Here is a 72,089-nt window from a genome sequence, read left to right as displayed (position 1 = left end):
GAAGGTGGTGAAGGTGACAGTGAGAGTGGTGGAACATGAGACTTGGTGGGTGAGGTGGGTACAGGAGCAGAGATAGAGTGAGTGTGAGGTATCGAAGACATGATAGTGGAAATTCTGGTGATGGAGTAGAGAAGGCCATTAATCTTTTGCCAGGCATTCCTGCAGTTGGCTGTGACTGCCCAGAGCTGGGTGGTAATCTCAGAGCAGACTGGCATGGTCTGGTGTTGGGGAATCCAATGCCTGACCTGGGGAGGAGGAGGTCCCACCTCCACTCAACCTCATCCAGCAGGACCCCCACATCCCTGCTCACAAAGTGGGACACTATTTGCCCCCTCTTTGCCATTTCTGGGGCAAATGCCAGGGCAGCTCTGGACTGAGAGTGCTACTCCATTTCACATAGCCAGCTTTTAGAGATGGCACCAGTGCCAGGAGCGCTGGTGAATTCCAGGCAATGCCAGCATCGGAGAGTTTAGAGAACAGCAGACGGAGCTGGAATGGGGCGGGAGGGTTGACATGAGGGCATCCAGGTGGTTAACGGTGAGATATGGGGTGAAAACTGACCAGACCATGTGGTGAGCATCCCCCTTCGAAAGCCCAACAACAGTTCCCCCTTTAACCAAAACACATGGACTCCAGCCCCTGGCTTTCTCTCTTACTCTGTCCCTTAGGATAGAGGCTGCAGGATCCTCACTGAGGAATCTGTGTTTACAGCACCAGTCTCTGATGGTGCCCTGCCATTGGCCCGTTCCGAGGGTCACAGGAAGCTGCCTGAAAAGAGTTATTCGAAAAGAACAAAGTCCACCGTCGCCAAACCAGCTGAGTTTAACAATATGACCAGCTTAGACCTCTCTGTTACTCCAGACAACACGTTCCCGCAGAATCGGATATCATTTCTACATTTATAGGCTAATTGACTTCAGCTTCTACCTACTTGTGCTGCCTGAGTGTTTGACAGAGACAGTGTAGCGGGAGCTTTGCTCTGTATCTAACCCAGCGCCTGATGAGGAAAGCGTAGAGAGAGCTTCACTCTGTGTCTAACCCTACGCTGTCCCTGTTCTGGGAGTGTTTGATGGGGATTGTGTGGAAAGAGCTTTACTCTGTATCTAACCCTGTGCTGTCCCTGTCCATGCTGAATATAATCCCAAACGGAACTAGTCCCACCTGTCTGCTCCTGGCCCATATCACGGTAAACCTTTCCTATTCATGTACTTAGCCAAATACCTTTTAAACATTGTAACTACGCCCGCATCCACCACTTCATCAGGAAGTTCATTCCACATGCGAACCGCTCTCTGTGTGCACAGATTTTGCTCCTTGTACCTTTTTTAAATCTCTCTCTCTCTCTGTCCCACCTTAAATATGTGTCCCCTAGCCTTGAACTCCTCAATCCTAGGGAAAAGACAACTATAATTGGCTTTATCTAAACCCTTCATCATTTTGTAAACTTCTATAAGGTCACCTCTCAATCTCATATTCTCCAGTAAATCCAGACCATCCAGTCTTTCTTTATAACTCAAACCTCCCATACCTGGCAACATCCTGGTAAATCTCTTTGAACCCTCCCCAGCTTAATAATATCCTTCCTTTAAGCAGCGAACTGGACACAGTATGCCAGATGTTGTGTAAAGCATCAACATGTCTTCCCAACTCCTAATTCAAATGACTGAGCAATGAACTTCAAACTTTAAAGAATTTTGTACCTGCATCCCTAGGTCCCTCTCTTCTACAACACTATCCAAGAGCCTATCATTAATTGTGTAACTTACCCATGTTTGTTGTACCAAAATACCTCGCATTTATCCAGATTGTACTCCATCAGCCATTTCTCAGTCCATTGAATCATTTGATCAAGATCCCTTTGTAGTCTTAGAAAAACCTTCTTCACTGTCCACTATGCCACTGATTTCGGTGTCGTCGCAAACTTACTAACCATACCTTCTATATTCTCATCCAAATCATTAATATGAATGACAAACAAAAGAGGACCCAGAACTATCCCCATGGAACAACACTAGGCACAGGCCTCCAGTCCAAAAACCAACCTTCCACCATTACGCTGTCTCCTGCCATTAAGACCAATTATGTATTCAATTGGCAAGCTCACCCTGAATCCCGTGTGACCTCACTGTACTAATTAGTCTATGATGCAGAACCTTTTCAAAGGCTTTACCAAAATCCAAATAAACAATGTCGACTGCTCTGCCACCATCAATCCTTTTGGTAACTTCTTCAAAAACCTCAGTCAAGTTTGTGAGATACTATTTTCCTCGCACAAAACCATGCTGACTATCCCTAATCATTTTTTGCCTCTCTAAATGTCCATAAACCCTATCTTTTATAATCACTTCCAACAACTTACCCACAACCAAAGTCAGACTCATGGATCTATAGTTCCCTCTTAACCAACGGTACAACATTAGCCACCCTCCAGTCATCAGGCACCTCACCCATAGTTACAGACGATGCAAATATTTCTGCAAAGCGTCTCACAATTTCCTCCCTTACTTCCTGCAACATTCAGGGGTACATTAGATCATGTCCCAGAGATTTATCTATCCTTATAGTCTCTTAGACCTCTCTAAGACCTCCTGAACTTCTCCTTTTGTAAACTTGTCAAAGTTTATTTCTCTGCATTCTCTAGACTCTATTTCTTTCTCCACAGTAAAAACTGATGTGAAATGTTCATTTAGTATCTCTCCCATCCGCTGGGGTTCAACACAGAGATGACCCCCTTAATCTCTATCTTTGCCTTCCTGGTTTCTTTCGCAAGAGTGCACTCTGTACGCTGATTAACAGATTAAATCCAAGCAAGTTGGCCATATCTAAAGTAAGATTCTCTTTTACTCTTGACTAAACCTCAACATCTTTATTCATCCATTATTCCTCAATCTTACCTGCCTTACCCTCGACTCTAATAGGAACACAATGTCTCCTCAGAGTGTTTGATGGGGATAGTGCAAAGGAAGGTTTACTCGGTATCTAACCTCATAATAAACTGCAACAAATTCCACTTGCTTCAAAAGCCCCTCCTTGCACCACAGTGCATCATGACTGCAGTGTGTACTGTCCACAGGCAAGTGAACCATTCACCAAGGTTAATGTACACCACCTCAAAGCTGAGATCTCACCATCTGGAGACAACTGGATTGCAGATCATAAGACCATAAGATATAAGAGCAGAGTCAGGCCACCAGCCCCTCAAGTCTGCTCCACCATCACAGTTGCTACAAGAATAACATCAAACCCAGTTTCTCCTCCCCACGATACACCATGCTGACTTGGGACAATATCATTGTTTGTTCATTGTTGCTGGTTCCAACAGCTGGAAGTGCCTCCCTAACTACACTGTTGGACCCTTTACCACATGGGTAGCTCAAGAAGGCAGCTCACCTCAGCCCTCTGTAGGGCAACTAGGCACCAGCAACAAATCTTGGCTTGCCCAGTGATGCCCATAGCCCATGAATAAATAAAAATAATTGGCTCAGCCAGCAATGTCTGTTTTTCTTCCTTTAAAGCCCTTTGTTCTAAGTTTTGCTGTTGTTCTGGGAAATGGTGCTGCACCTCATTTGAATCACCAGCCATGGGTTAAGGGCAGGCTTCCAGGGAAACCTTGGTGCTGAATGTGCCTTTGTGCAGCGCTGGGGTAGTGCTGAAACTGGTCTTGTGTTCTCCACAGCTTTACCTTGTGAGTGACACAGCCACACTGGTCAAAACAACTGAGGTGAGATACATCACCCTGAGAAACCTGGGGAGCGACCAGGACTACAACATCACGGTCACCGCCGTCAACGGTCAAGGGAAGGAGTCACACGGCAACTGGGCTATCATCCATCTCCAAAATCACCAAGCTGGAGAATCAGGTAAAGCTTTCTCTGAGGGTCTGAGACCCGTCTCTTCAGAATGGGGGCAGGGTTGCCCAATGCCCCAAGGGCATGAAGTGCCACCCAGTTCATGCACGACTGGATTGAATGGGCAGATTCAATCTACAAGGCTTCCCCATACTGAAGGAAATCTGTGAATCTCTTGTACTTTATGCTCCAATTCTGACCTCGTGATCTTCCTCAGTGTTAATGGCAGCTGATGACTGCCTCGGCCCCAAACTCTGGAATTCCCTTCCTAAATTTCTCCTCCTCCCTCTTTCTTGCTGCTCCTTAAAACTTCGCACTTTCTCCAAGCTTACCATCATCATCTGCCCTTATATCATGTTACATGCCTCTGTCACACATTCTGCCTAATCACTACTCTCATAAAACAAAAACAAAGCACTGTGGGGGCTGGAAATCTGAAAGTGAAGATGTCTGCGATTAATTGTCTAATGATGACTGTAAATCCATAACCAATTGTTGGAAAAACCCATCTCGTTCGCCAGTGTCCTTTAGGGAGGGAAACTGCCATCCTTACCTGGTCTGGCCTACATGTGACTCCAGATCCACATCAATGTGGTTGACTCTTAACTGCCCTCTAGGCAATTAGGGATAGGCAATAAATGCGGCCTGGTCAGTGACACCCTCACCCAGCAAATGAAGGAAAAAAGCTGTGTTATGGGGAGCCATTCAACACCAGGGAGAAAAGAGAAAAGTACCTGTAATTGGGGATAGTATAGTCAGGGGAATTAACACTGTTCCCTGTGGCCAGGATCGAGAGTCCGGAACGCTGTGTTTCCTTGTTTCAGGATGACATCTGGGCTGCAGGGGCACTTGGAGTGGGAGCGGTAAGATGACGTTGTTGTGGCCCACATAGATATCAATGACATGGGTAGAAAGAGGGAATATGGGCAATTAGGGGCTAAATTAAAAAGCAGAACCAAAAAGGTAATAATCTCCAGATCACTACCTGACCCACAAGCTAATTGGCTCGGGGTCAACAAGATTAAAGAGATAAACGTGTGGCTCAAAGATTGGTGCGGGAGAAATGGGTTTGAATTCATGGGATATTGGGACCAGTACTGGGGAAGGAAGTAGATATAGGTAGAATAGAACATTACAGCACAGTACAGGCCCTTCGGCCCTCGATGTTGTGCCGACCTGTCATACCGATCTCAAGCCCATCTAACCTACACTATTCCATATACATCCATATGCTTGTCCAATGAAGACTGAAATGTACCTAAAGTTGGCGAATCTACTACCATTGCAGGCAAAGCGTTCCATTCCCTTACTACTCTCTGAGTAAAGAAACTACCTCTGACATCTTTCACCCCTCAATTTAAAGCTATGCCCCCTCGTGCTCACCGTCACCATCCTAGGAAAAAGGCTCTCCCTATCCACCCTATCTAACCCTCTGATTATTTTATATGTTTCAATTAAGTCACCTCTCAGCCTTCTTCTCTCTAATGAAAACAGCCTCAAGTCCCTCAGCCTTTCCTCGTAAGACCTTCTCTCCATCCCAGGCAAGATCCTAGTAAATCTCCTCTGCACCCTTTCCAAAGATTTCACATCCTTCTTATAATGCGGTGACCAGAACTGTACGCAACACTCCAAGTGCGGCCGCACCAGAGTTTTGTACAGCTTCACCATAACCTCTTGGTTCCAGAACTCGATCCCTCTATTAATAAAAGCTAAAACACTGTACGCCTTCTTAACAGCCCTGACAACCTGGGTGGCAACTTTCAAGGATCTGTGTACATGGACACCGAGATCCCTCTGCTCATCTACACTACTAAGAATCTTACCATTAGCCCTGTACTTTGCCTTCCGGTTACTCCTACCAAAGTGCATCACCTCACACTTGTCCGCATTAAACTCCATTTGCCACCTCTCAGCCCAGCTCTGCAGCTTATCTATGTCTCTCTGCAACCTACAGCATCCTTCGTCACTATCCACAACTCCACCGACCTTAGTGTCATCTGCAAATTTACTAACCCATCCTTCTACGCCCTCATCCAGGTCATTGATAAAAATGACAAACAGCAGTGGACCCAACACCGACCCTTGCGGTACACCACTAGTAACTGGTCTCCAGGCTGAACATTTCCCATCAACTACCACCCTCTGTCTTCTTTCAGCAAGCCAATTTCCGATCCAAACTGCTATATCTCCCACAATTCCATTCCTCTGCATTTTGTACAATAGCCTATTGTGGGGAACCTTATCGAACACCTTGCTGAAATCCATATACACCACATAAACTGGTTTACTCTCATCTACCTGTTTGGTCACCTTCTCAAAGAACTCAATAAGGTTTGTGAGGCACGACCTTCCCTTCACAAAACCGTGCTGACTATCCCTAATCAATTTATTCTTTTCTAGATGATTATAAATCCTATCCCTTATAACCTTTTCCAACACTTTACCAACAACCAAGGTAAGGCTCACTAGTCTATAATTACCAGGGTTGTCTCTACTCCCCTTCTTGAACAGGGGAACCACATTTGCTATCCTCCAATCATCTGGCACTATTCCTGTAGACAATGACGAGTTAAAGATCAATGCCAAAGGCTTGGCAATCTCCTCCCTGGCTTCCCAGAGGATCCTAGGATAAATCCCATCCAGCCCAGGGGACTTATCTATCTTCACCTTCTGAAGGATTTCCAATACCTCCTCCTTGTGAACGTCAATCCCACCTAGTCTAGTAGCCTGTATCTCAGTATTCTCCTTGACAACATTGTCGTTTCCTCGAGTGAATACTGTTGAAAAATATTCATTCAGTGCTTCCCCTATCTCATCTGACTCCACTCACAACTTACCACTACTATCCTTGATTGGGCCTAATCTTATTTTCGTCATTCTTTTATTCCTTAAATACCTATAGAAAGGCTTAGGGTTTACCCTGATCCTATCCGCCAACAACTTCTCATGTCTCCTCCTGGCTCTTCTGAGCTCTCTCTTTAGGTCTTCCCTGGCTACCTCGTAGCCCTCAAGCGCCCTAACTGAGCCTTCACATCTCAACCTATCATAAGCCTTCTTCTTCCTCTTGACCAGAGATTCCACCTCCTTCGTAAACCACGGCTCCCGCACTCTACAGCTTCCTCCCTGCCTGACAGGTACATACTTATCTAGGACACACAGGAGCTTTTCCTTGAATAAGCTCCACATTTCTAATGTGCCCATCCCCTGCAGTTTCCTTCCCCCATTCTATGCTCCCTAAATCTTGCCTAATCTCATCGTAATTGCCTTTCCCCCAGCTATAACTCATGCCCAGTGGTATACACCTATCCCTTTCCATTACTAAAGTAAACATAACAGAATTGTGATCGCTATCACCAAAGTGCTCACCTACTTCCAAATCTAACACCTGGCCAGTACCAAATCTAATGAGGCTTCGCCCCTTGTTGGCCTATCTACATACTGTGTCAGGAAGCCCTCCTGCACACCCTGGACAAAAACTGACCCATCTATAGTACTCGAACTATAGTGTTCCCAGTCAATATTTGGAAAGTTGAAGTCCCCCATGACAACTACCCTGTCTCTCTCACTCCTATCGAGAATCATCTTTGCTAGCCTTTCCTCTACATCTCTGGAACTATTCGGAGGCCTATAGAAAACTCCCAACAGGGTGACCTCCCCTTTCCTGTTTCTAACCTCAGCCCATACTACCTCAGTTGACGAGTCCCCAAACATCCTTTCTGCAACTGTAATACTGTCCTTGACCAACAATGCCACACCTCCGCCCCTTTTACCATCTTCTCTGTTCTTAGTGAAACATCTAAATCCCAGAACCTGCAACAACCATTCTTGTCCCTACTCTATCCATGTCTCCGAAATGGCCACAACATCGAAGTCCCAGGTACTAACCCATGCTGCAAGTTCACCCACCTTATTCTGGACGCTCCTGGCATTGAAGTAGACACACTTCAAACCAACTTCTTGCTCGCCAGTGCCATCTTGCATCCCTGAAACTTTATTTTGGAACTCCCTACTCTCAATCTTTTCTATACTCGAACTACAATTTTGGTTCCCATCCCCCTGCTGAATTAGTTTAAACCCACCCGAATAGCCATAGCGAATTTCCCCCCCAGGATATCGGTACCCCTCTGGTTCAGGTGAAGACCATCTTGCTTGTAGAGGTCCCACCTACCCCAGAAAGAGCCCCAATTATCCAAGAATCCAAAACCCTCCCTCCTGCACCATCCCTGTAGCCACGTGTTCAACTCCTCTCTCTCCCTATTCCTCGCCTCACTAGCAAGTGGCACGGGCAACAAACCAGAGACAACAACTCTGTTTGTCCTAGCTCTCAGCTTCCATCCTAGCTCCCTGAATTTCTGCCTTAAATCCCCGTCTCTCTTCCTACCTATGTCGTTGGTGCCAATGTGGACCACGACCTGGGGCTGCTCCCCCTCCCCCTTAAGGATCCCAAAAACACAATCAGAGACATCACTCACCCTGGCACCTGGGAGGCAACACACCAATCGTGAGTCTCTCTCGTCCCCACAGAACCTCCTATCTGTCCCCCTAACTATGGAGCCCCCAATGACTACTGCTCTGCTGCTCTTCCCCCTTCCCTTCTGAGCAGCAGGGACAGACTCTGTGCCAGAGACCCATGCCCCACTGCTTTCCCCTGGTAAGTCATCCCCCCCAACAGTATCCAAAACGGTATACTTATTGTTGAGGGGAATGGCCACAGGGGATCCCTGCACTGCCTGCCGGTTCCCTTTCCGTCCCCTGACCGTAACCCATCTGCCTTTTTCCTGTACTTGAGGAGTGACTACCTCCCTGTAATTCCTCTCAATAACCCCCTCTGCCTCCCAAATGATCCGAAGTTCATCCAGCTCCAGCTCCAGTTCCCTAATGCGGTTTTCGAGGAGCTGGAGTTGGGTGCGCTTCCCGCAGATGTAGTCAGCAGGGACACTAGTGGTGACCCTTACCTCCCACATTCTGCAGGAGGAACATTCAACTGCCCTAGAATAATGGGAACGGAGGTCAGGGCAGTTGAATGTTCCTCCTGCAGAATGTGGGAGTAAGGGTCACCACTAGTGTCCCTGCTGACTACATCTGCGGGAAGTGCACCCAACTCCAGCTCCTTGAAAACCGCGTTAGGGAACTGGAGCTGGAGCTGGATGAACTTCGGATCATTCGGAGGGAGATGTTCCAATGGGACAGGCTTCACCTGAGTTATGCTGGGACCAGAGTCCTTGCAAATCATATAACTAGGCCTGTGGATAAGGCCTTAAACTAAATAGTGGGGAGTGGGGTCTGTTGCACAGTAAATTATGGAAAAAGCAGGGAGGGCTCAGCAGAGTTATTAAAGTTTCGAGAACAAGGAATAGAACAGAGAGTATGGAAAGTGTCAGGGACCTAACTTCAGGCATAGCAGATAAGGGGGCTACAATGAGAAGAGGGACAGTCGATGCAGGATTGAGGGCGTTGTACTTAAATGTTGTACTTGTATGCAGTATACAAAACAGGGTAAATGGGCCCGTACCACAGATTGGAATTGGCACGTACGATGTTGTGGATATCGCAGAGACATGGCTGCAAGGGGAGACCAGCGCTGGAAATGAAATATCCAAGGATGCCCATCCTATAGAAAAGATGGGCAAATGGGCAGAGGGCACATGGCTACCCTGTCAGCAAGAAATTAAATTAAATCAATAGCAAGAAATGATATAAAATCAGAAGGCATACCATCTTTGTGGGTACAGTTGAGGAACTGCAAAGGGAAAAAGATGCTGATGGGAGTTGTGTACAGGCTTGCTGGCAGTAGTAAGGATGTGGAGCAGAAAATAAATTGGAAGATAGAAAAAGCATGTCAAGAAGGCACCTTTTCAATATTTACTGGGTTGGGGGGGGGGTGCTAAAATGTGCAAGCAGACTGGAAAAATCGGGTTGGTAGCAGATCCCGAGAAAAGGAATTAATGAAATGTCTATGGAGTGCTTGTGGTAGAGGCCACTAGGGAGACAATTCTGGGTTTGATGATGGGTAATGAGGCAGGCTTAATTAGGGAGCTGAAGGTAAAGGAACCTCTCAGTGTCAATGACCATAATATGATCGAGTTCACTCTGCAGTTTGAGAGGGCGAAGCTGGAATCAGAAATAACAGTGTTACAATTGAGTAAAGATAACTACAAAGACACGAGAGTGGAGCTGGCCAGAGCTGATTGGAAGGGAATCCGAGCTGAGCAGCAATGGCAGGAGTTTCTGGGACAATGCAGGAGGCACGGCAGAAACTCATCCCAGGGAAGGAGAAACATACTAAGGGGAGGATGACGCGACCATGACTGATAGAGAAAGTCAGGGGAGACCATAAAAGCAAAAGAAAAGCATACAATGTGGTGAAGGTCAGTGAGAAGCCTGAGGATTGGGAAGCCTTTCAAAACCAGCAGAGGATAAATCAAAAAGCAATGAGGGCCGAGAAAATGAAATATAAGGGTAAGCTAGTTAGTAATATGAAAGATTGAAGATGGCAAGAGTTTTTTTTTCAATATCTAAAAGGTAAGGGAAAGGTGCATGGAGATTGGAAATTGAGGCTGGAGTAGTAGCAATGGGCAACAAAGAAAGGCAGAGAAACTGAATAGGTACGTTACATCAGTTTTCACAGGGGAAGCAACCAACAGAATACCAGAACTTCAAAAGGGTTAGGGACCAGAGGTGAGCGTAATGGGAATGAGAAGGTGCTGGAGGAGCTGAAAGGTCTGAACATGGATAAATCACCTGGACCAGATGGACTACACCCAAGAGTTCAGAAGGATATTGCTGAGGATATTGTGGTGGCGTTAGTGGTGATCTTTCAGAAATTACTGGAGTTAGAGAGAGGCCCAGAAAACAGAAAATGTAGCAATGTAACTCCCCTGTCTAAGAAGGGATGGAGACAGGAGACAGGTAGCTACAGACCAGTTAGCCTAACCTTGTTGGTTGGTAAGATTTTAAAATTCATTAGTGAGGATGAGATTGCAGAGTGCTTGGAAGTACATGGTAAAATAGGGTTGAGTCAGCATAGCTTCATCAAGGGCAGGCCATGGTTGACAAATCTGTTAGCATTCTTTAAGGAGGTAACAAACAAGTTAGACAATGGGAAGCTGATGAACATGGCGTATTTTGACCTTTGACAAAGTATCATACAGGCCGCTGCTACATAGGGCAAGAGGCCACAGTGTTAGGAGCAAGGTTCAGGCACGGATAGAGGATTGGCTGACTGGCGGAAGGCAGAGAGTGGAGACAAAGGGGTCTTTTTCAGAATGGCAGACGATGACTTAGTGGACATCCCCACTGGTCCATGTTGGGACCACAACTATTCACAGTACACATTAACAATGTAGGTGAAGGAACTGAGGGCTTTGTTGCTAAGTTGCAGGTGACTCAAAGATAGGTGAAGGGACGAGTAGTGTTGAGGGAGCAGGGAGGTAGCAGAAGGACTTGGACATGCTTGGAGAGCAGGCAAAGAATTGGCAGATGGAATATAGCGTAAGGTTTTGCACTTTGGCAGGAATAGTGAAGGCGTAGACTATTCCATAAACATGGAAGGCACAAGGAGACTTGGGAGTACTAGCCCAGGATTTCCTTAAGATAAATATGCAAGTTCAGTTGGTAATTAGAAAGGCAAATGCAATGTTAGCATTCATTCCAAGAGGGCTAGAGTACAAGAACAGAGTTATACTGCTGAGGCTGTATGAAGCTCTGGTCAGACTGTATTTGGAATACTGCGAGCAGTTTTAGGCCCTGTATCTAAAGAAGGATGTGCTAGCATTGGAGGGTGTCCACAGGAGATTTATGGAGTGATCCAGGGGACGAAGGGCTTGTCATATGAGGCATGGTTGAAGACACTGGGTCAGTACATGATGGAGTTTAGAAGGATGAGGGGAATCTGATTGAAACTTATGGAATACTGAGATGCCCGGGTAGAGAGGAAGTAGAGAAGATGTTTACACTGGCAGAAGAGACTCAGAGAGAAGGGACGACCCTTGAGATGAGGAGGAATTTCTTCAGCAAGAAGGTAGTGAATCCTCATTGCCACAGAGGGGCTATGGAGCCCAAGTCATTGAGTGTCTTTAAAATAGATGAAGATAGGCTCCAGATTAGTAAGGGGATTGAGGGTCTTAGGAGAAGGTTGGAGAGAGGGTTTGAGAAATATATCAACCATGATTGAATGGTGGAGCAGGCACAATGGGCCGAATGGCCTAATTGTGCCCCTTACCTTATGGTCTACTTGCTGGGGTGTAACTTCGACCACTAATCACTAGATAGACCAAAGAAACAGCAAAGGTAAAGGAGGATTGGACTCAGCAATGACAGCACACAACCCTTAGGCAGTACCACATGCTGGGAGGGGTGGTAAATACCACAAGGTGCCAGGGCTAGTCACCTGGCGATAGGAGGTGGTGTGGTGGGAGGTGGTGTAGGGGGAGATGGGAGGTGGCGTGGGGGGATGTGGGAGTTGATGGGGGGGAGATGGGAGGTGGTGTGGGGGGAGGTGGGAGGTGATGGGGGAGGTGGGAGGTGGCTTGGGGGGAGGTGGGAGGTCATGTAGGTTTAGGTGGTATGGGGGAAGGTGGGAGGTGGTGCGGGGGGAGATGGGAGGTAATGTGGGAGGACTTGGGAAGTGGGAGATGGTGTGGGGGGAGGTAGGTGGTGGTTTAGGTAGGCAGGTATGAGGCAGTGTAGGGGGAGGTAGGACATAATGAGGCATTGGGGGGGTAGTGTGTAGTGATGAAAGGTGGTGTGGGTGGGAGGGAGATGGGATGGGCTGTGGTTTGGGGTGGGGGAGGTGTGGGATAAGGCTGGGGGAGGTGTGTAGGTGGCTTGGGGGTTGTGTGGAGCGCGGGAAGCATGGAGGAGGGGTGTTGTGATGTGCTATGGGTGAGGGGTTGTGGACACCCCGTGGTTAGTGCTGTAAAAGTTGGCAGCTTGCCCACACTGTACCCCTCTATGTTTCAGCCTGGGGCATCACTCCTGGCCTGGCACGATCAGGGATAGGCCATCTCCGCAGCACCTCCCTGCTCCTGCAGCTCCCAGCTTGTGGACTTTTCCAGCATATCGCAGAGAACTTCAAGTGGGATTCGGGCCCGAACTTCACACTCAATGTCATGATAGTGGAGAGTACAGGTATGACAGGCCCCACTCCTCGGTGGGACAGTGCGAGTTACAATCTAACCCTTCAAGGAAGCTATTCAAAACCCAGCACAGGGATTGTGAAGACCATAGCTTTTTGTGAGCCTCTCTCATGATGACCCATTACTGAAACTTCAGGAAACACGTCCCCACCTCAGCAAGTTCCCATGCGATGGTAATGAAGCACCTGCTCAGCAATAACCTGCTCAGTGACGCCCAGTTTGAGTTCCGCCAGGACCATTCAGCTCCTGGTCTCATTACAGCCTTGGTTCAAACATGGACTAAAGAGCTGAATCCCAGAGGGGAGGTGAGAGTGACAGCCCTTGACTGCATTTGACTGAGTGTCGCATCAAGAAGCCCCAGCAAAACTAGAATCAATGGGTATCAGGCGGCAAACTCTCTGCTGTTTGGAGTCACGTCTGACACATGGGAAGATGGTTGTGACTGTTGGAGGTCAGTCATATCAGGTCCAGGACACCTCTGCAGGAGTTCCTCAGGATAGTGTCCCAGGCCCAACCATCTTCAGTTGCTTCATCAATGACCTTCTCTCCATCATAAGGGCAGAGGTGGGGATGTTTGCCGATGATTGCACAATGTTCAGCGCCATTAGTGACTCCTCAGACACTGAAGCTGCTCATGTTCACATGCAACATGATCTTAGCAATACCCAGGCTTGGGCTGACAAGTGGCAAGTTGCATTCACGCTACACAAATGCCAGGCAATGACCATCACCAATAACAGGCATTTATTGCCCATCCCTAATTGCTCAGAGGGCAGTTCAGAGTCAGCCACGTTGCTGTGGGTCTGGAGTCACATGTAGGCCAGACCAGGTAAAGATGGCAGTTTCCTTCCCGAGAGGACATTAGTGAACCAGATGGGTTCTTTTCCTGACAATTGACAATAGATTCACAGTCATTATTAGGTTCTTAATTCCAGATATTTTATTAGATTCCAATTCCATCATCTGCCATGGCAGGATTCAGACTTGGGACCCCAGAACGCTATCTGGATCTCTGGATTAATAGTTCAGCAATAATACCACTAGACATCACCTTACCTCTAACCATCGTCCCTTGACATTCAATGGTGGTACCATCACTGAATCCCTAACTATCAACATCCTGGGTTTACCATTGACCAGAAACTCAACTGCACTTACCACACAAACACACTGGCTACTAGAGCAGGCCAGAAGCTGGAATACTGCGGTGTGTAACTCCCCTCCTGACTCCTAAAAGCCTGTCCACCATCTACAAGGCACAAGTTAGGAGTGTGATGGGATACCCCCCACTTGCCTGGATGGGTGCAGCCCCAACAACACTCAAGAAGCTTGACACCATCCAGGACAAAGCAGTCGCTTGATTGGCACCAAATCCACAAGCATCCACTCCCTCCACCACTGACACTCAGTAGCAGCAGTGTGTACTATCTACAAGATGCACTGCAGAAATTCACCAAAGATCCTCAGACAGCACCTTCCAAACCCACGACCACTTCCATCTAGAAGGTCAAGGGCAGCAGACACATGGGAACACCACCCCCTGCAGATACCCCTCCAACATGCTCGCCAGCTGGGCTTGGAAATATATCAGGATTCCTTCAGCGTCACTGGCTCAAAATCCTTGCCTTCCCTCTCCAAGGGCACTGTGATTGGACAATGTTGGAAAGATCAGCTGAAGAGAGCAGTCAGTCTCCTAGCTCCTGTGGGCCTCGTTGGGACCGAACAGAGCCCCTTATGGGCAATATTTCATGGGTGATCCTGCTCGGCTCAGTGCTGATGAGAACTAATGGGTAACCATCAGGGGGTGTGGGTCACGTACTTGACCAAAAAACCTACACTGATACTCCAAATCTAGCTTAGGGACGGAATAAAGCCTACATTAAACTGCTGTCACTGTATAGAAAGTGTGGCGGCTCATTTGAGCACAGCAAGTTTCAAGAATTGCCAATGAAATTGTGACCGTTTGACCTGTTTACAGGGGTCCGTCTGCCAGCTCAGAGGCCAATGTTGGCTTCAGTTTAGCACAAGTAGCACAGGCCTCCCTCAGAACTGCCTTGGTACACCACAGTGTCCTGTCCCAAGGCCACAGCTGGAGTACTGTGTACGGGCCTGGTGACCACACTGGAGGAGGGACCTGATTGCACTGGAGAGGATGCAGGGAAGGTTCACCAGGATGTTGCCTGGTCCAGAGTGATTCAGTTCTAAAGAGAGACTAGACAGACAAGAGGAAGGTGGGTGTCTGGACGCACTGCCCAAAAATGTGATAGAGGCAGGAATCCACTGGGTTTAGGGCCTGTTTAGATCAGCCGTTGTAACTCCATGGGATACAAGACTACAGTCTAAATGCTGGGAAACTGTGATAGAGTAGAGGAGTGTGTGATATCTGAGGCTGGACAGAATAGCCTCTTTTCATGCTATAAACTTCTCTGACTCTATGCATCTTTCTGACCTCTTTCAGTCATTTCCAGCCAAGCCTCTGACCTGCTACCAGCAGACAGCAATGCCACGTACAGAGAGACAGCTGGGGGGCACTCGGGCCCCTATGTAGCTGCTCACCTCTTCCCAGGCACTGCATGCTCCCAGCCCATATCAACAGGCCAGCTGACCCACAGCCTGGGCATCTTCCAAGTTGGCTCTGAGGAATCCTGCCTCCCTGCTCAGACCTGCAATGGACTGCTGCTCAGCAACGTGACTTACCGGTGAGCACAGGGGCTTTCGGTGACAACAGAGGGTTTCAGTGAGCGTCAGAGTACCTGGTGCGAATGGGGTTTGAGGGCCCTGCCAGACCACCTTCCTCTTGAGGAAGGATTGCCTCTGTAGGCCACAAGAAGCATGACAGGACCCAAAGCCCGGTGTTAGAGCTGACCCTTGCTGGGTTCCAGACCCTCAGCCATTATCTGTACGCGTACTGAGCCAGGCTATTCTGTCATCTGGTCTTTATAGCTAATCACACTCTCGTCCTGGTCAAATATCCACTCACAGCAAAAATTTTCACTTTGTTCCGAGGCCTGAGCACCTCGAAGACAGCCTCATTTTCCTTGTTCCTTCAATTAACTCCCAAAACGGATTAACTCTGTTACAAACACACATGTTTGTTGACGTCGCTCCAGTTCTATTGTGCCTGGTTCTTGTAAGTTGCTAACTGGAAGTTTGCAGGATGCCCACTACATTTTCACACCTCACAGACAGAATGTACGCACATACTACAGGCTGAATCAAGTGGTTGAGGCTTGTTTAGAGTTAAAAATATACATGGACGTAAATGTGTACAATACATCATGACAGCAATGAAAAGTTTGCTTTTTATTGCACTTTTTTTCCACTAGTAGCTCCAGCGCATTCTCTATATCGGCTCTCCCACCTCGCACATTACTCACACTACCGAAGCTCGCCTTTTAAAATACCTTCACCCGCACCTGGCTAAAGCATCACTGAACGAAAAATAAGACTCAGTTTGTTGAAGCTAAAGTACAACAAAGAGCTGCAGATGCTGGAAATCTGAAATCAAATCTGAAAATACTAGAGAAACCCAGTAGGTCGTGCAGTGTCTACGGAGAGATTAAACAGAACAGTTACCTTTAACTCCAGCCACCCCTCTGAAGGAAGGATTTCTGCTTTTCTTTGTTGAAGCTATTTACAAGATTTACCATCTCAAGGTGAAAAACCAACATTTTTACTGAATCGGACAAGACTGCCAATTCTGATTGGTAGAGGTGTTGCCATGGAAGACGCTCCAATTAATGATTGACAGTTAACTACCAAATTTGTGACACTGACTTCATTAGACTTTCAATTTCAGATTATGTTCTGAATTCAAATTCCACCCTCGTCCCTGGTGGGATTTGAGCCCAGGTCTCCAGAAGATGATCTGGGTCACCCAGCAACAATTTCGCCACATACTCATCTCCCCTGTCGCACTATTTGACCATTGAAGTGCTCACATTCCACACTGCTGACAGATCAGCGTCTATCCCGCTCCATGTCACTCCAAGTCCATCCTAAAGGAGATACCAGAATAAGTAGTTTTTTGTTTGTTGCTCTCAGGGGGCGTTATGTGCTAATGAATGGAAGGACCCCCATCCTGGTCAGCCAATGGTCACAGCCATTCACTACCAGAACAGGTAAGATGCTGCCACATTCCAGCATTATCCATTCACTTACACCTCGGTTAGATGGGACAGCTTCAGTTTAAACGCAGCTTTTCCCATTGATTGTCTCATTATCCAACCGCACTGTGTGGAACCTGCTAGAAGGTGAGAAACAGCAAGAGGTAAGGGTTCTTTGTAGTTTATTTTCTCCACCATTCTCTGGGTCGTTTTCCTAATGTTTAACGGGTGAGGGACAATGTACCAGGGGCATAGCTTAGACCAAGAAATGATTCAGGGTGTGAGAGTGGAGAGAGTCCATGGAGAATCCAGAAACAGGATTGGCTCGAGAACATCCACTGTCTGCCCAGATTCCCCTGGGTCCCACGCAGACCCACACTACATCACCACCCCCAAACTCACCCTCCCACACACTTCCCCCCTACTCATGCTCCCCACAATCCCCTTCCACATCCCATCCCACACTCCCACGCCCCCAAAACACTCCCCCCCACACCCCGCACACTCTCCCCACACACTATCCCCATCTACACATCTCCATTCCCCTCCCTCACATCCGCCACATCCTCGTCACACTCCAACACACTACGTCCCACATTCATTCCCCTCTCCCCTCCGAGACTCACCCCCACACTTAACATTTCCACGCACCCCACTCTACCCTCCACAATCTCCCACCCTCAAACTCTCTCATCCCCATACACTTCTGCCTGACTCCTCTCCATACTTTCTCCCTCCCACACTGTCCCCATCAGACTCTACCCCCACACACTCCATACCATACCCTATGCCCCCACACTGTCCAAACCCCCACACTCTCTTCCCCTTTACACTTTGTCCCCCAACACTCTCTACCCTCCCACACTCTCTCCCCTCCCACACTCCCTCCCCTCCCACACTCTCTACCCTCCCACACTCCCTCCCCTCCCACATTCTCTCCCCTCCCCACACTCTCTCCCCTCCCACACTCTCTCCCCTCCCCACACTCTCTCCCCTCCCACACTCTCTTCACCCTCCACACTCTCTCCCCTCCCCATATTCTCTCCCCTCCCACAGTCGCCCTCCCACACTCACCCTTCCCCTCCCACTCACTGCCATCCAACAACCTCCTCTCCCACACTCGCCGCCCACACTCCCCTCTCCCGCTCACATACCCACCTCCCCCTCCAACCCATCTCCCCCATACTTTCCCCTCTTACTGTCCCCTCGCCCTCCCACACACTGTCCTCCCACTCACCCCTCCCAATCTCCTCACACCCACACTCCCTTTTACCCCCATTCCCCCCCTCCCCCACACTCTTGCCCCTCCCCATACTTCCCCCTCCCAATCTCTCCCCCCCACCACTCACCTCTCCCTCCCACACCACTTCCTCCTCCTCCTCCTCCCTCAGTACCCACATGCCCCTCCACAACACTGCACCTCCACCCCCGCCCCCACTCAACCCCCCATGTCTGCCCTCGGCCTGTCCCCTTCCCACACTACCCAATGTGTAGGGGCTGGGATTAGAGCTAGTGTTAAAGGTAATGTCAAGCAAACGTGTTGGGGGAGGGGGGTGGTCAGTGTGGGTGTTGGGGGCAGTGCGGGTAGCAGGTGAGTGTAGATGGGGAGGTGTGTAGGTACCGGGGGTGGGGGGGGGGGGGGGTTGCATGGTGAAGTACAGCTTTAGGCGGACGGGGGTGGGTGGTGTTTCAGACTGTCAGACTGTGCTGCTTCCATTGGCCTGTCACTGTTCCCTTATGTCTCTCTCCCCTCAGTGACCCCATGCCAGCAGCTCAGGGTGACTGCCACACCGCCAGCTCTCAGCACCATCGCCGCCATCAGCACTCTCACCACTCTCTGCCTACTGCTGCCACTCTGTCTGCTCGCTGCCACTTACTGGAGCCTCAAGCGGTACGTGACCAGATACCCAAAACCACGCACCCCGTACCCGGGGTGCATACCCCATCAGGGGCTGTGAACGCACACAATACCAGTGAGGAAACTGTGTTCAAAGGTCCAAACCCAAAAATGATTTTCCCGCTGCCCTGGTACACCGGGTCTGGCTGTTGTAACGGGTATTATTCGTATAGCTGGTGTTGTGGGGACAGTGGGTGAGTTTCCAATGGCCCAGAGCTTCCCATTGAGTCGGACAGAGGAGCTGTTCCTCATGGGAATCACACAGTGGGCTGGGATTTATACAGAGTGGCTGAGGGCTCAGGCAGGAGGCTGTGGGTAGAGGCCGGGCCAGGTGCTGGGAATGGGTTTGGGAGGAGGTTTGGGAAGGGGTTTGGGTGGGGTCTCGGGATGTGAGTTGGCACGAGTCTGGGAGGGGATTTGTGAGGGGTTCTGGGTGGGGATCTGGGGAAGTGATTTGTAAGAGTGTCTAGGTTGGGGTTTGGGTGGGATTTTGAGAGGGGGACTTGGTGAAGGACTGGGTCGGCATGTTTGTGAGGGTGTCTGGGTGGAAGAGAGGCCTGAGGGATTCAGGAGAGAAGCTAGATAAGGGATTTCCTCAGCCCAAAGTAACACCCACAGTCATTTCCTGTACATAGTGCAAACAGGTCCTTGTTTCCCCCCTTCCCCACACTCCAATTTCCACAGCTTCAATTTCCTTTCCTGCCATTGGAATCAAGAATTCCTGTTAAGCCCGTAAGATAGAGGAACAGAATTAGGCTATTCAGCCCATCTGTTCCAAATTTGGATCAAGTCTGACACATTTCTCAGCCCGATTGTCCTGCATCTCCCCATGAATGTTAATCCCCTTACCGTTCAAGTAGGGTTTTATTTCTGCCTTAAATACACCCATTGACCTCAGCAGCCTTCTGCAACAATCTGTTCCACACAGTAACCACCCTCTTCATCTCAGTTATAGAGCCATTCAGTCATACAGCACGGAAACAGACCCTTCGGTCCAACTCATCAAACAAAATCTGACCAGATCCTTAAACTGCCTCAGTCTTTAAATACTAGCCCTCTCGAAATGAAAACCAAACAGTGCATTTTCCTTCCTAAATGCCAACTGAACCTGCATATTAAGCCTTAGAGAATCCTGAATTAGGGGTCCCAAGTCCCTTAGTGCTTCTGATTTCTGAGGCTTTTTCTCACTTAGAAAATAGTCTGTGGCCGCTATTCTTCCTACCAAAGTGAGTGACCTCACACTTTCCTATGCTGTATTCCATCTGCCATTTCTTTGCCCACCCTCCTAGCCTGTCCATGTCCTTCTGTAGCCTCTCCGCTTCCTCAAATGCCCTAAGGTCCTGTTATAACTGCAGCAAGGCAGCCTTACTCCGATACTGAAACCCTCTCACTGTGAAGGACAGCGTGCCATTGGCTTTCCTCACTGCCTGCTGCACCTGCATGCCGACCTTCAGTAACTGTGCCACGTGACATCCTGCTTTTCACAAAGTTCCACATAAGAGATTAGTAAGGGAAATTAAAGCTCATGGTATTGGAGGTAACGTATTGGCATGGATAGACAACTGATTGGCAGACAGGGGACTGAGAGTTGGAATAAACTGGTCCTTTTCAGAGTGGGGGCAGTGATAAGTGGGGTGCCACAGCTGTTCACAATATACAGTTAACAAGCATGCAGCTACAGCAGGCAGTGAAGAAAGCTAATGGCATGCTGGCCTTCATCACAAGAGGAATTGGGTATAGGAGCAAAGAGGTCCTTCTGCAGCTGTACACGGCCCTGGTGAGATTGCACCTGGAGTATTGTGTGCAGTTTTGGTCTCCAAATTTGAGGAAGGACATTCTTGCTTTTGAGTGAGTGCAGCATAGGTTCACGAGGTCAATTCCTGGAATGGCAGGACTATCATACGTTGAAAGATTGGAGCGACTGGGCTTGTATACACTTGAGTTTAGAAGGATGAGAGGGCATCTGATTGAGACGTATAAGATTATTAAGGGATTGGACACACTGGAGGCAGGAAGCATGTTTCCGCTGATGGGTGAGTCCAGAACCAGAGGACACAGTTTAAAAATAAGGGGTAGGCCATTTAGAACAGAGTTGAGGAAAAACTTCTTCACCCAGAGAGTGGTGAATATATGGAATGCTCTGCTCCAGAAGGCAGTGGAGGCCAACTCTCTGGATACTTTCAAGAAAGAGATAGATAGAGTTCTTAAAGATAGTGGAATCAAGGGTTATGGGGATAAGGCAGGAGCAGGATACTGATTGTGGATGATCAGACATGATCATAATGAAAGGTGGTGCTGGCTCGAAGGGCTGAATGGCCTACTCCAGCACCTATTGTCTATAGTCTATTGTCTATTTTCTATTGTATATATTTGCATGAAGAAATTGAATGCCATATCACCAGATTTAGCGGTGACACTAAGCTGGGCGGCAGTGTGTGCTGTGAGGAGGATGCAGGGTGACTCGGACAGGCTGACTGAGTGGGAATATACTTTGAAAATGCAAAATAATGTGGATAAATGTGAAGTTTTCTATTTTGGTCACAAAAACAGGAAGGCAGTAGAATGGTGGCAGTTTAGGAAAAGGGGAGGTGCAATGAGACCTGGGTTTCATGATGGGACAGTCACTGAAGGTTGGCACTACAGGTGCAACAGGCCATGAGAAAAGTTAATGGCATGCTGGCCTTCATAACGAGAGGGTTTGAGTATCAGAGTAAGGATGTCTTGTTGCAGGTATAACAGGGTCTTGGTGTGGGCACATCTTGAGTACTGTGTGCAGTTTTGGTCTCCTAGTCTGAGGAAGGACATTCTTGCTATTGAGGGAGTCCAGCGAAGGTTCACCAGACTGATTCCTGGGAAGGCAGGACTGGCATGTAGGGAAAGACTGGATCATCTGGGCTTGTATTCACTGGAATTTAGCAGAATGAGGGGGGATCTCATAGAAACGTTTAAGATCCTGATGGGACTGGGCAGGCTAGTTGATCAGATTAGATCAGATTCCCTACAGTGTGGAAACAGCCCCTTCGGCCCAACAAGTCCACACCGCCCCTTGAAGCATCCCGCCCGGACCCATCCCCCTATAACCCACACACCCCTGAAGAAAGTTGCAGGAAGAAAGTTCCCAATGTTAGGAAAGCCCAGAACTAGGGGTCACAGTTTAAGACTAATGGGTAAGCCATTCAGGACTGAGATGAGAATGAATTTCTTCACTCAGACAGTTGTGAATGTGTGGAATTCTCTCCCACAGGAAGCTATTGGGGCAGTTCATTTTAGATATATTCAAGAGGGCGTTGGACATGGTCCTTGTGGCTAAAGAGATCAAAGGGTATGGAGATTGCAGGTGATGCAGGCTCGATGGGCTGAATGGCCTACTCCTGCAACTAGTGTTTCAACAATACCCGTCCCTCTGCCCATCTTTGTGTCATCTGCAAACTTAGCAACAATGCCCTCAGTTCCTTCATCTGGATCATTAATGTATAACGTGAGCTGTTGTGATCCCAAGACTGACGCCTGTGGAAATCCATTAGTCACTGACTAGTCATTTCTTGTAAAAGACTCCTTTGAGCTGTCTGTGTGTTTAAATCTCACAATCTAATTCTGGCTTCCTGAGCAACCCCGATTTGAATCTCTCCACTAATGCCTTTGGTTCTCTCCAAAACTGCCTTTCTGCACCTCACCGGCTCACCGTCCTTTTTACAACTCTCATTATTGGCCAAGCTTTCAGATACCTGACCTCCTCTCCCTATCTGTGGCTCAGTATTGGTGCTTTGTTATCTCATGTTCTCGTGAGGCCATTTGAGGTGTTGTTAGTTACATGGCAGGCACCATTTAAATGCGAGATGTTGTTGTTGTCTAGTTGCCAGGGCATATTCTATCAACCAACCCAAGACAACGTGACCCACTGGGAGCAATAATTTGCTGGTGTCACTATGGGCCAAAGAGGAGGATCTACCTGATCACTGATCCTGATCACTGCCCTGTGATCCAGTTGGAGATTGGGCTGTGTAACGGACCTCGTTGTTTGGGTGATCAGCTCAGTGTTGGAGATCTCCCGGGATGGAGAGCAAGATCCCAGCATGCTATCAGAAGTTGACAGGAGATGGATCAGGAGTTAAGGGCCATGTGTGTGTGAAGAGCGCAGAAAAAATAGGAGCAGCGCGAGACCATGCAGCCCCTCGCAAGGTGATAAATCACTCAGCTCACTTGGAGAGGGAGCCAGTGCTCAGGCTCAATCATTTGCACGTCTCCTGAATTGTGAAGAACCATCTCTTTTGTTTTCCAGAACTGATCGAAAGTGGCTTGTGTGCATCTCGTCCACTCCCAGTCACCAGGAACATATTCAGCTGTGAGTCAGTGTGAGCCACAGGGAGGTCGCTGTGAAAACCAGCAGAGGGGATGGGGGAGACGCCCTCCAACTACAACACGCCTCTGAATTCTAGCACCATAAATCATAGGAAGAGAAGCAGGCCATTCAACCCATCGAGTCTGCTCTGCCATTCAATGAGATCGCGGCTGACCTGAAAATCCTCACCTCCTTTCCTGCCTTTTCCCTATAACCCATGATCCCCAGATTAAAAACTTTTCTGTCTCAGCCTTGAATCTATTTAATGACCCAGCCTCGAGAACTCCCTGCGGGAAGGGATTCTACAGATTCACTCCCCTCTAAAAGAAGACATTCCTCCTTATCTCTGTCTGAAATATGTGATCCTTTATTGTGAAATGATGCCATCAGGTCTGAGACTTTACCACAATGCTTTCTCCTTTCTTTATCTACGCCTTAGAATCCTATATATTTCAGTAAGGTCACTTCCCATTTTTCTAAACTCCAATGAGCACAGGCCCAACCTCCTTAATATTTCCTCAAATGACAGTCTCCTCCATCACTGGCATCAGCTTAGTGAACATTCTCTGGACTGCATCCAAAGCCAGTCTACCTTTCCTTGGATAAGGGATCCAAAACTGTTCACAGTGTCCCAGCTGTTGTCTGACTAGTGCCTCGTATAGATTTTAGCAAGACTTCCCAACTTGTATACTCCATTCTCTTTGAAGTAAAGGCCAACATTCCATTTGCCTTCCCTGTGACCTGCTGAACTTCTTTGCTAGCTTTTTGTGACCGATGTACAAGCAGCCCCAAATTCTTCAGTACCACAGCTTTCTGCCATTTATATAATATTCAGCTCCTCTATCTTTCCTGCTGAAGCGCATAACATTACATTTTCCCACACTATTTCATAGAATCCCTACAGTGTGGAAACAGGACCTTTGGCCCAACAAGTCCACACTGACCCTCAGAACATCCCACCCAGGCCCACCCCCCCCCATAGCGCACCTAATCTACACATCCCTGAACACTACGGGCAACTTAGCATGACCAGTCTATCTAACCTGCACATCTTTGGGCTGTGGGAGGAAACGCATGCAGACTCAGGGAGAATGTGCAAACTCCACACAGACAGTTGCCCGGAATTGAACCTGGGCCCCTGGCGCTGTGAGGCAGCAGCGGTAACCACTGAGCCACCGTGCCACTCACCTTCTTCTTCTAACATTTTGCCCGCTCACTTGACCTGTACAGGCTCTGGTGCCATCCTGACTACTTGCCTTCCCACCTATTTTTATGTCATCCACAAGTTTAACAACAGTGCATGCAGTTTCCTCATCGAGATAATCTATATTGTAAATAGTTGGGTGGGGCCCCCATATTGATCCCAATGGCATTCCACTAGTTACAGGTTGCCATCCTGAAAATGCCCACCTTATCCCAATTCTCTGCCTTCTATGTATTAGCCAATCCTCTACCATGCTAATTTGTTACCTCCAACAATGTCTATATTAGGCAGGTTTAAGTGCAGTAGCTTATTCGGAAATCTGAATATATCATACCTACTGATTCCTGTTTAACTCTCCTACCTGTTACTCCTCAAAGAACTCTAGTAGATTTTTGAGGCATGATTTCCCCTTCCTGAAGCCATGCTGACTTTAATCGTGTTTAGCATTTCTAAATGCTCGTCAATTACACCCTTTTTAAACAAGTCTCTAAGTTTTTCCCAATGATAGGTCTGATGACTATTGATACTTTTCTTAGCTGCCTCTCTTTTGAATGGAGGTGTTACATTGGCAGCTTTTTGATCCTCTGTGACTTTTTCAATATCTAAGGATTCTTGGAAGAATAGAATATGAGATAAAGAACGGGCCCATCACCTCACCATGTCTGTGCTCACCATGATGCCGTTCTAAACTAATCCCAACTGGGTCACTGGAATGGAAAAGTTAACCCTGTGTCTCTCTCCACAGATGCTGCCAGGCCTGCCGAGTGTTTCAAACAATTTCTCTTTTTGTCCCATCTGCCTGCACATGGCCTGTGTCCCACTTTTCTCTGCCTGTTGATGTGTCTGTCTAAATGCCTCTTAAACATTACTATCACATCTGCTTCTACCACCTCCCCTGGCAGCACACTCCAGGCACCAATACACTCTGTGTAAAATAAACTTGCTTTGCACATCTCCTTTAAATTTTCTCCCTCCCACCTTAAACCTAAGCCCCCTAGTCTTTGACTTTTCCACCCTCTGACTATCTACCCTAACCCCACCTTTCATAATTTTATATACTTCTATCGAGCCACCCCTCAGCCTCCGACACTCCAGCGAAAACAGCCCAAGTTTCGGCAACCTCTCCTTAGAGTTAATGCACTCCATTTCAGGCAGCATCCTGGGAAACCTCTTTTGCAACCTCTCCAAAGCCTCCACATCATTCCTACAGAGCAGTGACCAGAGCTGCACCCACATGCCAGACGTGGTCTAACTAAAGCCTTATTCGGCTGCAACATGAATTGCCAACTGTCATTGCCTGATTGATGGGCTTATGTCTTGCTTTATCACCTTACCCACTTGTGTTACACCTTCCAAGGAACTATGCACTTGCACACCAAGATCCATCTGTATATCAGTACTCCTAATGGTCCTACTGTACACTTTCCTCTTGCGTTTGGCCTCCCAAAATGCATCACCTCACACTTATCCAGAGTAAGCTCCATCTGCGACTTTTCCACCCCAATTTCCAACTGATCTATATCCTGAAACATCCTCTTACAACCCCTCCTCACTGTCAATTTTCATGTCATCTGCAAACTTACTAATCAGGCCACCTACATTTTCATCCAAATCATTTATATATATATTGGAAACAATAACGGTCCCAGGACTGTTCCTTGCAGAATACCACTGGTCACAGACCTCCAGTTCGAAAAACACTTGCAAGTACCCTGTGACCAAACCAATTTTGTGTTCAACTTGTCAACTCTGCATGGATCCCATGTGGCTTAATCTTCCAGACCAGCCTACCGCTAGGGAACTTGTCAAGTGCTTAATAAAGCCCATGTCGACAATAGCCACGACCGTACCCTCATCACTCATCTTTGCCACCTCCTCAAAAAACTCAATCAAGTTTGTGAGACGAGATCGCTCCCACACACTGCCATGCTACTATCCAAAATTTCTACGTTCTTCTCCAAATGTGAATAAAGCATACCCCTAAGAATCTTCTCCAATCAGTTCCCTTCCACTGATGTAAGACTCCTATAATTTCCTGGATTATCCCTGTTCCCTTCTTAAATGAAGGAACAGCATTGGTTAATCTTCAGTCTTCTGGGACCTCACCTGTGGTTAAGAGAATACAAAAATCACTGTTAAGGCCCTAACACCTCCTCCCTTAGCTCCCTCAGCACCCTAGGATAGATCCCTTCAGGCCCATTCAATGTTTTTCAAGACATCCAAATCCTTCTTAATATCAACATTGAGTCAGAGAGGCCCACTGCACAGAAAGAGACCCCTCCACCCAGCCAGCCCATACCAACCACGTTCCTGAGCTAAACCAGTCCCACCTGCCTGCTCCTGGCCCATATCCATCCGGACCTTTCCTATTGGTGCATTTATCCAAATGTCTTTTAAATGCCGTGACTGTAGGCACACTCACCACTTCCACTGGATGTTCATTCCATACATGAACCACTCTCTTTGTAAAAAAAAAAGCTCCTCAAGTACTTTTTAAATCTTTCTCATCTCACCTTAAAAATATTTTAGCTGAGAATGCCTACAGCGTGGAAACAGGCCCTTTGGCCCAACAAGCCCACACCAACTCTCAGAGCATCCCACCCAGACCCATCCCCCTGTAACTCACCTAATCTACACGCCCCTGAACACTACGGGCAATTTAGCATGGCCAATCCACCCTAACCTGCACATCTTTGGACTGTGGGAGGAAACCAGAGCACCTGGAGGAAACCCACGCAGACACGGGGAGAATGTGCAAACTCCACATGGGCAGTTGAGACAATATGCCCCCAGGGAAGCCCCCACCCGAGGGAAAATACACCTACCATTCACCTTATACCCCTCATTATTTTATAAACCTCTATAAGGTCAACCCTTAACATCCTATGTTCCGGTGGAAAAAAAGATCCGCCCTAATCTTATCATTATCTATGTCTATGTTCTCGGTGAATACTTTCTCAACACAAGGATCTGACTTACTTGCTGTGTTTCCACATAAATTCTCTCCTGAGTCCTTGAGCAGACCTACCCTTTCCCTAGTTACCCGCTTGCTCCTAATGTACACATAAATTGCCTCGTGATGCTCCTTGATCTTACTTACCAAGGCCATTTCATGGCCCCCTAACCTTCCTCATTACTTGTTGAAGCTCCCGGCTGCTTCCTTTATATTCCTCAACAGTCTTACTACAAGTGCATCTGCTATCTCTCTGTAGCTACTTCATTTAGTATCTGAGAATGAATCCCATCAAGCCTAGGTCTGAGGTGGTCTTTCACCCCATTAGCTTCCCTCGTGCTTTTTCCTTTAGAGTTAATTATTGTGTTTATCTCCTCTCCAACACCCTGTAACTCCTTGGTTTTTGGGACGTTATTAGTATCCTGTACCATAAAGACTGATGCAAAGGATTTTTCCAACTCCTCTGCAATTTCCTGGTTCCTCATTAATCATTTTCCAACCTCATTTTCTAAGGGACCACTGTTCACTCTGGTCTCCGTCTTTTCTGTAAATTTAAGTAAGGCCTATTGTCCTTTTTTCATATTAATTGCAAGTTCACCCTCATAGTTTATTTTTTGCCTCTTTATTTTTCCTTGTCATCTTTAGTGATTTTTAAAACCTTCGAAAGCCTCTGGTTTACCACTAATCTTTACCACATTGTATGTTTTTTTTTCTTACAATTTCATAATATCCTGCACTTCCTAGGTCAATCATAATCAACTTACCTCCTTCCTAGAATCTCTCTTCCTCAATAGAGTCATGAGCTACTTACCTAAACACAGAGACAGAGATGTACAGCACAGAAACAGACATTTCCATCCAACTTGTCCATGTTGACCAAATATCCAAAATTTAATCTAGTCCCACTTGCCAGCATTTGGCCCATATCCCTCTAAACCCTTCCTATTCATGTACCTATCCAGATGCCTTTTAAATGCTGTAACTGTACCAGCCTCCACCACTTCCTCTGGCAGCTCACTCCATACACACACCACCCTCTGTGTGACAAAGGTGCCTCTCAGGTCCCTTTTAAATCTTTCCCCTCTCACCTTAAACCTATGCCCCTCTAGTTTTGGACTCCCCTACCCTGGGGAAAAGGTCTTGGCTATTCACCCTATCCAAGCCCCTCATGATTTTATAAATTTCTATAAGCTCGCCCTCAGCCTCTGAAGGTCCAGGGACAAATAGCTGTTATTCACCTACAGGTTTTCCCACCAACTTTTAGTTCCAATCTATCTGCTCAGTCGTTCTTGTTCCATGGAAGTCAGCTCTTTCCCAGTTGATTATTCTTACTCTGGTCCTCAGGTCCCTTTTAAAATCTTTCCTCTCTCACCTTAAACCCAAACCGTCTAGTTTTGGACTCTCCCATCTTGGGGAAAAGACCTTTACCTATTTATCCTATCCATGCCCCTCATGATTTTATAAACCTCTATAAGGTCACCCCTCAGCATCTGATGTTGCAGAGAAAATAGCTTCAGCCAACTCAGCCTCTCCCTGTCACTCAAACCCTACAATCCCGGTAACGTCCTTGTAAATCTTTCCAGAACTCTTTCAAGTTTCACAAGATCTTTCCTTTAACAGGGAGACCAGAATTGAATGCAATATTCCAAAAGTGGCCGAACTAACGTCCTGTACAGCCGCAACATGACCTCCCAACTCCCGTACTGAACGCACTGACCAATAAAGGCAAGTGTACAAAACATCTTCTTCACTGCCCTGTCTACCTGCGACTCCACCTTCAAGTAACTATGAGCCTGCACCCAAAGATCTCTTTGCTCAGCCACACTTCCCAGGAATTTACCATTAAATGTATCAGCCCAGCCCTGGTTCGCGTCACATTTATCTAAATTGAACTGCTTCGGTCTATTTGACCAAAACCCTGTTGTACTGTGAGGTAACTTTCTTCACTGTCCACTACGCCTCCAACTTTGGTGTCATCTGCAAACTTACTAACCATACCTCTCGTATTCTTGTCTGAATCATTTATAGAAGGACACAAAGCAGCAGACCCAGCACCGATCCTTACGGTGCACTGCTGGTCATAAGCCTCCAGTGTGAAAATCAATTCCCTACCACCACCCTCTGCCATCTACCTTCAAGTCAAGTTTGTATCCAAAAGCTCCGCCTGGATCCCATGTGATCTAACCTTGCTAACCAGGTTTACCATGTGGAACCTTGTCAAATGCTTTGCTGAAGTCCAGATAGACAACATCCGCCGCTCTGCCTTCATCAATCTTCTTTGTCACTTCTTCAAAAAACTCAATCAAGTTAGTGAGACATGGCTTCCCACACACAAAGCCATGTTAACTATCCCTAATCAGCCCTTACCTTTCTAAATGCACATAAATCCTGTCCCTCAGGATTCCTTCCAACAACATGCCCATCACCGATGTCAGGCTCACCGATCTATAGTTTCCTGGCTTTTCCTTACCACCTTTCTTAAAGAGAGGTACCACATTAGCCAACCTTCTAGTCTTCCAGCACCTATCTGTGGCTATCGATGATGCAAATATCTCAGCAAAGGGCCTAGCAATCACTTCCCTGGAGATCCCACAGAGGTCCGGGATACGCCTGATCGGGTCCGAGGGGTTTATCCACCTCCTCTGTGATGTGGACATTTTTCAATGTGTCATTGATCCTCAACCATGTTTACTGATAAACTCCTTTTACAGTCCACTCAAACCAAAACTGCCCTCATTGCGATGTAAATACTCTTATTTAAGTTTAGTACCGTTGTTTCCAACCCAGGTTTCTCACTCTCAAACTGAATGCCAACGTACGATCAGTTTCCTTGTGGGTCTTTAACTCTGAGATCATGTATCAAACCTGCTTCATTACATATTAACAGATTCAAAATAGACTGATCTTTATTTGTGTCATTGTGTGTTAACAGATAACTGCCCCAAATACTATATAAATTCTTCCTCATGGTTACCTTTGCCAATTTGATTTTCCAAATCTTACATGAAGAATTAACTCACCCGTGAATAATGAACTGCCTTTGCTATCGCTTCATTATCACTTGATTTATTTTCTGTCCACCATACAGCTACTGTTAGGGACCCAGAGGCCACTCCTTTCAGTGCTATCTTCTCATTTTACTCCTTATCTACACGGTATGGATCCTGTATCTTCTCATACAGAATGATCATTTCTTGCTATCACATCTAGTACTTTCCTTCCTGCCTATCCTTTAGAAAACTCTTATACTCCTGAACGTTTAATTTTCAGATTTGATCTTCTTCTAACCGTGTCCATAATGGCTATAAGATCATATCCAATAACCTGTATTTGTGGCATTAATTTGTTAATTTTGTCACAATTGCTATGTGTCTTTACTTAAAGAGCCTTAATTTGCCTTTTGACCTATTCTTTTACATTTTTGACCCTATCAGCTATTTCATTTTATGCTTATACACAGTGCCCTTTCCTGTCTCACTCTGGATATTGTTACTGAAATATGTTTCTGCAATGCCAGTATATTCTTTTGCTTAGTAAACTTATATAACTCCCCTCCTGAAACCTCCTCGCCTCCTTGATTAATTTAAACCCCAGTCGACAGCCCAACAAAGTTGGTCAGCAATTATCTCACTGACTGGTAGAACAGACTTGCGGGGTTGAATGACCTTCTCTACCTTGCTCCTATGTCCTCGGGAGACTTACGGTATTTCCTGGCCATCACAGACCAAAACCAAACCTCCAATGAAGAGTTAAAGAAGGAATCTCCACAACTCAATGCAATTGAAAGTAATCAATAATTGTGATGTTTGTGGATTTACAAGGTTGTTGTCAGGGTTGGAGGGTTTGTGCTACATGGAAGGCCTGAATAGACTGGGGATATTTTCCCCAGAGCATCAGGGGCTAAAGGGTGACCTTACAGAAGTTTATAAAATCATGAAGATAAATTATAGGGTAAAAAGTCAAGGTTATTTTCCTGGAGGGAAACGAGTCAAAACTCGACGCCATAGGTTTAAGGTGAGAGGGGTGAGATTTAAAAAGGACCTGAGGGGTGACTTTTTCATGCACAGGGTGGTGCGTGTATGGAATGAGCTGCCAGAGGAAGCGGTAGACTTACAACATTTAAAAGGCATCTGGATGGGTACATGCAAAGGAAAGCTTTAGAACGATGCAGGCCAACTGCTGGCAAATGGGATTAGATTAATTTTGGATAAATTGTTAGCATGAGAAGGTGTCTCGAAGGGTTTGTTACCCTGCTATGTGACTCTATGACTCTAAATGAGAATGTCGTAAGACTCTCAATCAGAAATGTTGTTGGCTGCGTCACATCCTCTGCAATAGCTGGGAGACAGACATTACAAAAAGATATAATGTGTGGCCCACACTGTATTTCCCATTGAGGGAATACACCTTTGGAGATCCAGGAATTCGTTTATTAGAAGATTTTTTTCAACCGAAAGCCATTCTGTCAGCATTGTGGGTCTGTGAAAATTTCAGAATTCCACTGGTTAGCTACTCGACAACTGCATCATAATGATATCTTAGGGAATGGCTGGCATTTTATCCTGTGCAAACTCTACACATTCATAGAACATAGAACACTACAGCACAGGACAGGCCCTTCGGCCCTCGATGTTGCGCCAGCCTATGGAACCTATCTGAAGCCCATCTAACCGACACCATTCCATTATCATCCATATGTTTACCCAATGACCATTTAAATGCCCTTAAAGTTGGCGAGTCTACTACTGTTGCAGGTAGGGCATTTCACGGCCTTACTACTCTCTGAGTAAAGAACCTACCTCTGACATCTGATCTATATCTATCACCCCTCAATTTAAAGCTATGTCCCCCCGTGCTAGCCATCATTATCTGAGGAAAAAGGCTCCCACTGTCCACCCTATCTAATCCTGTGATCATCTTGTATGTCTCTATTAAGTCGCCTGTTAACCTTCTTCTCTCTAATAAAAACAGCCGCAAATCCCTCAGCCTTTCCTCATAAGACCTTCCCTCCATACCAGGCAACATCCTGCTAAATCTTCTCTGCACCCTTTCCAATGCTTCCACATCGTTCCTATAATGCGGTGACCAGAACTGTACGCAATACTCCAAGTGCGGCCGCACCAGAGTTTTGTACAGCTGCAACATGACCTCATGGCTCTGAAACACAATCCCTCTACCAAAAACACCTAAGACACTGTACGCCTTCCGAACAACATTTCCAGATGAGAAGCATTTTGGTGTTACTGAGGGAAGATGAGATTTAACTTTGGGAAGAGCCTGATCCCAATCTTTCAAAACAGTACAGCAACAAACTGTGGATGCTGGGGATCCGAAACAAATGCTAAAATTGCTGGTGAAACTCAGCACGTCCAGCAGCATCGGTGGATAGAAAGCAGAATTAAAATTTCGAGTCCAGTGTCACTTCATCAGACTGTTAGCAGTTAGGAAGTGATATTTATGCTGAAGCTTATGCTGAAGCTGAAGTGGACAGGGGAGACGGGGTGGGGGGTAGAATGGGAGAGGTGAGGGGAAAAGGTGGAGACAGGGCCGAGAGAGAGAGAGAGAGAGAGAGAGACGAAGGGGGTAGGTAAGCAAGGAGATAGCAGATAGCAGGGTGAGACGGATGTAAAGCTGAATAAATGGTAATAAGAGTGATAATGGGAACCTCAGATGCTGGAGAATCCAAGATAATGAAATGTGAGGCTGGATGAACACAGCAGGCCAAGCAGCATCTCAGGAGCACAAAAGCTGACGTTTCGGGCCTAGACCCTTCATCAGAGAGGGGGATGGGGAGAGGGTTCTGGAATAAATAGGGAGAGAGGGGGAGGCGGACCGGAGATGGAGAGAAAAGAAGATAGGTGGAGAGGAGAGTATAGGTAGGGAGGTAGGGAGGGGATAGGTCAGTCCAGGGAAGACGGACAGGTCAAGGAGGTGGGATGAGGTTAGTAGGTAGGAGATGGAGGTGCGGCTTGGGGTGGGAGGAAGGGATGGGTGGGAGGAAGAACAGGTTAGGGAGGCAGAGACAGGTTGGACTGGTCGACCCATTGTCTCAGCCTGTTCCTGCCCCACCGAACTCATCTCCACCTATCTGGACTCCATTTTCTCCCCTTTGGTCCAGGAACTCCCCACCTACGTCCGTGACACGACCCACGCCCTCCACTTCCTCCAGGACTTCCAATGCCCTGGCCCCCAACACCTCATTTTCACCATGGATGTCCAGTCCCTATACACCTGTATTCCGCATGCAGATGGCCTCAAGGCCCTCCGCTTCTTCTTGTCCCGCAGGCCCGACCAGTCCCCGTCCACCAACACCCTCATCCGCCTAGCCGAACTCGTCCTCACCCTCAACAACTTCTCTTTCGATTCCTCCCACTTCCTACAGACTAAGGGGGTGGCTATGGGCACCCGCATGGGCCCCAGCTATGCCTGCCTCTTTGTAGGTTACATGGAACAGTCCCTCTTCCACACCTACACAGGCCCCAAGCCCCACCTCTTCCTCCGTTACGTTGATGACTGTATCGGCGCCGCCTCTTGCTCCCCAGAGGAGCTCGAACAGTTCATCCACTTCACCAACACCTTTCATCCCAACCTTCAGTTCACCTGGGCCATCTCCAGCACATCCCTCATCTTCCTGGATCTCTCAGTCTCCATCTCAGGCAACCAGCTTGTGACTGATGCCCATTTCAAGCCCACCGACTCCCACAGCTACCTAGAATACACCTCCTCCCACCAACCCTCCTGCAAAAATTCCATCCCCTATTCCCAATCCCTCCGCCTCCGCCGCATCTGCTCCCATGATGAGGCGTTCCACTCCCGCACATCCCAGATGCCCAAGTTCTTCAAGGACCACAAATTCCCCCCCACAGTGGTCGAGAACGCCCTTGACCACGTCTCCCGCATTTCCCGCAACACATCCCTCACACCCCACCCCGCCACAACCGCCCAAAGAGGATCCCCCTCGTTCTCACACACCACCCCACCAACCTCCGGATACAACGCATCATCCTCCGAAACTTCCGCCATCTACAATCCGACCCCACCACCCAAGACATTTTTCCATCCCCACCCTTGTCTGCTTTCCAGAGAGACCACTCTCTCCGTGACTCCCTTGTTCGCTCCACACTGCCCTCCAACCCCACCACACCCGGCACCTTCCCCTGCAACCGCAGGAAATGCTACACTTGCCCCCACACCTCCTCCCTCACCCCTATCCCAGGCCCCAAGATGACTTTCTACATTAAGCAGAGGTTCACCTGCACATCTGCCAATGTGGTATACTGCATCCACTATGCCCGGTGTGGCTTCCGTCTACATTGGGGAAACCAAGCGGAGGCTTGGGGACCGCATTGCAGAACACCTCCGCTCAGTTCGCAACAAACAACTGCACCTCCCAGTCGCAAACCATTTCCACTACCCCTCCCATTCTTTAGATGACATGTCCATCATGGGCCTCCTGCAGTGCCACAATGATGCCACCCGAAGGTTGCAGGAACAGCAACTCATATTCCACTTGGGAACCCTGCAGCGCAATGCTATCAATGTGGACTTCACCAGCTTCAAAATCTCCCCTTCCCCCACCACATCCCAAAACCAGCCCAGCTCTTCCCCTCCACCCACTGCATCCCAAAACCAGTCCAGCCTGTCTCTGCCTCCCTAACCTGTTCTTCCTCTCATCCATCCCTTCCTCCCACCCCAAGCCGCACCTCCATATCCTACCTACTAACCTCATCCCACCTCCTTGACCTGTCCGTCTTCTCTGGACTGACCTATCCCCTCCCTACCTCCCCACCTATACTCTCCTCTCCACCTATCTTCTTTTCTCTCCATCTCCGGTCCGCCTCCCCCTCTCTCCCTATTTATTCCAGAACCCTCACCCCATCCCCCTCTCTGATGAAGGGTCCAGGCCCGAAACGTCAGCTTTTGTGCCCCTGAGATGCTGCTGGGCATGCTCTGTTCATCCAGCCTCACATTTCATTATCTTAAATGGTAATAAGAGCCAGGAATGAGAATCTGGGTTAACTGTGCTGAGTGCAGCCTGTATAATGTGATAATGAGCCTAGGGTTATGTGGGAATGGGTGGCTGTGCTAAAAGCAAGTTATATCATAACAGGACACAGTGTGGAATAGGTAAAATTAAAATAGGAGGATGGAATCAGGCCTTAAAGTAATTGAACTTGATATTGAGTCCTCGATGCAGCAGGAATCTGAAATGGAAAATGAGAGGTCGTTCTTCAAGCTCGCACTGATGCTCGCTGAAACACTGCAACAGGCCTGTGACAGAAATGTTCACGGAGGAACGTGATGGTGTGTTAAAGTGGCAGGCAACTGGAATCTTCGGGTCATTTTTGCAGCCATGGTCTGCAAAGCAGTCACCCAGCCTGCATTTCACCTCCCTGGTGTAAGGAATCCTCACTGCGAACGGGGAATACAGTAGAATGAAGTGTAAGTGAATCACTGCTTCACCTAGGAATTATCTCTGGGGCCTTGCATGATGTCGGTGTTGGACTGGGATGTACAAAGTTAAAAGTCACATGACACCAAGTTATAGCCCAACAGTTTTATTTAAAATCACAAGCTTTCAGACTGTTGCTCCTTCGTTACCTGATGAAGGGGCTATGCCCTAAAAACTTATGGTTTTACATAAAGCTGTTGGACTATAACCTTGGTGTTGTGTGACTTTTGACCTTGGATGGTGAGGAGGAAGGGGCTAAAGATTTTATGCCTTCTGCAATAGTAGGGGAAGGTGCCGGGGGGATGTGGGAAGGCGTTGGGAATGGAGAAGGAGTGGACAAGGAGGGAATTATCCCTGCAGAAGGCTGACAAGGGAGGGGGGCTGGGAATGTGTATCTGGTGGTGGCATCATACTGGAGGTGGCAGAAATGGCAGCTAACAATCCTCTGGATGTGAATGCTGGTGGGATGGTAAGTGAGGACCAGGGGGTCCTATTGTTGTGGAAGGGGAGGGGAAGGCTTAGGGCAGAGGGCAGGAGGTGGCTTGGACACAGCTGAGGATCCTGTTAACTACAGTGCTAGGGAATCCTCAGTTGAGGAAGAAGATGGACATTTCAGAGGGCCCTGTGGAAGTTGGCATCATCAGAACAGACATGACAGAGATGGAGGAACTGGGAGGATGGGGTGGAGTCTTTATAGGAAGCAGGGTGTGAGGATGTACAGTCCAGGTGGCTGTGGGAGTCAGTGGGTTTATAGTGAATACTAGTGGCTAGTTTCTCCCCAGAAATGGAAGCAGAGATATTGAGGAAGGGACGGGAGGAGTCGGAGATAGACCAGGTGAAGTTGAGAGTGGGGTGGAAATTGGAAGCGAAATTGACAAACATTTCCAATTCTGATGAGAGAGAGAAGCAGAATTGACGATGTTATCGATGTACCAGACAAAGAGTTATGGGTGGGGACGAGAAGATCTGGAACATGGAATGTTCCACAAACCCTACAAAGCGATAGGCAAAACTGGGGCCCATGTGGGGACCCTTTGAATCGAAAGAAATGAGAAAAGCTTTTGGAATTTTCACCTCTCCCCTTCCCCTGGTTCATCTTCAGCGTAAATGCTAGTTGCTCTCACTACCAACAGTAACAGTTGTGATGAAGAGTCATCAGGTTCGAAACATTAACACTGCTTTCTTCCCACAGATGCTGCCAGACATGCTGAGTTTCTCCAGCAATTTCCATTTTTGTTCCCAATCTTCCGATCCTCCAGAGGAATAGAAGAGGTGCTAGAGGGCTGAAGAATTACAAACGTTTCCACTCCCATCGTAAACCATCAGCAGGATAAAGCCAGCAATTAGAAAGTACTCAGTATAACCTGGGTCAAAATTAACTGCTACTTGGAAATAAATGGATTGGTTAAAAGCTGATTAAGTCAATTTTTCTCGGACTAAGTATCTGAAGCCTTGATAAGGGCTGTTCTGTTGACATTGGGTATTATAAACTTTCTAAATGCCTTTGATAAATTTGTTAGCATAGTTTAACTGTTATGACCATAGCTAAAACATTGACTACAAGATAAAAAACAGAGAGTAGAGTTTGACTGTAGATCACAGGGAAGTATAACTTCATTCTCTCATGGGATGTAGGTATCACTGGCTATAGGATAGGACATAGAACAATGCAGCACAGGAACAGGCCCTGTCGAATATAATGCCAAATGAAACTAATCCCTTCTGCCTGCCCTTGGTCTATATCCTTCCATTCCTCACATATTCATGTGCTTATCTAAAAGCCCTTTAAATGCCCCCAGTCTGGGACACCCATCCTACTTGCCCCTGAAATGTACCTTGCTAGGCCTTTTCAGGGAAAGTTGAAATCCAACCACGTTGCGGTGAGTCTGGATTGAGATGGAGATCCTAAAGGGTTTTTATAACAATTGATGGTAGTTGCCATGTTAGTAGCTTCATGTTCATTGAATTTACAGCTCAGTAGTGTGGGCAGGTGACCAGTAGGATAAATGGCCAGGTTAAGAGCTACAACCAAACATGCTAGGAATTTTGGTCAAGCCGGTTTAAACTCTGACCTCAGTTAAAACCACAGCCAGGGCATCTTGGGACTCGTCCTGTAAGCTGTGGCCTGCAGTTTCCTGTGTTGACCAAATGAGTGAAGTTTTATGGTGGTCTGCGAGACACACTGGCATTCTCAGATGGAGAATGGTATGTGGCTGTTTACAATTTGGCGTAAACATTTGGGAGCTGTTTACCAGGAAACTCCATTAGCTGGGATCGAACAATGTGACCAGCTTTTGATCAATTCATTGGCTGAGTGCCAGAGAAGTTTCTGAAAAGTGAACACACTTTGGGATAAAAGTTACCAGCTCACAGGGTTTTGCAGGAGTGACCATTTGAGACCAACATTTCTTCTCTATTCATTTTGTGGGATGTGGGCATCGCTGGCTATCCAGCATTTTATTGCCCGTCCCTAGCTGCCCTTGAGATGGTGATGGTGAGCTGCCTTCTTGAACCGCTGCAGTCCTCCTGCTGTGGGTTGACCCACAATGCTATTAGGGAGGGAATTCCAGGATTTTGACCCAGCAGCAATGAAGTAATGGTGATATATTTCCAAGTCGGCATGGCGAATGACTTGGAAGGGAACTTGCAGGGGGTGGTGTTCCCATGCATCTGCTGCCCTTGACCTTCTGGATGGAAGTGGTCGTGGGTTTGGAAGGTGCTGTCTGAGGATCTTTGGTGAATTTCTGCAGTGCATCTCGTACACAGTACACACTGCTGCTACTGAGTGTTGGTGGTGGAGGGAGCAGATGCTTGTGGATGTGGTGCCAATCAAGCGGCTGCTTTGTCCTGGATGGTGTCCAGCTTCTTAAGTGTTGTTGGGGCTGCACTCATCCAGACAAGTGGGGGGTATTCCCTCACATTCCTGACTTGTGCCCTGGAGACAGTGAACAGGCTTTGAGGAGTCAGGAGGTGAGTTACTTGTTGCAGCATTCCCAGCCTCTGACCTGGTCTTGGAGCCAATTGGTTAATGTGGTGAGTCCAGTTGAGTTTCTAATCAATGAGAAGCACGAGCCTTGAAGTTATCTGCAGAGAAGACAAAAAACCATGAGGCAGGATCTATACTAGGAGCAAAAGTTGACCACTTTGGGGTAGTATTTGTTTGAAGCCAAATTTAAAGAGGTAAAGTTCGAGATGGTGTTAAATGTGGAAGTAAGTTTGAGGTTGAAGTTAAGATAGATGAGGCAGTAAATGTTGCAATGGGTGTATGTTTTATATTGCGCATTGGTATCTAAAGAGCTAAATAAAAGGAAGGTTTGTCTGATTAAAGTCTGCATTGTCTCCCTGTCTTTTGTCTATCACACTGGGAGAAGGTTGAGTACTTCTTTCGGGTTGCACCAGTTCTGTTGACATTGTGAACTCCATCTCCCAGAGTATTAAGCTGTGGGTCTGGGCTACAGGTCCAGTAGCAATCCCACTATAATTCTATCTTGTATCTATCTAGGTCCCCGAGAGTCCCTCACTCTTCTCGTTGATATATTTTAATAACCTCCACAAGCGTTGATAAGAAATAATTTCAATGTTTGCAGACCACATGAAACTCCAAAAAACGATGAGGGAGAGTAGGCAAAAGTTCAGGGGGACAAAGATAAACCTGTGACATGGACGGGCACACTAGAAATGCATAAACAATGAGGAAAATACTGCAGGCGTTGAAAATTTGAAATTTAAACTGACATTGCTGGAGTAACTCAGCAAGTTTGGTAGCAACTTTAGAGAGAGAGAGAGTTAATATTTTGAGCCTGAAATGACTCCTTCAGAAGAAATGAAGTTTAACGCAGAGATTTACGAGCACATTTTGGGTGAGAAAAATGAGAATGATTTTTTTAAAAATTTATTCATTTGTAGGACGTGGGCATCCCTCGCTGGGCCAGCATTTATTGCCTAATCCTAGTTGCCCTTGGGAATGTGGTGGTGATCTAATATAAAGTGAAATTGCTGGTTAAGAGCACTATTGGCCTGATGAAGGCTCAGGTATTGTCAATGACAATGACAGGGAAATGGCAGATATGCTGAACAATTATTTTGTTTCAGCATTCCCTGCAGAAAAGGAGGATAGTTTGCTGGAAGTCCCAAAGAAGAATCAGGGACAGGGTCCAAATAAAATTAACTGAAGTGAATGGAATAGCTTTTATTATCACACATACTCAATGGTATAGTGAAAAGACTGTACGCCACCAATCATGCGTCAACATAGATTTTAAAAAGTACCTAAGCATAGCCTCTTTAGTTACAAGATTTGTTACAGAAATAAAATGTCTAACATTATAGAAAAGAGTTCCGTACTGCAGATCAACACTTGTTACAGATGTGGTCACTGTGAACCACAATGAGGCCCACCAGCTCCCACATTATGCAGTTACAACACATCGCCTGATCTGACATCTCTGTTTTAATTACTCCGTTTTTAATTTGATTTTTTTAAAAATTGTTCTGCTCTTTTAGTTTGTAGCCTGTAAATATATCACCTATTTACCTTCAATCTGAAAATAACCTAGAATAGACGGTCAAATTAGTGGCTATCACCAACCAGTGAGCTTATGGTTGATCTATACTGTTGCTTTGGGAGATGGCTTAGCACTGTTATCCCACAGCATCAGGGACGTAGGTTCAATCCCCAGCATTGACTAACTGTGTGGAATGGACATATTTGCCCTGTGCCTGTGCAGGTGTGCTCTGGTTTCCTCCCATGGTCCAAAGATGTGCAGGTTAGGTGGATTGGCTGTGCTAAATTGTCCTGTAGAATGGAGGGTAGGTAGCTTATCCATGGGAAAAGCAGGGTCACAGGGATTGGGTAGAATGTCCTTCAGAAGGTGTTGTGGGCTAAACGGATCCTCCCACACTGTAGGGATTCTATGATTTTTGCCCTGGGCTTCAATTTATTCTGTTAAAAAAAATCTGCACTTCTTCCCCCTCTGTTCCAAATTCCCACGCTGTCTCCAGTTTCCCCGAACTCACTCAGACTGTACCTCACTCTGCTTCTGACTGTGCTCAGCTTACTCTGTGCTGTGAGGCTTTAAGCTCTGGCTGGGTGGATAAAGTGGGAAAAGGCAGGGTAGAGATACTGTGAGCATGCAGTGTGGAGGAGAGCTGAGAGCCCTGCACTTCTCCATTACAGGCTCTCAGCCTGTGGGGCTTGCGTTGTGTTTTGGTGCGGAGAGAGCAAGGCCTGACACAGCCAGAGTGCCGCACAGTCAAACAGATGGATATGCAGCAGTGTGTCACTGTGCTGTGTCAATGTCACACTAGGTTTATGCGGTAAACAGGGAGTGTGCTTCAAGCGAATGATGACGTGTGAAAATCAAAGGATAGCAGTGCTAGAGGAGGATTACAGTCAGTTGTGGGGGTAATGTCGTTGTAAATGAAGGGGCAGTCCCTGGGGATTCCAGCCCCTGGGGCCTGGCTACTTGGACCTACCAGATTCTGGGGATCTGTGTCCTTGTGGTGCAGGGACTGGGTTAGCGCTCCAAGTGATGGGACTGTAATAGGTCAGTCAGGCTGCAGTGGAGAAATCTGGTCCCACAGGAAACAGGGGAGCGGCTGAGTCTGATGGAAGAGCAGTTAATGGTGCTGTAGGAGGAGGTGGTGAGGTGGCCTCAGTGAGTGAGTCGGATGCACTGAGAGCGGGAAACGCGAGTGGCCTGGAAGGATGAGGTGGGTGAGAGCTGGTGAGGGGACAAGATGCAATGCTGAGTGCTGTAGCCCTGGTGTGGATGTGAGTGCAGGGGCAGGTTGTGACTGAGTGGTGGCGCTGTGAGTGTGAGGGAAGATGGTGGCACGTCGCCTTGAGGAGTGCACTGCTCTGCTGGGCCCAATCCTGGGCTCGCAGCTTCTGAAGGCAGACTGGAAACACGTACCCAGCACGCGTGGGCACTGGAAAAACCCGGCATGTATGAGCTTCTCCGTCTCTCCTGCTGCCCCATTCCTAATAAAAGTGACAAAACAGCCCAGCGGCAAAATTAATGAGGTGAAGAGCCTGAGGTGATTCACTCTGGGCCAAAGAAGGCTTGAAAGTTCACCAGGGACTGATTTTGGGATGAGGAGATGTTGAGGAAAGGTAGGCCCATCTTGCAGAGACTTTCGAAGAATTCAGGGGAGTCTCATGAGGTTTGACAGGGTCAATACTGGGGGCAGAACACCACCCCCCCCCACTGGTGGAGAGGCCCACGGTCTCAGAACGAAGGGGTCAGAGGTGTGAGGCTGAGGCGAAGGGAAATGTCTTCACGCAAAGAATTATGAATTTTTGAACTCTCTACCCCCAGAGGGTCATTGGATGCTCAGTCATTGAGTCTAATCAGGTCAGCAATGGGCCGATGTTTGAATAAGTCGCAGGTTCGAGAGGCAGAGTAACTCCTGTCCCATTACCTTATGACATGAGGAGTTATTTTTTAATGCAGCAAGATGTTTGTGAACTTGAGTCGTCCCTCTGAAAGGATGGTGGGATGCAATGTCACATTAAGCTCTGGCTGAGGGGATAAAGTGGGAAAAGGCAGGGTAGAGATACTGTGAGCATGCAGTGTGGAGGAGAGCTGAGAGCCCTGCACTTCTCCATTACAGGCTCTCAGCCTGTGGGGCTTGCGTTGTGTTTCAGAGCAAGGCCTGACACAGCCAGAGTGTCGCACAGTCAAACAGATGGATATGCAGCAGTGTGTCACTGTGCTGTGTCAATGTCACACTAGGTTTATGCGGTAAACATGTCACAGGAGCCAGCTCAACCATAAGTATCAACAGGCAATTGGAATGAACGTTAAAATGGAAAGGCCAAGGGAGAGAGCGGACTGGAATGCTCTTTGAAAGGGCCAGTACAGGACCATATAGTCCACATAGCCTCATCCTGTACTATATCAATGCACTGAAGCTATAAATGGCTGTTGGCACAAACCCAAAGTAAAGTTAATCAATAGAAAGTCAACCTTTATGATCAATAAGGAATAATATTTACAGCCGTCACGTGGTCAGTATCCAACCAAAATTTGCAACGCGACATGTCACAGGTACCAAATGTCCAGAGCAGCATTGCTAAAAATAACTAACTGATTCATTCCAAGTGCATAGTTATAAAACCTTTTTTTAAATGTAATCAGATTTGAAATATTTTTCTAATAAATATGCCATGTGATTATTGTACAAAAATATGGAATATTCCCTGATGTACAGCAAAAATGAGGTCCATTTCTCGTTGAGTTCAATGGTAACCAGACTCCTTCACAATTCAATGTGATCAGACAAATTAAGTGCAAAATCAGACCCTTCAGCCCTTCAGGCCTGCTCCACCATTTAATTATATCATGGCTGCGCTGTTTATGTTTCAAATTCCACCTTCCCATCTACCCCCAAAAAGCTTTGACCCAATAATTGCCCAATGACCCTGGATTCCCAAGCTGTTTACCCACCTCCACCTTAAAGAAACTAAATGAGCCTGCCTCTGCCACTCTCTAAGAGAGACAATTGCAAGGTGGCACAATACTGTACCTGTGTCAAACACTCCCCTTCTTCCCCGTGTCTCCCTCTTGTTCCCTCACACACTCGCTCCCACTCCCTCACACTCCCTCTCCCTCTCCCCCACTCCCTCACACTCCATCTCCCTTTCCCCCAGTCCTTCTCTCCCCCATTCCCTCACACCCTCTCCCCCATTCCCTCTCTCCCTCTGCCCCATTCCCTCTCCCTCTCCCCTACTCCCCATTCCCTCACACCCTGTCCCCCGTTCCCTCTCTCCCTGTCCCCCGTTCCGTCTCTCCCTCTCCCCCATTCCCTCACACCCTGTCCCCCGTTCCCTCTCTCCCTGTCCCCCGTTCCGTCTCTCCCTCTCCCCCATTCCCTCACACCCTGTCCCCCATTCCCTCTCTCCCTCAACCCATTCCCTCACACCCTCTCCCCCATTCCCTCACACCCTCTCCCCCATTCCCTCACACCCTCTCCCCCATTCCCTCACACCCTCTCCCCCATTCCCTCTCTCCCTCAACCCATTCCCTCACACCCTCTCCCCCATTCCCTCACACCCTCTCCCCCATTCCCTCTCTCCCTCAACCCATTCCCTCACACCCTCTCGCCCATTCCCTCACACCCTCTCGCCCATTCCCTCACACCCTGTCCCCCATTCCCTCTCCCCACCTCCCCCATTCCCCCCTCCCTCTTGCTTGTACCCACTCCCACATTGTCCATTCCTTTGACGTGATATTGAACAGAGAGATCTCATTGAGCTGCTGCCTGCACCCCGTGGGTGACTGTGACAGAAGAGCAGATACAGCAGCTCAGCCACCTCAAGTAGGTGAGTACTACATGACCCAGTGTCCAGATCCTCATAACAACATCCACTAACTCTTTAGAAAATCTGCTTCCAAACGATTGCTTGCGTAGGTCGTTGTTCTCAGGATTACAGCAGCAGCCTGGGTGAGAGTATCAAAGGCCAACAAGTCCACAGTAAATCAGGGAGGGCTCTGCTCATGAACATAAATGCGAATGAACCGCTGGTAACTGAACCAAGAGTCATAATTCTCCAGGACAATGGTTCACCACAGAGGCCCAGTGTTTTCCAGGGAACATGAAGAGAAATCAAAGCCACGGTTCCGCTTGTCTCCCTTATTGTTTGGTCTCAGAACCAGAAGGTCCAAACCTCCTCTTCATTGTGTAGTAATCTGGAGGCAAAAACAGAGGGGGACAGTTCAAGGTTAGTCACAACAGAGCTGGGAATGTGCATAGCTTTGTGTGAGGCGAGGTGGTGGTAATGTCCCTGGTACAGAGCCCTGTGGGTGCTGCCATTTACATCTCAGTGAGTGGATCTGTACAAAAGCTTCTATAAGAGAAACCATCTTATACAACATCAAGCTCCTTCTCTTTTATTTAACCCATTATACAATTACTTAAACAAATATATATCATGTCCCACAATCCCTTCGCCACCTCCCCCTTCTACCTCAACCTCTGATGGTATAAATTAACACTGACCGAGGCGAGGAGGTGAGCCTTCATGTGGTAAAGAATTTTGAACATCAACATTGGGACAGACTTGTTGGGGTGGAGGGCTGTCTTTATTACATTTCATTGTATGAACGTTGACAACTAATCTCCAGAGGATCCTTGAATTCTTTGAGATGTGCGATGGAAGATGGGTGTTGAGTATATATCCTAGCATGCCACACTGTCCTTCAGCTGTGAATTACTCAGGATCTGAAGATTCTCCTTTGGGTGGAGGATCAGTGAAGACTTCCTCCGATGCTGTGTTCATTTGGGAACTTCAGGAGCTGCTGAACACCAGTGTTGCTGATATCAGTTGGTCTGTCCTTCAGGTTTTGATGAGAGCTGTAAAGCCATCGTCAGGCTAGCACATCATGTTGCTCAAGAGGCATACGGCAGAAAGTAATGACTCCTTCATGGATGTGACCAGCATTGTTTCTGTTGCTGGAGAATTGTTGCTGGTTGTCTAAGAGGCACATTCTTGTAATAGCACTGGATGTAGCTTTCACTGTGTAGTTTGTTTTTACTCTATGTTTTAGACAGTGACTCCAAGCATCAAAAACTTCAAACTCTCTTAGCATTGGATTGTCATGTGACTACTGGCATGTTTGTACCTTACGAATTTGACAGATGTCTGGAGAAAATTTGTCTTTTGTTTCCCTGATAATTCTGAACATCAGCTTCCGACACAATCTGGACAGGCTTTTGCAGCATAAAGCTATCTTTCAGTTGTGAAAGAGCTGAAATGGATGAATCAAAATTTCCAACCACAATTCTGTCTCTAATTAGTTCTGGTTGTAATGCTCCGTACTCACAAAAATCTCCTTACAGCTGTATTCTTTCATCGAATCTTGGTCTTGCCATAATGACTCGGCTATTATGCAAAATAGTTAGAACCATAGAATGTGCAAACAGGCCATTCAGCACCAGAGGTCCACACTAGCATTGTACCCCATCCCTGCATTTCCCCATGGCTAAACCACACAGCCTGCATATCATGGGACAATTTAGTATGGCCAGTCCACCTAGCCTGCACATTTTTGACTGTGGGAGGAAACTGGAGCCAACTCACGCAGACATAGGGAGAACATGCAAACTCCACATAGACAATTGCCTGAGGCTAGAATCAAACCCAGGTCCTTGGGGCTGTGAGCCAGCAGTGCTAACCACTGAGTCACCAAATGCATTTAAAACATCAAGGTTATCAGTAGCCTCTTTAATGTTTTCTATGTGACTGGTCTGCTAAAAGGACCCACAGAATAAAGCAGTGCATTAACCTGTCCTGCTCGTGATTTGGTACATTAACCTGGAGCAATTCTATACCATTCTGAATTATTCCATGTCTGCAGTACCTGTAGCCTTCTAGAGTCATACAGCACACAGACAGACCCTTCAGTCCAACCAGTCCATGCCGACCATAATCCCAAATTAAACAAATCCCACCTGCCTTGCTCCTGTCCCGTATCCGTCCCAGTCATGTTCTTATCTGAGTGTCTCTTAAACAGTGTAACCTTATTCTGTAATCTGTAACCAATTGCACAGAGGTGTAATAACTCCCTCAGTTTTTGTTTCTTTAAAATTGTTTGCTTTAAATTCAGAAATTTTTCTATAAATTTGTTTCAATTCTGCAATATTTTCAGCTTTTCTTTAAGTTTGAGTTGCAGCTTCAACTCAATTACTCCATTACATTTGTCAGAGAGTTTCCAGCTTCAAGTTTTTTTTAAGTTTAAATTATTGTAAAGAAAGATAAATCTTCTCACATGCTGATAAATTGTAAAGACACTTTACTTCAATAAAGTCATAAAGCGTCAGTCTTCAATTCTGCTGTGGAAAATTATTTGTCTTTTAGTTTGTTCATTTATTAAATATGAATTGTAAATTGTAAATTTTTAATGAAATTTTAACGACTATTTTCAATTATTTGTAAAGTGCTAAAATTCTCCCCACAGAGGGCTGTCAAGACTGGGTCATTAAGTATATTCAGAGCTGATAGACAGGTTTTTAATCAGGAACGGAGTCAAGGATTGTGGGGAAAAAGGCAGGAAAGTGGAGTTGAGGATTATCAGATCAGCTATGGTCTCATTGAATAGTGGAGCAGATTCAATGGCCTGAATGGCCTTGCGCTGCTCCTACGTCTCATGGTTTTTAAGCAGTTATTTCATCATTTTAACATTTTGATATAAATAACTAAAAGAGAATGTTGATGCCAATCTTCTGGTGTTTCGTGCCCACCTCAGCAAGATGCATGCTCCACTAGGGTGGCACGGTGGCTCAGTGGTTAGCACTGCAGCCCCACAGTGCTAGGGACCTGGGTTCGATCACAGCCTCAGGTGACTGTCTGTGCAGAGTTTGCACGTTCTCCCTGTGTCTGCATGGGTTCCCTCCCACAGTCCAAAGGGATGCAGGCTAGGTGGATTGGCCATGCTAAATTGCCCATAGAGTTCAGGGGTGTGTGGGTTATAGGGGGATGGGTCTGGGTGGGATGCTCCAAGGGGCAGCATGGACTTGTTGGGCCAAAGGGCCTGTTTCCACACTGTAGGGAATCTAATCATTTCTGTTTTACCTTTAAATACTTCGATTGTACAACTAAATATTTACATCAACTTCAAAGGGATCTATGAGAAAATCTTCTGCTTTTGATTCATACATTTTCATATGCAGATTATGCTCCTGCTTTGAAGAATTACCTAAAGAATGACTTTTAAATAAATTATCATTTATAATTATGATTTTCAGCTTTCAACAATGATTTTCATGAAGAAAATATAATGCTCATTTTTAATAATGATAACAATTTAAGCCTTCTTCCAGCTTCCCAGCCAGGAATTTTATGAGGCCACATTTGGAGTCCTGCGTCCAGATCTGGTCACCCTACTATAGAACTGATATTATTAAAGTAGAAAGATGCAGAAGAGATTTACTCGGATGGTACCTGGAATGGAAAGTTTGAGTTATAGGTGGAGGGTGGACAGGCTGGTGCATACTTCCCTACAGCTCAGGAGACTGAGGGTTGATCTTATAGAGGTTTATAAAAACATGAGAGACATAAATAAGTAAAGATCCAACAGTTTTTCCCCATGGTAGAGGAGTCTAAAATTAGAGGGCAGAAGTTTAAGATGAGAGGAGAGAGATACAAAAGAGGCCAGAGGGGCAGGTTTTCTCACACTGAGGGTGCTGGGTGTCTGCAATGGGCTGCCGGAGGTAGTGGTGGAGGCGAGCACAATTTTGACATTTAAGAAACATTTAGACAGATACATGAATGGCATAGATATGGAGGGATATGGGTCAAACACAGGCAGGTGGGAATAGTTTCATTGTGAAAACTGGGCAGCAGGGACAAGTTGGGCCGAATGGCTTGATTGCATACTGTGGACCTCTATGATTCTGTGAAGTTCCACCCAGGGAGTCAACTTATTTCCAGAGCCCAGTGTCATCCTCCTCTTTCCCAGTTTGCGGCTCCAGGTTGTAGCTTCAGTGAGATTCCTTCTGGTCTTCACTAGCTGTCCTGATGTCTTTTATTGCCCTGGTTTGGCTTGTTTCACTTTGTCAGGGAAAGGCTGTGTGTCGCTCCAGTCCATCCCACGCAGACCAACTGAGTGTTTACCTTCGCTGATACACAAACTCCCTTCAACATGGTGCTGCGTTCCAAGAAGGGGCACTTCCCTTTTTTGCCCCAGAAGTTGATTTTGTTTTTATTCTCTGTCCCTGTGAGCTGACGGAGGATTCCTGCGTTGCTACTGATTTTGTCAATCTCACACGACATTGTCAGTGTGCTGCCAAAGGTGGCTGCAGCTCACGGCTGCCTCTGCTACACTCTCCTTTGGGTAACTATTCCAAAGCCAGCACTTCCACTTGTATCAACGCACTGAGCTATCAGTGTTAAATAACGCAGGGTTGGCCACAGTTTAGCCTTCAGCACGTAGTTGAGTAACAAGAAGAGGTTTATTACATGCTAACCCTTTGATCCTTTTGTCCTAAGAACTATATCTAACTCCTTCTTGGAAACATTGAATGTTATGGCCTCTGTAGTAGAGAATCTCACAGGCTCCTCACTCTCTGGGTGAAGACATTTCTCCTTATTCCATTCCTAAATGCCCCAACCTATATCCTTACCTTAAACAGTGACAGCCTGATTCTGAATTTCCTGGTCATCGGGGATGTCCTTCCTGAGTTTACCCAGTCAGAGTTTTATAGGTTTCTATGAGATCCCCCAGTCATTCTTCAAAAACACCAGTGAATACGGCCCCAACTAACCCAGTCTCACTTCATATATCTGTCTAACTCCAGGAATTTAGTCTGGAGCTGACCAACTTTGCCCAGGGATTGTTCTGCATGTTACAAAAACAGAAGTTTCTGGAAAAGCTCAGCAGGTCTGGCAGCATCTGTGGAGAAGGAAAAAAGGGTTAATGTTACAGGTCCGGTGACCCTTCCTCAGAACTGATGGTAGCTGAGAAAACATCGGTATATACGTGCAGAAAATAGGAAGGGGGATTGGGTAGGGAGGAAACAATAGCTCTGCATGTTATCGCTCACCCTGTTCGGGGATGTTCTCACACACCTCTGCTGCAGGTGGGAGTTGAACCCTGGCCTAGAGGTAGGGACACTGCCACTCCACTGCAAGACCCCCAGGGACCATTAACATCACTCTCAGATACAAAAGCTTCAATGCTAACCCTCTCAGGTCAACTCCCATGTCCAACACATACCTGTGATGACAGTTTGCTTTCTCTTGCGGTTCTGAGGTTTCTGCAGTTGGTGAGATTTCTGTGGCGGCGACATTTTCCCCCGCTCAGCTTCACCTTGCGGTCCCCTTTGTGGGCCACCACACACAGAGGTTCGATAGAAATGCGGGACATTGTGACTTGACACAGCCTCCCACTGGACGTCCCCCTGCACCGGCCGGTCCCGCTGAAAGTCAAACGCCCAGCGCCTCTTGGCTGCCTCCAGCTCCGTCCGCAGCTCCTCCTGTAGCTCAGCTCTGACCTGTGCGTGATCGACCGGCCCAAAGAGGCTCCGGCAGACCTTCCCGGGCTTCCTCCCTGTCGCTCGCCACATGTCAATGGACGGAGAAGTCCCGTCGTCCTGAAAAAAATCACAAAGTCAACACATTCATAGACATCACACACAGACTGCAGCACCACTGTGTACACAGCCAGGGGGTGAGACCAGGCACAGTGACAGAAATCGCTGGAAAGGCTCAGCAGGTCTGGCAGCATCTGTGAACAGAATAAGCAGACTTAATGTTTTGGGTCCAGTGACCCTTCCTCAGAACTGACGGTGGCGGGAAAATCATCGGTGTATATATGTGCAGAAACTAGGAAGGGGGCAGGGTGGGGAGTGTATAATAGGATAGAGCCTTAAGAGCGGGAAGAGCAATTGGATAGACTAGGGAGTTGATAATGATCAAGCTGGGAGGGTGAATAGCTGTTAATGGACATTGTTAGTGACTAACAATAAGTAGTGTGTAATGGTAGGTAATGTGATAACAAGGCGTGGTACATGGGGTAGGGGGCTGGGACATGGAACAGTGTAGGCCCTAAAATTATTGAATTTGATATTGAGTCCAGAGGGCTGCAGGGTCCCATCTCCGTTTCATATGTTCAGATGAGGCCAACATCTACAAGGGACCCTCTGAAAGGTCCATCTTTTTCAACCGAGGATTCCCAGCTCCATTGTCGACACAGCCCTCGGCCGGGTCCAACCCATCTCCCGCATTTCCACCCTCAGACCTTCCTGTCCCTCCCACAAATGCATAAGGGTACCCCTTGTCCTCACCCACAATGCCACCAGAAGATCATCAGACGCCATTCCACCATTTCCAGCGAGATGCCACCACCATGCACATATTCCCCTCCCCTCCCTTGTCCGCCTTCCACAGGGACTGTTCCCTCCAGGACACCCTGGTCCACACTTCCTTGCCCCCCAACACCTCCCCACAGCCCTACGGCACCTTGCCCTGTAAGCGACGAAGGTGCAACAGCTGCCCATTTACCTCCTCCCTCCCCAGTATCGAAGAGCCCAAACATACCTTCCAAGTGAAGCAACACTTCACCTGCACTTCCCAGAATCTAGTCTACTGCATTCGCTGCTCACAACGTGGTCTCCTCTACACTGGGGAAACGATATGTAGATGTGGAGACCGCTTCGCCGAACATTGCCGCAGAGTGCAGTGGAGGCCGGGATGTTGGATGCCTTTAAGGCAGAGATCGACAAATTCTTGATCTCAGAAGGAATCAAGGGCTACGGGGAGGGTGCAGGGAAGTGGTGTTGAAATGCCCATCAGCCATGATTTAAATGGCGGAGTGGACTTGATGGGACGAATGGCCTCACTTCCACTCCTATGTCTTATGGTCTAACATCTACATTCTGCTCACATAAAAGACCCTGAACTACCAATTGCCTGCCACTTCAATGCACCACCCTGCTCCCTGGCCAACATCTGTCTCAGGCTTGCTGCAGTGTTCATGCGAAGCTCAACGCAAGCTGGAGGAACAACACCTCATTTACCACTTAGGGACCCTGCAGCCCTCGGGACTCAATATGGAGTTCAATTTTAGGGCCTAAACTCTCCCATGTCCCAGCCCCCTACCCCATATACCCAGGCCTTGTTATCACACAGTGTATAATGGCAGGCTATCCGTTGTCAGTCACTAACAATTCCCATTAACAGCTATACACCCTCCCAACCAGATCATTATCTACTCCTTTGTCTATCCAACTGCTCTTCTCTCTCTTTGGGCTCTCTCCTATCATTTACGCGCTACCCCATTCCCCTCCCTATTTTCTGCATATAAGCCAACATTTTCCAAGCCACCATCAGTTCTCAGGAAGGGTCGCCGGACCTGAAACATTAACTCTGATTTTTTTTTCCTTCACAGAGGCTGCCAGACCTGCTGAGCTTTTCCAGCAACTTCTGTTTTTGTTCCTGATATACAGCATCCGCAGTTCTTTCGGAATTTTATTTAGTGAGAGGGGGTACTCTGTCAGGGAGCGAGACTAAACACATGGCCAGGGACTGGTGAGCCCCAGGGATACCAAGGTTCTCTAAGTGGTATACTGGAGTGTGGGCAGTCTCACTACAAATGTTGACAGCATGGCTCAGTCTGATGGTATTAGTACTCAGAAAGAAATTGATATTTGTAACAAGAATTTCAGTGGAACATCAGAAATGACAAATGAACTGGAACTGGAGCCAAGCTTCAGCAGTTGTCTGTAGCAATAAATTCAGGATTTCACTTTCAACTAAACAACAGCCCATCAGTTATGAAAAAGTTACAAACTGAAAATGGAACTGGGAGAGGGATTGGGAAACAGGGAAAATCCAAGACGGACGAATAGAAAGTGACAGGCAATAAAGAGAAAATGAAAGAAGAGAGGGAAAAAAAGGTGAGAGAGAAAAGGTCGAAAGATGCTGATTTAGAGAGATCTGGAGAAAGATACACACACATACACAGTTCTCCCCCTCACACACAATCACACAAACTCACTCTCCCATGCGCGTGCACACACACACATTCACTGTCACACACTCTATCCCCACATACTCACTCTCGCACATGTGCGCAAATGCACACACACTCTCCCACACACACTGTCTCTCACACACAGTCTCTCTCACACACAATGTCTCTCACACACACAATGTCTCTCACACACACAATGTCTCTCACACACAGTCTCTCACACACACTTTCTCTCTCACACACACTGTCTCTCTCACACACAATGTCTCTCACACACAGTCTCTCACACACAGTCTCACACACAGTCTCTCACACACACTGTCTCTCTCACACACAATGTCTCTCACACACACAATGTCTCTCACACACACAATGTCTCTCACACACAGTCTCTCACACACAGTCTCTCACACACACTTTCTCTCTCACACAGTCTCACACACAGTCTCTCACACACACTTTCTCTCTCACACACACTGTCTCTCACACACACACTGTCTCTCACACACACACTGTCTCTCACACACACACTGTCTCTCTCACACACACTGTCTCTCTCACACAATGTCTCTCACACACAGTCTCACACAGTCTCTCACACACACTGTCTCTCTCACACACACTGTCTCTCTCACACACACTGTCTCTCTCACACACACTGTCTCTCACACACACAATGTCTCTCACACACAGTCTCTCACACACACTTTCTCTCTCACACACAGTCTCTCTCACACACAATGTCTCTCACACACTGTCTCTCACACACACAATGTCTCTCACACACAGTCTCTCACACACAGTCTCTCACACACTCTCACACACTCTCTCTCACACACACTCTCCCACACACACTCTCCCACACACACTCTCCCACACACACACTCTCCCACACACACTCTCTCCCACACACACTCTCTCCCACACACACTCTCTCACACACACACTCTCTCACACACACACTCTCTCACACACACACTCTCTCACACAGTCTCTCTCACACACACAGTCTCTCTCAGACACAGTCTCTCTCAGACACTCTCTCTCACACACACACTATCACACACTACACACTGTCTCACAGTTTGTCTCACACACTCTCCCACACACACACTCTCGCACACACTGTCTCTCGCACACACTCTCTCACACACACACACTATCACACACTACACACTGTCTCACAGTTTCTCTCACATACTCTCCCACACACACACTCTCCCACACACACACTCTCCCTCACACACACTCTCTCTCACACACTCTCTCTCACACACTCTCTCTCTCACACACTCTCACACACTCTCTCACACTGTCTCTCTCACACAGTCTCTCTCACACAGTCTCTCTCACACAGTCTCTCTCACACACTCTCTCACACACACACACACACACACATTCTTATCTCTCTTGCATACACACTGTTTCTCTCTTTCACACACATTCTATCTCTCACACACACTCTCTCCCTCTCTCTCACACACACACACTCTCTCTCTCTCACACACACACACTCTCTCTCTCTCACACTCTCACATATATTCTCTCTCTCTCTCTCTCTCACTCTCTCTCACACACACACACTGACAGTGAGAGAGCGAGAGGCGGAAACAGCAAGAAAGCAGTAGATGGTGATACTGAGTGAAGTCACAGACAGCAAGTAGAGGACAGTGAGTCAGACTGAGAGCCTGCACCAGGCTGTCTGTTACCACTGCACCGCCGCCTGGCCTGGTCTCTCTGCCACTGTTAGGACTGCCATTGAAACCGGGTGCTGCAGGTGGGGAGAAGGTGTCCACATCAGTATGGAGAGCACCGGAGAGCAATCAGGGCGGGGAAAAGCCAAATGGATGCCCTTCACAAGCCCATTCCCGATTCCCTGGTTAATCTCCACCCTGATCCCGCTCTGTTCCATTCCGCATCCGACCCTGTCAGGGCGATAAACAGGAATGTTCCTCAGTCAGTAGTATCTCAGTGAGAGGTACAGCCTCTCAGCCTCCAAACCCCACTCTCTCTGCCTTTGGACAAGTCTTGACTTGTCTGCACACACGTTCAAAACGGACCCTAGCCTCCGCTGACACAGCCAGAGTACGGCTGCAGTATCAGCAGGGGGTTCGCAGGAGGGCGAGGGGCCTGAGAACATAGAATCCCCACAGTGCGGAAACAGACCATTAGGCTCATCGAGTTCATACTGACCCTCTGAAGATCATTCCATCCAGACCAACCCACCCCATCCCTGTAAACCTGCACATCCCACGGCCGATCCACTGAGCCTGCACATCTTTGGACTGTGGGAGGAAGCTGGAGCACCCGGAGGAAACCCACGCAGACACGGGGAGAATGTGCAAACTCCGCACAGACAGTCGCCCGAGGCTGGAATCGAACCCGGGTCCCTGGCGCTGTGAGGCTGCAGTGTTAACCACTGAGCCACCGTGTAGACTTGGGGTTCTAGAGGGGACAGGGATGGGGAGAGAAGGGCTTATTGCTGTGAGGGAAGGGGGATGGGACAGTGAGGGAAAGGGGGTATTGGAGAAAGGGAAGGGGATGTTGGAGTGAGGGGAGGGGTGTGTAGTGTGTGATAGTGTGTGTGAGAGATGTATGGACATAATGGAGGTAGTTAAGCCCATGTCCAGCTGGGGAATGTGAGTCATCACCAAACTCCAAATCTGCCTCAACATGTTCAGTGACCTCAGGACTGGGCATGTCAGACTGGATCTGGGCATGTTGGTCTGTGTCTGGGCATGTTGGTCTGGGTCTGGGCATGTTGGTCTGTGTCTGGGTATGTTTGTCTGGGGTCTGGGTATGTTGGCCTGGGTTCTGGGTATGTTGGTCTGTGTTTGGGTATGTTTGTCTGGGGTCTGGGTATGTTGGGCTGGAGTCTGGGCATGTTGGGCTGGAGTCTGGGCATGTTTGTCTGGGGTCTGGGCATGTTGGTCTGTGTTTGGGTATGTTTGTCTGGGGTCTGGGTATGTTGGGCTGGAGTCTGGGCATGTTGGTCTGTGTTTGGGTATGTTTGTCTGGGGTCTGGGTATGTTGGGCTGGAGTCTGGGTATGTTGGGCTGGGGTCTTGGGTATGTTTGTCTGGGGTCTTGGGTATGTTTGTCTGGGGTCTGGGTATGTTTGTCTGGGGTCTGGGTATGTTGGTCTGGGCAGTGCACTCCGGGACCGAGTGCATCTCCCGTACCTGCTGATGGGTTCGGGGGGTGGGGCGGCGGCTGCGGACTGAGCCTTTCAGTGATGGGGAAGGGACCTGGGCATTTCACCGGAGCAAGGGACAGAGTCAATCACCAGCAGCAGGAAGCCGGGATCGCACTGTGCAGGGACTGGGTCTGTGGGCTGTACACATGGGCGCGAAGAGAAAACCCGGTCTGCATTTTTATAAAAGCACTCTGATGGTTTAACTGTAATGCTAGAGGCGGAGAGCAAATAAAGCGGCGCAAAATTACCCCGCGAACTCGTTCCCCTGAAATACACTCACCATTTCCACATGGAAATTCTGCTTCCAGTCCTGATCCAGTCTGTTCCCGAAGCGATCCTGATATAACCTGTACAGATCCCCGAAAAATCCGGATTCAACCTCTACTGATCCGCGAGAGATCCTGATCCAGTCTGTGCTGATCCCGGAGGGATTCTGATCCAGTCTGTGCTGATCCCGGAGAGATCCTGCTGCAATCTGCGCGGATCCCGGAGAGATGCTGCTGTAATCTGTGCTGAAGCCTGTCGCTGAATGACTGCGCTCTCAGTACCTGGAACTGTCGTTCCGATGAATAATGCTGAATAATAGCTGCCGGTCAGATGATGCCTGAGATCCGCCCAGAGAAACAGCGGATAACGCCCACAACCACGCTCCTGGAGCCCGCCCAGTCTCACATCCTAATTCTCATTTGACCAAATCACTCACAAACTTAATGTAAAATGGTACATGCTGTAGCCTATAAAGACTCCTCTTCAGCAAGATTAATAAGAGCCTTTTAAAAAAAAAATTGTACAATATGTGATTCCTGGTTGGTTTCTCAACACACTGAACGAGAAAACCATCTTTGACCTACTAGAGAAGGAGCAAAACTTGAACTTGCGAGATAAAGCGGGGCAGGTGACTGTGGGGACAGTAGGAGAGCATTTTGGGCCCAGTCACCATAATTCTATAAGTTTTTGAATAATAATGGAAAAGGGTAGAGTGGGTTTAAAAGTTCTAAATTGGAGGAAGGCCGATTTCGACTGTATTAAACAAGAACTTTCAAAAGTTGTTTGGGAGAGACGTTTTGTCTCTTGGCTGGAAAGCGGGAGGCTTTTTAAAATGAGATAACAAGAGCCCAGGGACAGTCTGTTGCTGTTAGGATAAAGGGCAAGGCTGGATGATGAGAGAAATTGGTCCAGAAAAAGAAGGAGGCATATGGCAGGGATGGAGTGAATCCCTGGAGGAGCACAAGGGCAGAAGGAGTATACTCGAGGGAAATCAGGAGGGTAAAAAGGCTTTGTGAGCTGGCTTTGCCAAATAAGGTTAAGGAAAATCCAAATATATTCTACAAATTTATTAAGGGTAAAAGAATAACTAGACAGAGAGCAGGGCATGTTAAAAATCAACAAGGCCATCTATGTGTGGAACTGTAGGAGACGGTGAGATACTAAATGAGTATTTTGCGCCTGTATTTACTGTGGAGAAGGATATGGAAGCTAGAGAACTTGGGGAAATCATTAATGATAACTTGAAAAGTGCCCCTATCACAGAGGAGGTGGCGCTGGACGTCGTAAAATGCATAAAGGAGGATAATTCCCGGGGACACAATCAGGCGTACCCTCGAACTCTGTGGGATCTCTAGGGAAGTGACTGCTGGGCCCCTCGCTGAGATACTTGTGTAGATGCCAAATGATAAGATGTTGTTGGATGTGGTGCCATTATTTAAGAAAAGTGGTAAGGAAAAGGGGAGGCAACGGCCTATTGGTATTATCCACCAGGATGGGAACAGTGTGGAGGCAGCCCTATTATCGTCGGACTGTTAATCCAGAGACCCAGATAATGTTCTGGGGACCGGGGTTCAAATCCCACCATGGCACATGGTGGAATTTGAATTCAATAAAGTATCTGGAATTAAGAATCTAATGATAACCGTGAATCCATTGTCGATTGATGGAAAAATCCATCTGGTTCACTAATGTCCTTGGGGGAAGCAAACTGCAATCCTTACCTCATCTGGCCTACATATGACTCCAGATCCACAATATGGCTTTTGCAAACCCACTGGGCAATTAGGGATGGTCAATAAATGCTGCCCAGTCAGTGACACCCTCATCCTGTAAATGAATAAAGGAAAAAAGGAAGAGTGAGGAAACTATAGACAGGTGAGCCTGACATTAGTATTGGAGTGGATTCTGAGGGACATGATTTACATGTATTTGGAAAGGCAAGGACTGACTAGGGATAGTCAACATGGCTTTGTGTGTGGGAAATCATGCCTCATGAACTTGGAGTTTTTTGAAGAAGGAGCAAAGGGGGCTGATGAGGGCAGAGCGGTGGATGTGAGCTATATGGACTTCAGCAAAGCCTTTGACAATGTTCTGCATGGACTGGATAGCAAGGTTAGAACACATGGAATCCAGGGAGAGCTGGCCATTTGGATGCAAAATTGGCTTGGGGTGGCTCAGTGGTTAGCACTGCTGCCTCACAGAGCCAGGGACCCGGGTTTGATTCCAACCTCAGACAACCGTCTGTATGGAGTTTGTACATTCTCCCCGTGTCTGTATGGGCTAGGTGGTTTAGATATGTAAGTGCATGGATAGGATAAGGAGGTGGGTCTGGGTGGGATGTTTTTTGGAGGGACGATGTGGACTCAATGGGCCGAATGACCTGCTTCCACACTGTAGGGATTCTTCGATTAAGGAATCATATACATTACTACTGTATCTGAGAGTTAACATAACCCCCCTAGCCCTGGGAGCGTTTGATAAAGAAAGTGTAAGGTGAGCTTTACTCTCTATCTAACCCCGTGCTGTCCCTGTCCTGGGAGTGTTTGATGGAGTCAGTGTGGCGGGTGTTTTACTCTGTATCTAACCCCGTGCTGTCCCTGTCCTGGGAGTGTTTGATGGAGTCAGTGTAGCGGGTGTTTTACTCTGTATCTAACCCCGTGCTGTCCCTGCCCTGGGAGTGTTTGATGGGGGACAGTGTAAAGGGAGCTTTATGCTGTATCCAACCTCATGCTGCCCCTGCCCTGGGAGTGTTTGATGGGGGACAGTGTAAAGGGAGCTTTATGCTGTATCCAACCTCATGCTGCCCCTGCCCTGGGAGTGTTTGATGGGGACAGTGTAGAGGGAGCTTTACTTTCTGATGAAAAGAGTCCAAGCCAGCATGACTCTGTTGCTGTTGAAACCAGAAGCTTGGAGCTTGACCTGTCGCTGATGGAGCTGATTGGAACCTGAGCTGTTACAGGCTGAATACTGGAGTTTTGATCATTTCCTGTTGCTATTGTCTGGACTATTCCTCATGAAGAGACTGTTTTGGGGACCTGGGGATTGGGTGGCAGTTACCATGTAAAGCTTAAGGGCTGAGATAGAGTGTTGCGTGAAGAACTGAACTGGCATGCGTGTGCTGGAAAGGACTTCCTCCTGTTTGGTGGTCCCTTCGGGAATGCTGACATAATTAATGGCCGTGTCCAAAGGCCCACAGGCTGGCCTGAGTGACAGGCTATAGGTTCAATTCCCACACGAGAGACCTGAGCACATTATCCAGTCTGATACCGCAGCACAGTGCTAAGGGTGATAAAAGCCTTCAACCACAGTTCTATCAGCATGAAGAATCCTCGGCAGCCTGTGGGAAAAGGCGAAGGCGGATCCTGTTGGATTGTACCCTGAACAGACTGTCAAAGTCATGCAGCAAAACGCCAAATCACCAGAATTTTCCAGCAAGCACCAAGTCATTGCTTGGCTGTTGTTGAGAAGGGCACTATCCATGAGACCCCTCATGTACCCCCGGACTCTGTGCCACTGCACGCTGCCCTCGAAGCGGCTGCTGGGACTGGGGGTAGAGGCTGTCACACACCTCCTGCTGGAATGTGCCTTTGCAAATCAATCCTGGAGAGAGATGTACTGGTTTTTGTTGAGCTTCATCCTGATCAGCTCAGTGCCACAGGACGCTGAGCTCTATGGTCTCGTCCCTGGGATGCAGACTGAGACAAGCATCCTGAAAGACACTCCATGGTCCACTTGCTGGTCTTCCAGAGCAAAGAGTGTTGCAGACTGGGCATATTGCAAGGTCCAGGACTACGTTGCTGAGGGATGCACTAAAGCTTGGGGCAGCTGCCGGGAAGGTGCAGTGGGGAAAGACCACTGTGTAAGGTCTTCCTGCTGAAGCTAAATGGGGTCCATTCAGTCAGTGCACCCTCCCTGCCCCTCAAATCTATGTAAATATAGCCTTGTATAAGTAAGAAATGCTTTGGGTTTGTTCGTTCCACATATGTATAGACTGTATAGAATCAAACTACTCTAGTGACCGTGTATGTATATAAAGATATTTTTATGAATAAAATATAGTTTGGTGATTAAAAAAAGGTACTGTCTGAAATGTTGCCTTTTGGATGAGTTGCTGAACTCTGCCTCTGTCTATCACCTCAGCTGGCCACAACATAGCCATAGTTTTGGAGACGTGTTGGGGAGTCCCGTTAAAATCCCAGCCAGATTCACACTTAATCAATACCAATTAAACTGGGTTACCTGGTTATCACAGGCTTGGTGCGGGAACAGTGTTTCCTATACACTAAAAGCACTTCCTCAGCAGGAGTAATGTTTCCCTCAGAGAGGATAATACTGCCCTCGGAAAGGGGATGTCTGACCAGAACAGGACAGTGGTTATGGTGTGTGTGTTAGAGATTTTAAGAGTGAAGTTGAGTTCTGCTTTGAAGTAAGAAGGGTTGGTCTTCATATGTCTGTCTGTTTCTGCCTCTGTATGGTTAGCTTACACTTGGTGTTTTGGTGGTGTTATGCAGTATTCTGCCTGGGCCCTGCGGTCTCTGTCAGATCATTGAAGTTTCATTCTGAAGGGAATTTTTTCAAATCATATAAATAAAACCTGTCCCGATGTCAAGTTTGAAATGAGGGAGACATGTCCACCCAGTGTCATATATTTGTCCACTATCACCCACAGGTAATGGTGGTTCACATCTTCCAAAGCTGGCATGTCATATTTTAATGAGGTGTGTTTTACTGAGGGTATGGTTTGCTATTCCAGGTTTCTTCCAAAGACGCTTGCTGTAAATCTTCAACCTCATTGTGCACATTTGGATTGTTAATTCTGCGGTTCAACAGTTGTCTTTGACTTTCGCATGTTCTCTGCAAATGTCCCATTTACAAAATTTGCATTGGTGTCATAAAGCTGAGTATTCTTTCTGTTTATGTGCTTTTTTTAAAATCACTACATCTGGAACAGTAATCTGAAGTATCAAAGGATTTAATATATTGTGTTGGAGTATAGTGTCATGTTTTGGTGTTTTTCTCTATCATAGAAAGTTGACTCAGTGTAATGAGTTCATTGATCTAAGCTGGCTTTCCATTTTTGCCATCCTCATGTGCTGCCTTCAGAATTCAGCTTCTACTACTATCTGAATAGTTCTTTCCAATGCAAGAACATCTTTGGATTGCAACACAAAGTGATAGAGCTCAGAAACAGACCCTTCAGTCCATACTGGCCATCTTCCCAAACTAAACTAGTCCTACCTTCCATAATAAAAGGTGTGGAGCTGGATGAACGCAGCAGGCCAAGCAGCATCACAGGAGCAGGAAAGCTGACGTGTCAGGCCTAGACCCTTCTTCAGAAATGAGGGAGCGGAAGGGGGTTCTGAAATAAATAGGGAGAGAGGAGGAGGCGGATAGACGAGAGAGTTACAGTGGGAAAGAGATCCTCTGAGGTTTGTCTGGAGGGAAGAAGGTCTGGACAAACCTCAGGGGATCTCTCTCCCACGGCAACTTTCTCGTAATCTCTTCGGCCTTGAAACTGTTCGCTTCTATCTGCCTCCTCCTCGCTCCCTATTTATTTCAGAATCCCCTGCCCCTCCTCCATTCCTAAAGAAGGGTCTAGGCCCAAAACGTCAGCCTTCCTGCTCCTCTGATGCTGCTTGGCCTGCTGTGTTCATCCAGCTCTACACCTTGTTAACTCGGATTCTCCAGCATCTGCAGTTCCTACTATCTCTAGTCCTACCTGCCTGCGCTTGGCCTGTATCCCTCCAAACATTTTTTATTCAGGGACTTATCCAGATGTCTTTTAAACTGTGTAACTTTACATACATCTACCACATCTCTGGAAGTTTATTCCACACGTGAGCCATTCTCTGTGTAAAAAAATTACCCCTCCTGTCTTTTTAAAATCTTTCTCCTCTCACCTTAAAAATATTCCCCCAGTCTTAAAATCCCTCACCCTAGGGAAAAAAAATCTATACCATTCACCTTATCTACATCCCTCATGACTTTATACAACTCTGTATGATCTCCCCTCAACGTCCTGCACTCCCGTGAAAAAATTCACAGCCCATCCAGTCTCACTTTATAACTCAAACCCTCCATTCCCAGCAACACCCTGATAAATCTCTTCTGAGCCCTCTCCAACTTAACAATATCCTTCCTATAGCAGGGCGACCAGAACCAGATGCATCTGAAAGCAATGGATCAGAAATCCCAAAGACAATTCTGTCTTCAGTAAGTTCTGGTTATAAATTACCATCATCACAAAATTCTAACAGTGTATAAAAACCATTGATAACATTTTAACAGTTCCCCAGGAGGATCTATACTGCTGTTAAATCTCATTCTCTCCATATTCAGTTAGAACGCTGAGTACTTGTGACCCGCTGATAATGTAAGGATACACTCTGCATTTTGTTCCAGTCAGAAAGATGCGAGGGTCAATTTCAATTTGCAGCAGGTCAGTTCCCTCAATTGCGGTTTTCTGACTGAAGAGTTTTTTTTCAACAAATGCTGAATGAAGTCTTCAGATCCCCATCACTGCTTCTATCTGAAAGAGCACAGTGGATCCTCCTATATAATAACATTGGCTGCCAGCACTGTCAATGTATTATGGGCAGATTTGTTGCCACCAATTTGTCTTCCTGGTACCCAGCAAGTTACTAATATTAGAGATAACAAAGTGTGGAGCTGGATGAACACAGCAGGCCAAGCAGCATCTTACGGGCACAAAAGCTGACGTTTTGGGCCTAGACTCTGAAGGGTCTAGGCCTGAAATGTCAGCTTTTGTGCCCGTAAGATGCTACTTGGCCGGCTGTGTTCATCCAGCCCCACACTTTGTTATCTCAGATTCTCCAGCAACTGCAGTTCCCATTATTTCTGAGACAAAGTTGTTTGGGAAGGATGCCCACACAGTGTATTTGGCAGACATAAGGCTCAGTCTTGTTCAAACAGTGAAGTTTCTTTTACATGTTACTAATTAGCTAGTTACATTGTGTCTCAGATATGTGATTGTCTTTTGTGAGTTACCAGGCTCAACTGAAACCCAAATTCTCTTGTAAAAGGAACTAACATTCCATTCGCATCCTGATTGTTTGCTATACCTGCAGTTATCTTCATTGACTTATCAACAACAAAACATATGTCCCTTTGTACATTTACACTTTCTAACCTCCTACTATTTGAGTATAATTCTATGACTCTATAAATACGCTGCACATCAGTTTCTCCAACCAAAGTGAGTAACGCGACACGTTTCCATATTGCATTCCATTCTGAGAAAGGGTCACCGGACCTGAAGTGTTAACTCTGTTTTCTCCTCCACAGATGCTGCCAGACCTGATGAGCTTTTCCAGCAACTTTGTTTTTGTTCCTGATTTACAGCATCCACAATTCTTTTGGTTTTTACATTCCATCTGACTTGTTCTTGCACATTCATTAATTCTCCTGAAGCTGTGTTATGTCTTCCCCAAAGCACACATTCCACTTTACTTTGTACCATCCACAAATTTGGTCCCCAACTACAAACCATTGAAAGAAACTGTGAGAGGTCAGTAACTGATCCTTGTGGAACCCCACTGGTCACAGGCTGCCATCATGAGGATGATATGTTGATTCCTACTCTCTGTTTTCTGTCCATCCAAGTCATTAATTCATTACTTATTATCCCATGTGCTTTAAATTTTCTAACCAGTCTCTTATCAGGGACTATATCAAAAGTCTTCTGAAAATCCAATGTCCATCAACTCTCCTTTATTAGTTTTGTTAGCAACATTTTCAAAAAAAACTCCATGTTCGTTTGGCTGCCCGAGCCAAATTGGGTCATTACCATCCAAGTATCCAATTATCAAACTCTTTCTAATAGATTTGAGCATTTTTCCTAATACTGAGACGAGGTTTGTAGTTCCTGTTTTCTCTCTCACTTCCTTTTTAAACAGGCCGGTGGCATTTGTTAGCTTCCAGCTCCCACAACAATCATTAACACTGTAAACAGTTAATCACTGTAAATGATAACCTGTTAATCAATACAACTATTAGCCCATTAATCACTGTAAGCATTAACCTGTTAGAAGTGTAAATATTAACCTGTTAATCATCATAACAATAAACCAGTTTAAAAAACTCAAACATTAACTTGCTAACGGTCATAAATATTAACACAAACTTCAAGAAAAAATTACGATGTCAGTTACTGTAAATATTAATTTGTTGATCACTGCAAATGTTAATCTATTAATCAAGGTAACTATTAACCCGTAAATATTAACTGGTTAATCACCATAATTGACTGCAAATCTTAACCTGTTTGTCACTCTATCAATCCATTCCACCAGTAAATATGAACCAGTTAATCACCATGAACATTAAGTGGTTAATCTGTGCTCGCCTCAACACATCAATCACTGTAAACATTAACCTGCTAATCTCTGGAACACTTCAATCCAGTAAATTTAGATACAGAAGGGATTAAACGAGAAACTTTACCTAACCTCATCACAGTGCGGGTGCAGTAACACATCATGTTTCTATCAGTCATCATACTGCCATCATGATGTCATTGTGAGGTGGGTACTTGTTGGCTGAAAGTTGGAGTAATGTGAATTTCAGTATTTATTCATAATTCACATTTGCAGATACAGATTCCTTTCTGAAATGGTTATGTCATGCACTCCACCAGAGAGACTCCCTCGTGCGAGATCAGTCCCGAGCTGAGGAATAGCAACAAGTGACAGAGAACATGCACTGTTCCCTATCAACACTCCCAGGGACAGGGACAGCATGGTGTTAGATACAGCGTAAAACTCTCTCTACACTGTCCCCCATCAAACACCCCCAGGACAGGGACAGCATGGTGTTAGATACAGTGTAAAACTCTCTCTACACTGTCCCCCACCATTCAATCCAGGACAGGGACAGCATGGTGTTAGATACAGCGTAAAACTCTCTCTACACTGTCCCGCATCAAACAATCCCAGGGCAGGGAGGGTATAGATTTTTTTTCCCTAGGGTGAGGGATTTTAAGACTGGGGGAATATTTTTAAGGTGAGAGGAGAAAGATTTTAAAAAGACAGGAGGGGTAATTTTTTTACACAGAGAATGGCTCACGTGTAGAATAAACTTCCAGAGATGTGGTAGATGTATGTAAAGTTACACAGTTTAAAAGACATCTGGATAAGTGGTGTTAGATACAGTGTAAAACTCTCTCTACACTGTCGCCCATCAAACACTCCCAGGACAGGGAGGGCATGGTGTTAGATACAGTGTAAAACTCTCTCTACACTATCCCCCACCATTCAATCCAGGACAGGGGCAGCATGGTGTTAGATACAGCGTAAAACTCTCTTTGCACTGTCCCCCATCAAACACTTCCAGGATAGGGAGGGCATGGTGTTAAATACAGCATAAAACTCTCTCTACACTGTCCCCCACCAAACAATCCCAGGACAGGGAGGGCATGGTGTTAGTTACAGCGTAAAACTCTCTCTACACTGTCCACCATCAAACACTCCCAGGACACGGAGGGCATGGTGTTAGACATTGAATGAAGCTCCTTCGACCCCCTTCATACACTCCCAGGACAGGGTCAGCACAAGGACAGATACAGTGTGAAGCCTCCTCTACACTGTCCCCCCAGGACAAGGACAGCATGGGGATAGACAGACAGTAAAGCTGTTTCTACACTGTACCAGTCCCAGTCATTGTGTGTGCCTCTTGTCTGGTGCCATTGATGATCACTAGTTGATCATTTTCTCCATCTGTACTGGAGCTGTCAATGCCAAAACCTCTTCTCAGTGTGACAGGCACAATGAATCAGGCAGCGTGTTCCTGGGTTGGACTTGTTGCTAACAACACTGTTGTTGTAGTGTTTGGGTGGAGCTGTAATTTGCTGTAGCAGTGCTGAAGTGGAATTTTGATCTGGCTGTGGTGGTCTTTCCTGTGAATGACGCAGGGACTTTATTAATGGCTCTCCAGTGACGTGCATTTCCATCTGTACAGGAACCACTTCTGACTGTGCTCCTGGAATTTCAACTTAAAAGAGATGATCCTGAAATCACACTTCACCACATTGTGCTGAAATTATAGTCCTGTCACTGAGTGAGTGTCCCCTCACTGCTCTGTGTCCAACTTTCTCCCTCTCTTTGATTTTGTTTATGGCACTCTGGATGTTAGGTCGGTGAAAACATCTGAGCCGAGACTACAATAGTAGCCATGTTGTGGAGTGCCAGTGTTAGACTGGGGTGGACAAACTTAGCAGACACACACACCAGGTTATAGTCCAATAGGTTTATGTAAAATCACAAACTTTCACAGCACTGCTCCTTCATTGATTAGCTTCACCTAATGAAGGAGCAGTGCTATGAAAGTTTGTGATTTTAAATAAACCTGTTGGACTATAACCTGGTGTTGTGTGACTTCTGGCTCTAAGATAGCAGCAGTTTGACTATGGAGGGCATCACAATCAAGTCTGTGCCTTGGGCAGAATGCAGGGTATGAAGGACCGTGCAGTTATTGGGAATGGAGTGGCTGGATTTTTCCTTCCCCATCTCCCTCTGCAGCTGGATTTCCACATCCAGTGACAAAGGCAACACCAATTTGAGCCCCTGGGACCCCACGGACACAGTGTGAGCGTCGCCAAGATGATAACCTGGTGATGATAATATCAGCCCTGTCCATCTTCACCTTGAAAACAGCAACACTCCCCCTAAATGTCAACATTGCCACATTTATGATGCCTTTAAGAAGCCCCTCAGTCAGAATGTGACATTCCCTTTGAACCGAACAATGGCCGAGTGGTATTATCGCTGAATTGTTAATCCAGAGACCCAGATAATGTTCTGGGGACCTGGGTTCGAATCCCATCCACGGCACACGGTGGAATTTGAATTCAAAGAAATATGTGGAATTAAGAATCTAATGATAACCATGAATCCATTGCCGATTATCGGGAAAAACCCCATCTGGTTCACTAATGTCCTTTAGGGAAGGAAACTGCCATCCTCACCTGGTCTGGCCTACATGTGACTCCAGACCCGCAGCAATGTGGTTGATTCTTAACTGCCCCCTGAGCAATTAGGGGTGGGTAATAAATGCTGCCCGGTCAGCAATGTCCCTCATCCCATGAATGAATAAAGGGAAAAAAAGGAAGGGACATGGAGTGAGAGCAGCAGTATGCTCGCTTCTGGATAGTTAGAAAGACAATTGAAAATCCTTTCAGAATGGGCTGGGGAAGAGGAAGTGGCATTTGTAGGCTTCTGATCAGAGGTTGTTAAAATCTACTGCGTGTGCACTTTGGGCCCATTAGTATAAATAAACAAGGATTGAGCAATGGTGTTGAGATGTTTACGTGACAGTTTCAGGAGGTGTGCTAGGTCAGGATAATCAGAGCTCTGGAACAAAGGGGTATAAACAAAGTTCAGGTACAGACAAATCTGAATGTTGTATCAGCCACAATCCTATTCAATAGCAGTACAGACTCAATGGGCCAAATGGCCTACTTCTGTGCCTGTTTCTTATGGTCCTCAAAGTCGAGCAGGCTCCGTGGGGATAGAATAGGCCACTCCTACTACAACAGGCACCATTAATGCTATCTTTAAAAATTGGACATACCAGTCTTGAAAACAAAAACTCTCTCAACATTTCCTTCCATTTCCCTGACTTACTCTCAGTGACATTGATATTGTTCAATGTAGCCACTTGCTGGAGCAGGATTTTCCTTCATTCTATTTGCGTAAAGCAGTTTGTGACTTCAGTGGAGGGCGGCACGGTGCCTCAGTGGTTCGTGCTGCTGCCTCACAGTGCCAGGGGCCTGGGCTCCATACCAGCCTCAGGTGGCTGTCTGCATGGAGTTTGCACATTCCTCCCCATGTCTGCATGGATCTCCTCTGGGTGCTCCAATTTCCTCCACAGTCCAAAGATGTGCACATTAGGTGCTTAATTTCCCATCGTGTCCAGGGATATGTAGGCTAGGTGGGTTAGCCATAGGAAAGGCAGTGTTACAGGGATAGGGTAGGATGCTCTTCAGTGTCAACATGAACTCGATGGGCTGAATGACTAGCTTCCACACTGTAGGGATCCTGTGTATGAGGAAAGACTGCATCAAGCTGCAGAGCTGGGCTGAGAGGTGGCAAATGGAGTTTAATGCAGACAAGTGTGAGGTGTGCACTTTGGTAGGAGTAACCGGAATGCAAAGTACTGGGCTAATGGTAAGATTTTTGGTAGTGTAGATGAGCAGAGAGATCTCAGTGTCCATGTACACAGATCCTTGAAAGTTGCCACCCAGGTTGACAGGGCTGTTAAGAAGGCATACGGTGTTTTAGCTTTTATTAATAGAGGGATCAAGTTCCAGAAACAAGAGGTTATGCTGCAGCTGTACAAAACTCTGGTGCGGCCGCACTTGGAGTATTGCGTACAGTTCTGGTCACCGCATTATAAGAAGGATGTGGAAGCTTTGGAAAGGGTGCAGAGGAGATTTACTAGGATGTTGCCTGGTATGGAGGGAAGGTCTTACGAGGAAGAGCTGAGGGACTTGAGGCTGTTTTCGTTAGAGAGAAGAAGGTTGAGAGGTGACTTAATAGAGACATATAAAATAATTAGGGGGTTAGATAGGGTGGATAGGGAAAGCCTTTTTCCTAGGATGGTGACGGCGAGCACGAGGGGGCATAGCTCTAAATTGAGGGGTGAAAGATATAGGACAGATGTCAGAGGTAGTTTCTTTACTCAGAGAGTAGTCAGGGAATGGAACGTTTGCCTGCAACAGTAGTAGATTCGCCAGCTTTAAGTACATTTAAGTCGTCATTGGATAAGCATATGGACGTACATGGAATAGTGTAGGTTAGATGGGCTTGAGATCAGTATGACAGGTATGTTCTAATTAAGGTTATATTCACTGGAGTTTAGGAGAATGAGGGGATCTCATAGAAGCCTATACATTTCTAGCAAGGTAGATGCAAAAAAAGATGTTCCCAATGACCAGGGAGGCCAGACCCAAAGGTCACAGTCTAAGGATACTGGGTAGCTCATTTAGGACTGAGATGAGGAGAAATATCTTCAGCCAGAAAGTGGTGAGCCTGTGGAATTCCCTATCACAGAAAGTAGTCAAGGACAAAATATCAAATGTTTTCAAGCCAAAAATGATCATAGAGGATAGGGAGAAAGCAGGAACAGGGGACTGAGTTGAATGATCAGTCCATGATCATATAGAATAGCAGAGCAGGGCCGAATGGCCAATTCTGCTTTTGGTTTCAATGTACCTTCTGGAATCTTCTAAATAAAACTTGAAACTCCTGTTTTGAAGCAAAAATCAAATTGGTTTAATGTGCCTACTCTGCCTGTATAAACACAAATTCATTTATGAATGAAAACTACAGTGATTCTCCCGAGGTACTCCTTGCAATCACTTGCAACTGATATATTTGGCTCACTGTTCCAAATTGACTTTCTGACCTTAAAAAAAAGTTCTCAGAATTAACTCACAACTGCCTCTACTTTGAAATCCAAAAAGATTTTATACTATGTATCTTTCATCACAGTACATTCTTGAGGGACAGACTGCCTTAAGTTGCAAACAGTGGCCACACACAGAGGCCAGCTGATAGACATTTATCCTAACTCTGTCTCATATTCCAACTCTCTGTGATTAACCAGCTCCCAGCTTCTCTCAGCTCTCTGTCCATCTAGCCCCTTCCTCTCCTTCCTGGTGTCACTAAGATTAAAGCCACTCCCACTTCCTGCTATCCCTCAGCCACTATTCTTCACTGTAGACTCATTCCTGTTTTCCATCCTCAGCATTTCTTCCTTCGGCAAAAACTGGAATGAAAATACCACACTCCAACATGATGTGAGTAGATTAGTAACATCAAACACAGGCAGCAGAGTGGAGAAAGATCAGAGAGTTAAAAATCATTGAACATTAGTCACTACATGAATCTCCAGATTGTTTGAATTCAAGCCAGCCCAGTTTGTAAATCAGGGGAATCCTAACTGAAAAAAAAACCATGGAGTTTCCGGGAAGACATGCTTGCTGTAATAAAGTCCAATTCTCAGTTTGTTTGATACATCAGGAACGGATGATAAGCCAGCAGCAAAAGGTTATTTGGTCAGAGAGGAAGATGAGTTCCTAACAGATGGTGTTCTCATGACCTCTGGCCCCAGGGCGGCTATGTTCATGACGGTGCATATACTATACACTAGCGGATCAGTGATTACGGTCTGTGATTACGATGACAGGTCAAGGTGCACACTCTGGCCAGGGTTATGGAATGAATGTTACTTCTCTGGTCACAAGTCAGCACCCACTCAGCCAGTACTGTCACCCAATGACGCCACTCGGCATTGGTTATCTTTCCAATCACATGGGTCAGCAGTGGCTAAGCCTACACCCTATGATCAGGCAAATGAGAGGGGCAAGCAGGAAGAGGAATGATCCTCATCTTGCTACACCACATCCCACCTCCACCTTCCTCCCACCCCCCTTCACACAGGGTCAGTTATTCCAGCTCTCCCTATTCCAGTCTCCCAGCCCCCTTCACCAATGGAGCACTGGCTACTTTGTATGGACCCATTGAGTAATCAACGTGTCTCATGAGGCCATTCGGTCCATCAGCTGTAAATATACGAGTCCACATGCTGTATCCAGAAGATCTCCTTCCCAAGGCCAATATCTGACCCAGCCCCAGGAGGAATGCTGGCTTCAGGCAGGTGCCCAGATGAAGCAATGTCTTCAAAGTGGACATTGGCACAGCGGTTCTCTGGCACGAGCCTGGAGATCCGGGTTGTCAGGGTGGTCCAGAGGAGGGGAGCCCTCTTTGACCAAACAGCACGACAACATAAGCAGCAAGAGATAGACAGAGCTAAGCGATCTCACAACCAACAGATCAGATCTAAACTCTGCAGTTTGGCCACATCCAGTTGTGAATGATGATGGACAATTAAACAACACACTGGAGGTGGAGGCTTCACAAATACTCCCATCCTCAATGATGGAAGAGCCCAGCACATCAGTGCAAAAGATAAGGCTGAAGCTTTCACAGCAATCTTCAGCCAGAAGTGTCAAGTGGGTGATCTACCTCAGCCTCCTCCAGTGGTCCCCAGATACGATTCTTCAGCCAAATTGTTTCACTCCACATGATATCAAGAAATAGTGAGAGACACTGGACATTGAAAAGGCTATGGGACCTGACAACATTCCAGCAGTAGTACTGAAAACTTGTGCTCCAGACCTTGCCGTTCCCCTGGCCAAGCTGTTCCAGTACAGATATAACACTGGCATCCTCCCGCCAATGTGGAAAATTGCCCAGGCATGTCCTGTGTATAAAAAAAATAAATCAAACTCGGCCAATTACCGCCCCATCAGTCCCCTCTCGACCATCAGTAAAGTGATGGAAGGTGTCAGTAACAGTGCTATCAAGCAGCACCTGCTCAGCAATAACCTGCTCAGTGACAAAGTGTGGAGCTGGATGAACACAGCAGGCCAAGCAGCATCTCCTGCTGGGCCTGCTGTGTTCATCCAGCTCCACACTTTGTTATCTTGGATTCTCCAGCATCTGCAGTTCCCATTATCACCTGCTCAGTGACGCCCAGTTTGAGGTCTACCAGGGCTGTTCAACTCCTGGTCTCATCAAAGCCTTGGTTCAAACATGGACAGAAGAGCTGAATTCCAGACGGGAGGTGAGTGACAGCCCTTGCAACTAAGGATAAGTAATAAATGCTGACCTAGCCAGCGACAACCATATTGCTTTAATTCATAAAGAAAAATGCTACCAATCTGGAGTCGAAACACATTAGATGAGGCATGTTAGGCTGGGTCTAACCTAAGTGAAGTTAGTAATAACTGTCACAGCCCATTTGAATCACTCTCCGTTATTATAGAGTGAGGATGTATTTGCACATGTTGTTGAGTCACCATGAGATCCACAATGAGAGAGCAATCTTGCTGCCCAGACATGTTCTATTTCAGACACTGTTGCTAACTACTCTGTTGGGTTCTTCAGTCAGACACCCCCACCGCCAGAGGAATTGCTGAGAGGTCAGCTCACTGCGCTCTGTCAGGCCCCAATAGCTTGAGAGGGTATGGGATGAGAAGATGGAGCTGGAATAAAAGGGAGGAGACGAGGTCCAAGAGGAGGGTGCAGTGAGTCTCATAAGGAGATATGAAGCCACATGACTGACTATAAGCTACTTGATAGGGAAGTGGGATAGGGGTCGGCAAACTAGGAATAGGGGACTGGGAACTTGAAGA

General features: G+C 46.9%; 1 protein-coding gene across 1 annotated transcript; it reads right to left on the bottom strand.

Moving 5' to 3' along the window:
* Positions 1–44,139: 44,139 nt before the first annotated feature.
* Positions 44,140–56,155, bottom strand: LOC125462968 (cyclin-dependent kinase inhibitor 1B-like). The gene is made up of 3 exons (XM_048553529.2): positions 55,887–56,155; positions 49,655–50,030; positions 44,140–44,629 (listed from the first exon to the last, which is right to left on the bottom strand). The coding sequence occupies exons 1-3, from the start codon at positions 55,887–55,889 to the stop codon at positions 44,574–44,576; spliced, it is 435 nt and encodes a 144-aa protein (XP_048409486.1). The 5' UTR covers positions 55,890–56,155; the 3' UTR covers positions 44,140–44,573.
* Positions 56,156–72,089: the final 15,934 nt, after the last annotated feature.

This window comes from Stegostoma tigrinum, chromosome 21, assembly GCF_030684315.1.
Source record: "Stegostoma tigrinum isolate sSteTig4 chromosome 21, sSteTig4.hap1, whole genome shotgun sequence".
Taxonomy (NCBI): domain Eukaryota; kingdom Metazoa; phylum Chordata; class Chondrichthyes; order Orectolobiformes; family Stegostomatidae; genus Stegostoma; species Stegostoma tigrinum.
The sequence above is the reverse complement of the archived record's forward strand: the minus strand, read 5'-3'. Positions and strand labels throughout refer to the sequence as shown.

Coding starts and splice junctions, on each gene's coding strand:
- LOC125462968 (XM_048553529.2), bottom strand. Junction 44,630..49,654: donor AAAGCAAACTGTCATCACAG/GTATGTGTTGGA, acceptor TTTTGCCTCCAG/ATTACTACACAATGAAGAGG.